Source organism: Salmo trutta, chromosome 13, assembly GCF_901001165.1.
Source record: "Salmo trutta chromosome 13, fSalTru1.1, whole genome shotgun sequence".
In the NCBI taxonomy this organism is placed as follows: Eukaryota; Metazoa; Chordata; class Actinopteri; order Salmoniformes; family Salmonidae; genus Salmo; species Salmo trutta.
This window is the reverse complement of record NC_042969.1, coordinates 35,120,401-35,192,489: the sequence shown is the minus strand read 5'-3', so window position 1 is coordinate 35,192,489 and position 72,089 is coordinate 35,120,401. Positions and strand designations below refer to the sequence as shown.

At 45.1% G+C, this 72,089-nt stretch overlaps 3 protein-coding genes across 7 annotated transcripts; all 3 read left to right on the top strand.

The window, feature by feature from the left end:
• The first annotated feature begins 18,235 nt into the window (after positions 1-18,235).
• Positions 18,236-24,189, top strand: LOC115205716 (ganglioside GM2 activator). The gene is made up of 4 exons (XM_029771982.1): positions 18,236-18,534; positions 18,640-18,792; positions 20,861-21,043; positions 22,716-24,189. Exons 1-4 carry the CDS (start codon positions 18,436-18,438, stop codon positions 22,872-22,874), a joined length of 594 nt encoding a protein of 197 aa, XP_029627842.1. The 5' UTR covers positions 18,236-18,435; the 3' UTR covers positions 22,875-24,189.
• Positions 24,190-42,538: 18,349 nt separating this feature from the next.
• Positions 42,539-65,275, top strand: LOC115205715 (coiled-coil domain-containing protein 69). 3 transcript variants are annotated; one of them, XR_003880663.1, is made up of 10 exons: positions 42,540-42,830; positions 48,757-48,823; positions 52,054-52,238; positions 59,915-60,002; positions 60,150-60,223; positions 60,364-60,465; positions 60,819-60,938; positions 61,432-61,529; positions 63,489-64,873; positions 64,912-65,275. XR_003880663.1 is itself a non-coding variant. In XM_029771981.1 (9 exons), the coding sequence occupies exons 1-9, from the start codon at positions 42,783-42,785 to the stop codon at positions 63,655-63,657; spliced, it is 924 nt and encodes a 307-aa protein (XP_029627841.1). In that variant the 5' UTR covers positions 42,539-42,782; the 3' UTR covers positions 63,658-65,275. The 3 variants fall into 3 exon arrangements, 2 of the variants coding, with proteins under 2 accessions (XP_029627841.1, XP_029627840.1); XM_029771981.1 differs by having other exon boundaries at positions 42,539-42,803; positions 63,489-65,275; XM_029771980.1 differs by having other exon boundaries at positions 63,489-65,275.
• On the top strand, positions 44,928-47,400 carry LOC115205714 (uncharacterized). Of its 3 annotated transcripts, none has more exons than XM_029771977.1 (5): positions 44,928-45,556; positions 45,643-45,837; positions 45,924-46,352; positions 46,439-46,719; positions 47,064-47,400. In XM_029771977.1, exons 1-5 carry the CDS (start codon positions 45,027-45,029, stop codon positions 47,069-47,071), a joined length of 1,443 nt encoding a protein of 480 aa, XP_029627837.1. In that variant the 5' UTR covers positions 44,928-45,026; the 3' UTR covers positions 47,072-47,400. The 3 variants fall into 3 exon arrangements, with proteins under 3 accessions (XP_029627837.1, XP_029627836.1, XP_029627838.1); XM_029771976.1 differs by having other exon boundaries at positions 46,400-46,719; XM_029771978.1 differs by lacking the exon at positions 47,064-47,400 and having other exon boundaries at positions 45,924-46,641.
• Positions 65,276-72,089: the final 6,814 nt, after the last annotated feature.

Here is a 72,089-nt window from a genome sequence, read left to right as displayed (position 1 = left end):
CTCATGACGTGACATTGCAGTTAATAAACTATCTGTCTGACTCATGAGGTGACATTACAGTTAATAAACTATCTGTCTGACCCATGATGTGACATTACAGTTAATAAACTATCTGTCTGACTCATGACGTGACATTACAGTTAAACTATCTGTCTGACTCATGAGGTGACATGACAGCTAATAAACTATCTGTCTGACTCATGACGTGACATTACAGTTAATAAACTATCTGTTTGACTCATGAGGTGACATGACAGTTAATAAACTATCTGTCTGACTCATGATGTGACATTACAGTTAATAAACTATCTGTCTGACTCATGAGGTGACATGACAGTTAATAAACTATCTGTCTGACTCATGAGGTGACATGACAGTTAATAAACTATCTGTCTGACTCATGAGGTGACATTACAGTTAATAAAAAATCTGTCTGACTCATGAGGTGACATGACAGTTAATAAACTATCTGTCTGACTCATGATGTGACATGACAGTTAATAAACTATCTGTCTGACTCATGATGTGACATGACAGTTAATAAACTATCTGTCTGACTCATGAGGTGACATGACAGTTAATAAACTATCTGTCTGACTCATGAGGTGACATGACAGTTAATAAAAAATCTGTCTGACTCATGAGGTGACATGACAGTTAATAAACTATCTGTCTGACTCATGAGGTGACATGACAGTTAATAAACTATCTGTCTGACTCATGAGGTGACATGACAGTTAATAAACTATCTGTCTGACTCATGAGGTGACATTACAGTTAATAAACTATCTGTCTGACTCATGATGTGACATTACAGTTAATAAACTATCTGTCTGACTCATGACGTGACATTGCAGTTAATAAACTATCTGTCTGACTCATGAGGTGACATTACAGTTAATAAACTATCTGTCTGACCCATGATGTGACATTACAGTTAATAAACTATCTGTCTGACTCATGACGTGACATTACAGTTAAACTATCTGTCTGACTCATGAGGTGACATGACAGCTAATAAACTATCTGTCTGACTCATGACGTGACATTACAGTTAATAAACTATCTGTTTGACTCATGAGGTGACATGACAGTTAATAAACTATCTGTCTGACTCATGATGTGACATTACAGTTAATAAACTATCTGTCTGACTCATGATGTGACATGACAGTTAATAAATTATCTGTCTGACTCATGAGGTGACATGACAGTTAATAAACTATCTGTCTGACTCATGAGGTGACATGACAGTTAATAAACTATCTGTCTGACTCATGAGGTGACATTACAGTTAATAAACTATCTGTCTGACTCATGAGGTGACATTACAGTTAATAAACTATCTGTCTGACTCATGATGTGACATTACAGTTAATAAACTATCTGTCTGACTCATGACGTGACATTGCAGTTAATAAACTATCTGTCTGACTCATGAGGTGACATTACAGTTAATAAACTATCTGTCTGACCCATGATGTGACATGACAGTTAATAAACTATCTGTCTGACTCATGACGTGACATTACAGTTAAACTATCTGTCTGACTCATGAGGTGACATGACAGCTAATAAACTATCTGTCTGACTCATGACGTGACATTACAGTTAATAAACTATCTGTCTGACTCATGATGTGACATTACAGTTAATAAACTATCTGTCTGACTCATGACGTGACATTGCAGTTAATAAACTATCTGTCTGACTCATGAGGTGACATTACAGTTAATAAACTATCTGTCTGACCCATGATGTGACATTACAGTTAATAAACTATCTGTCTGACTCATGACGTGACATTACAGTTAAACTATCTGTCTGACTCATGAGGTGACATGACAGCTAATAAACTATCTGTCTGACTCATGACGTGACATTACAGTTAATAAACTATCTGTTTGACTCATGAGGTGACATGACAGTTAATAAACTATCTGTCTGACTCATGATGTGACATTACAGTTAATAAACTATCTGTCTGACTCATGATGTGACATGACAGTTAATAAATTATCTGTCTGACTCATGAGGTGACATGACAGTTAATAAACTATCTGTCTGACTCATGAGGTGACATGACAGTTAATAAACTATCTGTCTGACTCATGAGGTGACATTACAGTTAATAAACTATCTGTCTGACTCATGAGGTGACATTACAGTTAATAAACTATCTGTCTGACTCATGATGTGACATTACAGTTAATAAACTATCTGTCTGACTCATGACGTGACATTGCAGTTAATAAACTATCTGTCTGACTCATGAGGTGACATTACAGTTAATAAACTATCTGTCTGACCCATGATGTGACATGACAGTTAATAAACTATCTGTCTGACTCATGACGTGACATTACAGTTAAACTATCTGTCTGACTCATGAGGTGACATGACAGCTAATAAACTATCTGTCTGACTCATGACGTGACATTACAGTTAATAAACTATCTGTTTGACTCATGAGGTGACATGACAGTTAATAAACTATCTGTCTGACTCATGATGTGACATTACAGTTAATAAACTATCTGTCTGACTCATGATGTGACATGACAGTTAATAAACTATCTGTCTGACTCATGAGGTGACATGACAGTTAATAAACTATCTGTCTGACTCATGAGGTGACATTACAGTTAATAAAAAATCTGTCTGACTCATGAGGTGACATGACAGTTAATAAACTATCTGTCTGACTCATGATGTGACATTACAGTTAATAAACTATCTGTCTGACTCATGATGTGACATGACAGTTAATAAACTATCTGTCTGACTCATGAGGTGACATGACAGTTAATAAACTATCTGTCTGACTCATGAGGTGACATGACAGTTAATAAACTATCTGTCTGACTCATGAGGTGACATTACAGTTAATAAACTATCTGTCTGACTCATGAGGTGACATTACAGTTAATAAACTATCTGTCTGACTCATGATGTGACATTACAGTTAATAAACTATCTGTCTGACTCATGACGTGACATTGCAGTTAATAAACTATCTGTCTGACTCATGAGGTGACATTACAGTTAATAAACTATCTGTCTGACCCATGATGTGACATTACAGTTAATAAACTATCTGTCTGACTCATGACGTGACATTACAGTTAAACTATCTGTCTGACTCATGAGGTGACATGACAGTTAATAAACTATCTGTCTGACTCATGATGTGACATTACAGTTAATAAACTATCTGTCTGACTCATGATGTGACATGACAGTTAATAAACTATCTGTCTGACTCATGAGGTGACATGACAGTTAATAAACTATCTGTCTGACTCATGAGGTGACATTACAGTTAATAAAAAATCTGTCTGACTCATGAGGTGACATGACAGTTAATAAACTATCTGTCTGACTCATGATGTGACATTACAGTTAATAAACTATCTGTCTGACTCATGACGTGACATTACAGTAAATAAACTATCTGTCTGACTCATGATGTGACATTACAGTTAATAAACTATCTGTCTGACTCATGAGGTGACATGACAGTTAATAAACTATCTGTCTGACTCATGAGGTGACATTACAGTTAATAAACTATCTGTCTGACTCATGAGGTGACATTACAGTTAATAAACTATCTGTCTGACTCATGATGTGACATTACAGTTAATAAACTATCTGTCTGACTCATGACGTGACATTGCAGTTAATAAACTATCTGTCTGACTCATGAGGTGACATTACAGTTAATAAACTATCTGTCTGACCCATGATGTGACATTACAGTTAATAAACTATCTGTCTGACTCATGACGTGACATTACAGTTAAACTATCTGTCTGACTCATGAGGTGACATGACAGCTAATAAACTATCTGTCTGACTCATGACGTGACATTACAGTTAATAAACTATCTGTTTGACTCATGAGATGACATGACAGTTAATAAACTATCTGTCTGACTCATGATGTGACATTACAGTTAATAAACTATCTGTCTGACTCATGATGTGACATGACAGTTAATAAACTATCTGTCTGACTCATGAGGTGACATGACAGTTAATAAACTATCTGTCTGACTCATGAGGTGACATTACAGTTAATAAAAAATATGTCTGACTCATGAGGTGACATGACAGTTAATAAACTATCTGTCTGACTCATGATGTGACATTACAGTTAATAAACTATCTGTCTGACTCATGACGTGACATTACAGTAAATAAACTATCTGTCTGACTCATGATGTGACATTACAGTTAATAAACTATCTGTCTGACTCATGATGTGACATTACAGTTAATAAACTATCTGAGTCTGACTGATGAGGTGACATTTCCTCAACAGGTTGATAGTTAAACTGTGATACTATCTGAGTCTGACTGATGAGGTGACATTTCCTCAACAGGTTGATAGTTAAACTGTGATACTATCTGAGTCTGACTGATGAGGTGACATTTCCTCAACAGGTTGATTGGTATACTGTGAAACTATCTGAGTCTGACTGATGAGGTGACATTTCCTCAACAGGTTGATAGTTAAACTGTGATACTATCTGAGTCTGACTGATGAGGTGACATTTCCTCAACAGGTTGATAGTTAAACTGTGATACTATCTGAGTCTGACTGATGAGGTGACATTTCCTCAACAGGTTGATAGGTATACTGTGATACTATCTGAGTCTGACTGATGAGGTGACATTTCCTCAACAGGTTGATAGTTAAACTGTGATACTATCTGAGTCTGACTGATGAGGTGACATTTCCTCAACAGGTTGATAGTTAAACTGTGATACTATCTGAGTCTGACTGATGAGGTGACATTTCCTCAACAGGTTGATAGTTAAACTGTGATACTATCTGAGTCTGACTGATGAGGTGACATTTCCTCAACAGGTTGATAGGTATACTGTGATACTATCTGAGTCTGACTGATGAGGTGACATTTCCTCAACAGGTTGATAGTTAAACTGTGATACTATCTGAGTCTGACTGATGAGGTGACATTTCCTCAACAGGTTGATAGTTAAACTGTGATACTATCTGAGTCTGACTGATGAGGTGACATTTCCTCAACAGGTTGATAGTTAAACTGTGATACTTTCTGAGTCTGACTGATGAGGTGACATTTCCTCAACAGGTTGATAGTTAAACTGTGATACTATCTGAGTCTGACTGATGAGGTGACATTTCCTCAACAGGTTGATAGTTAAACTGTGATACTATCTGAGTCTGACTGATGAGGTGGCATTTCCTCAACAGGTTGATAGTTAAACTGTGATACTATCTGAGTCTGACTGATGAGGTGACATTTCCTCAACAGGTTGATAGTTAAACTGTGATACTATCTGAGTCTGACTGATGAGGTGACATTTCCTCAACAGGTTGATAGTTAAACTGTGATACTTTCTGAGTCTGACTGATGAGGTGACATTTCCTCAACAGGTTGATAGGTATACTGTGATAGACAGGAATATAACAAGAGGACTCTATCTTCATTATGTATAGTTTTGATATGGAACGACATCAGAACCTTCCAAGCACCTCCCTTCATGTGTATAACGCAACATGAAACAGTGTTACAAGGGTAATAATGACAGGAGGGTTCTATAGAGACATGGAAAACGTGTGTTTGATATGGACTGACAGACTAGTAATAACCTGTCGTATGAGGTTTCTGAAACATGTGAAGGAAGCTTTCACCACAATACTGATACAGAGGTATTCAAAAGACAGTAAAGGCCACAGTATAAAGAAGCATGGCTTCACAGCACGGCTTCACAGCACGGCTTCAACAGCACGGCTTCAACAGCACGGTTTCACAGCGTGGTTTCACAGCGTGGCATCAACAACATGGCTTCAAAGCATAGCTTCAACAGCGTGGTTTCACAGCATGGCTTCACAGCATGGCTTCACAGCTGGACTAAGGTGGTAGAGACAGGATAGAGGCTAAAGAGATGGGAGAAAGATGTTTTGTTAAATCCTCTTCACACAGTTTAATGTCTGAGACAGAGAGAGGGAGGGAAGACGAGGAGAGACACGATTGATGGAAGATCAGCTCAGACAATCAAAGGAAGAAAGATTTGGTGATGCATCCCAACAGGTACCCTATTCCTTATTTAGTGCACTACTTTTGACCAGAGCCTTGTAGTATTATGCAATAATCGGGAAGTAAGGGAACAGGGTGCCATTTTGGACACACAATTGGTGATGCCAGAGAGAGAAGCCTGTCTGGTGCACCCTGTCCAACCGTATGTCTGGATCGAATGAGAGAGAGAGGACTGTTTGATAACATCATAGAATTGGTAACGCTCCAACATAACTCATACAGGTCTACGTCAGCCTGGGAATCTGATTAGCCAATGTTGTCTTGTGGTGATTTTATAGGCTTAGTCCTGTTTAAACTAGAAAAACTTAGAGAGAACTGTGATCCCTACCAACCCTTCCAGGATATATCTCAACCAGCCCTACCTGGATACATCCTTACAACTAGCATACCTCCAAAACCATCCCTATCATCCCTACCAACCCTTCCAGGATATATCTCAACCAGCCCTACCTGGATACATCCTACCAGTCATATCGGCCCAACTAGCATACCTCCCTACCTTCCCTCCCAACATACAACCCTACCATCCCTACAATCATACACCCCTACCACCCCTATCATCCCTACCATCCCTACCATCCCTACAAAACCTACAATCATACACCCCTACCACCCCTACCATCCCTACCATCCCTACCATCCCTACAAAACCTGCAATCATACACCCCTACCACCCCTATCATCCCTACCATCCCTACCATCCCTACAAAACCTACAATCATACACCCCTACCACCCCTATCATCCCTACCATCCCTACCATCCCTACAAAACCTACAATCATACACCCCTACCACCCCTACCACCCCAACATCCATCCCAACATACCTCCCTACCGTCCCTACAATCATACACCCCTACCATCCATACCACCCCTACCATCCCTACCATCATACAACCCCACCATCCCTCCCAACATACCTCCCTACCACGACTCCCATCATACACCCCTACAATCATACACCCCTACCATCCCTACCACCCCTACCATCCCTCCCATCATACAACCCCACCATCCCTCCCAACATACCTCCCTACCACGACTCCCATCATACACCCCTACAATCATACACCCCTACCATCCCTACCACCCCTACCATCCCTCCCATCATACAACCCCACCATCCCTCCCAACATACCTCCCTACCACGACTCCCATCATACACCCCTACCATCATACATCACTACCATCCCTACCATCCCTACCACCCCTACCATCATACATCACTACCAGCCCTACCATCATTACCATCACTACAAGCCCTACCATAACTACCAGCCCTACCATCACTACCATCCCTACTGACACTACAAGCCCTACCATCACTACAAGCTCTACCATCACTATCATCCCTACAAGCCCTACCATCACTACAAGCCCTACCATCCCTACTATCACTACAAACCCTACCATCACTACAAGCCCCACCATCACTACCAGCCCTACCATCACTACCATGCCTACCATCACTACAAGCCCTACCATCACTACAAGCCCTACCATCACTTCAAGCCCTACCATCACTACCAGCACTACCATCACTACCATCCCTACCATCACTACAAGCACTACCATCACTACAAGCCCTACCATCACTACCATCCCTACCATCACTACCACCACTACCACCACTACCATCACTACCATCCCTACAATTACTACCATCACTACCATCCCTACCATCACTACCATCACTACCATCCCTACCATTCCTACCAGCCGTACCATCACTACCATCCCTACCATCACTACCATCACTACCATCCCTACCATCACTACCATCACTACCATCCCTACCATTCCTACCAGCCGTACCATCACTACCATCCCTACCAGCACTACCATCACTACCATCCCTACCATACCTACTATCATACATCACTACAATCCCTACCGTCCCTACCATCCCTACCAGCCATACCAATCCTACCATCCATACCAACCTTACCATCACTACCAACCCTACCATCAAACATCCCTACCATCTCTACCATCATACATCACCACCATCCCTACAGTCCCTACCATCCCTACCGTCCCTACCGTCACTACCATCCCTACCGTCCATACCGTCCCTACCGTCCCTACCATCCATACCATCCCTACTGTCCATACCGTCCCTACCGTCCCTACCGTCCCTACCGTCCTTACCATCCCTACCAGCCATACCAAACCTACCATCCAATCCATCACTACCATCTCTACCAACCCTACCATCAAACATCCCTACCATCAAACATCCCTACGATCCCTACCATCCCTACCAATCCTACCATCAAACATCCATACCATCCCTACCATAAAACACCCCTAACATCCCTACCATCTCTGCCATCATACATCCCTACCGTCCCTACCATCCCCACCATCCCCACCATCCCTAACGTCCCTACCATCTCTACCGTCCCTACTGTCCCTACCATCCCTACTATACATACCATCCCTATTATCCCTATCATCCCAACCATCCCTACTATCCCTGCCATCCCTACATCCCTACTATCCATACCAATCCTACCATCAAACAGCACTACCATCCCTACCATCCCAACCCACCCTACCATCACTACAATCCCTACCGTCACTACTGTCCCTACCGTCCCTACCATCCCTTCCATCCCTACCGTCCCTACCATCCCTACCATCCCTACTATCATACATCACTACAATCCCTACCGACCTTACCATCCCTACCATACCTACCATCATACATCACCACAATCCCTACCATCCAAACCATCCCTACCAGTTCTACCGTCCCTAAATCCCTACCAGCCATACCAATCCTACCATCCATACCATCCCTACCATCCCTACCATCAAACATCCCTACCATCCCTACCATCCCTACCAATCCTACCATCCCTACAATCAAACATCCGAAACAACTCTACCATCCCTACCATCCCTACCATCCCTAACATCAAACATCCCTACCATCCCTACCGTCCCTACCGTCCCTACCATCCCTACCGTCACTACCATCCCTACCATACCTACTATCATACATCACTACAATCTCTACCGTCCCTTCTGTCCCTACCGTCCCCACCATCCCTTCCATCCCTACCGTCCCTACCATCCGTACCAACCCTACCATCCCTACCATCCTTACCATCCCTACCAATCCTACAATCCATACCATCCCTACCATCCCTACCAACCCTACCATCAAACATCCCTACCATCCCTACCATCAAATATCCCAAACCTCATACATCACTACCATCCCTACCACCCCTACCATCATACGTCACTACCAGCCCTACCATCACTACCATCACTACAAGCCCTACCATGACTACCAGCCCTACCATCACGACCATCCTTACCGACACTACAAGCCCTAACCTTCCTTACCATCCCTGCCATCCATACCATCCCTACCATCCTTACCATCCCTACTATCCATACCATCCCTACCATCCATACCATCCCTACCATCCATACCATCCCTACCATCCTTACCATCCCTACCATCCTTACCATCCCTACTATCCATACCATCCCTACCATCCATACCATCCCTACTATCCATACCATCCCTACCATCCATACCATCCCTACCATCCATACCATCCCTACCATCCTTACCATCCCTACCATCCTTTCCATCCATACCATCCCTACCTTCCCTACTATCTCTACCATCCTTACCATCCCTACCATCCTTACCATCTCTACCATCACTACAAGCCCTACCATCCTTACATTCCATAACATCACTTCCATCCCTACCATCCCTACCATCAAAAATCACTACCATACCAACCCACCCTACCTTCCCTACTATCCATACGATCCCTACCATCCTTACATTCCATAACATCACTACCATCCCTACCATCCCAACCCACCCTACCTTCCCTACCATCCCTACCATCCTTACATTCCATAACATCACTACCATCCCTAACATACCTACTATCATAAATCACTGCAATCCCTACCAATCCTACCATCCCTACCATCCCTACCATCAAACATCCCTACCATCCATACCATCCCTACCAACCCTACCATCCCTACCAACCCTAACATCAAATATTCCTACCATCCCTACCATCAAACATCCCTAACATCCCTACCATCCCAACTATCCATACCATCCCTACTATCCATACCATCCCTACAATCCCTACCGTCCCTACATCCCTACCATCCATACCGTCCCTACCATCCCTACCTTCCCTACTATCCATACCATCCCTACCGTCCCTACCGTCCCTACCGGCCCTACCGTCCCTACCATCCATACCATCCCTACCATCCTTACCGTCCCTACCGTCCCTACCGTCCCTACCATCCCTACCATCCCTACCAGCCGTACCAATCCTACCATCCATACCATTCCTACTATCCCTACCATCCCTACGATCCCTACCATCAAACATCCATACCATCCCTACCAACCCTACCATCCCTACCATCAAACATCACTACCATCCCTACTATCCCTAGTATCCATACCATCCCTACCATCCCTACTATCCATACCATCCCTACTGTCCATACCAGCCCTACCATCCCTACCATCAAACATCCCTAACATCCCTACCATCTCTACCATCATACATCCCTACCGTCCCTACCATCCCTACCATCCCTACCATCCCTACCGTCCCTACCGTACCTACCGTACCTACCGTCCCTATTCTCCCTACCATCCCTACCATCCCTACCATCAAACATCCCTACCATCAAGCATCACTACCATCCCTACCATCCCTACTATCCATACCTTCCCTACCATCCCTACTGTCCCTACCATCTTTACCGTCCCTACCATCCCTACCGTCTTTAATACCCCCCCTGTCCCTACCATCCATACTATCCATACCATCCCTACCACCCCTACCATCCCTACTATCCATACCATCCCTATCATCCCTACCAGCCCTACTATCCCTACAATCTATACCATCCCTACCGTCCCTACCATCCCTACCATCCCTACCGTCCCTACCGCCCCTACCGCCCCTACCATCCCTACCATCCCTACCGTCCATGCCATCCCTACCGTCCCTACCATCATACATCACTACCATCCCTACCATCCCTAACAGCCCAATCAACAATACAAGCTCTACCAGCACTACTGTCCCTATCAGCCCTACCATCCCTATTAGCCCTACCATCCCTATCAGCCTACCAGCCCTACCAGCATACATCCCTATCATCCCTACCATCCCTATCAGCCCTACCATCCCTACCAGCACTTCCAGCCCTACCAGCATACATTCCTATCAGGCCTACCATCCCTATTAGCCCTACCATCCCTACCAGCCCTAACATCTCTACCAGCTCTACCAGCATACATCCCTACCAGCCCTACCAGTCCTACCAGATTACATCCCTACCAGCCCTACCATCCCTACCAGCCATTCCAGCCCTGCCAGCATACATCTCTACCATCCCTACCATCCCTATTAGCCCTACCATCCCTTCCAGCTCTACTATCCCTACCAGCCCTACCAGCCCTACCAGCCATTCCAGCCCTGCCAGCATACATCTCTACCATCCCTACCAGCCCTACTAGCCCTACCAGCCAAACCAGCATACAGCCTCCCATCCCTACAACACACACCAGCCTTACCAGCATACATCTCTACCATCCCTACCAGCCCTACCAGCCCTACCATCATTTCCAGTTCTACAAGCACTAACATCCCTACCAGTCCTACCATCCCTACCAGTCCATCAGCATACCTACCTACCAGCATACATCCCTACCATGCCTACCAGCACTACTAGCACACATCCCTACCATCTCTACCAATCTTACCATCCCTACAAGCCCTATGGACATTACCAGCCCTACCATCCCTACCAGCCCTAAAAACATACAACCCTACCAGCACTACAAGCACTGCCATCATACATCCCTACGAAATCTACCAACCTACCTGCCCTACCAACTCTACTATCATACATCCCCATGAACTCTACCAGGCTACCATCCCTACCAGCACTACCAGCACTACCAGGCCTACCAGCAAATATCCCTACCATCCCTTTCAACCCTACCAGCATACATCCCTACCAGCCCTACCTGCCCTACCATCCATACCATTTGTACTAGCTCTACCAACTCTACCAGCATATATCTCTACCATCCCTACCATCCTACCATCCCTACCATCCCTACCATCCCTACCATCCTACCATCCTACCATCTGTACTAGCCCTACCAACCCTACCAGCATACATTCTACCATACCTACCATCCCTACCAGCCCTTTCAGCCCTACCAGCCAACAAAGTGAGGGAAAGGATCTCGGAGAAACTGAAGATGAACCACAGGAAGGTTGAGGTGGAGTGCTCCCATAGGACTGGGAAAGCTACCACCGGCCCAGGCGACAGGCCCAGGCCGATAGTGGTCAAGTTCTTGAGGTTCAAGGACAAGGTAACTGTTCTGGAAAGAGCTAAGAACCTGAGAGGAGCCTATATCTTCCTCAAGAAGGTCTATCCTGAAGCTGTGCACCAGAAGAGGAAAGAACTGATCCCAGTCATGAAAGCTGCCAGAGCGCGTGGGGACATTTTTTACATCTGCTACATCACAGGATCATTGTCCACCCTCGCTCCCAAACAGCTTGGTAGGGATGAGAGAGCCAAACCTATGTGTTCGTAGCTTCAACCACACAGCACACACACTTCCACACACCAACTGATTAATGGACTGCTGAATGTATGTTTTTTTCTCCTGCTTTGTTTGCTCTTTTCCATGTTATGTCTATCTCTGATAAGCTACCCAGGAAAGGGCTGTAAAATAGCCCATATTAATATATGTAGCAATAGGTTCAGGAAATTAGTAACTTGCTAAAATCAGATAACATTCATATATTAGCCATTTTTGAGACCCATTTAGAAAGTTAATTTGATGATACAGAAGTAGCAATATGAGGATATAGTACATGGTGTTACAGCCCCACCAGCCCTACCAGTCTACCAGCCCTACCAGCCCTAGTACATGGTGTTACAGCCCTACCAGCCCTACCAGCCCTACCAGCCCTAGTACATGGTGTTACAGCCCTACCAGCCCTACCAGCCCTACCAGCCCTAGTACATGGTGTTACAGCCCTACCAGCCCTACCAGCCCTAGTACATGGTGTTACAGCCCTACCAGCCCTACCAGCCCTACCAGCCCTAGTACATGGTGTTACAGCCCTACCAGCCCTACCAGCCCTACCAGCCCTAGTACATGGTGTTACAGCCCTACCAGCCCTACCAGCCCTAGTACATGGTGTTACAGCCCTACCAGCCCTACCAGCCCTAGTACATGGTGTTACAGCCCTACCAGCCCTACCAGCCCTACCAGCCCTAGTACATGGTGTTACAGCCCTACCAGCCCTACCAGCCCTACCAGCCCTAGTACATGGTGTTACAGCCCTACCAGCTCTACCAGCCCTAGTACATGGTGTTACAGCCCTACCAGCCCTACCAGCCCTACCAGCCCTAGTACATGGTGTTACAGGCCTACCAGCCCTACCAGCCCTACCAGCCCTAGTACATGGTGTTACAGCCCTACCAGCTCTACCAGCCCTAGTACATGGTGTTACAGCCCTACCAGCCCTACCAGCCCTACCAGCCCTAGTACATGGTGGTACAGCCCTACCAGCCCTACCAGCCCTAGTACATGGTGTTACAGCCCTACCAGCCCTACCAGCCCTAGTACATGGTGTTACAGCCCTACCAGCTCTACCAGCCCTAGTACATGGTGTTACAGCCCTACCAGCCCTACCAGCCCTACCAGCCCTAGTACATGGTGGTACAGCCCTACCAGCCCTACCAGCCCTAGTACATGGTGTTACAGCCCTACCAGCCCTACCAGCTCTACCAGCCCTAGTACATGGTGTTACAGCCCTACCAGCCCTACCAGCCCTACCAGCCCTAGTACATGGTGTTACAGCCCTACCAGCCCTACCAGCCCTACCAGCCCTAGTACATGGTGGTACAGCCCTACCAGCCCTACCAGCCCTAGTACATGGTGTTACAGCCCTACCAGCCCTACCAGCCCTAGTACATGGTGGTACAGCCCTACCAGCCCTACCAGCCCTAGTACATGGTGTTACAGCCCTACCAGCCCTACCAGCCCTACCAGCCCTACCAGCCCTAGTACATGGTGTTACAGCCCTACCAGTCTACCAGCCCTACCAGCCCTAGTACATGGTGTTACAGCCCTACCAGCTCTACCAGCCCTACCAGCCCTAGTACATGGTGTTACAGCCCTACCAGCCCCACCAGCCCTACCAGCCTACCAGCCTACCAGCCCTACCAGCCCTACCAGCCCTAGTACATGGTGTTACAGCCCTACCAGCTCTACCAGCCCTACCAGCCCTACCTGCCCTAGTACATGGTGTTACAGCCCTACCAGCCCTAGTACATGGTGTTACAGCCCTACCAGCTCTACCAGCCATAGTACATGGTGTTACAGCCCTACCAGCCCTACCAGCCCTACCAGCCCTAGTACATGGTGTTACATTCTTACTTGAAAACCTAATTTTATTTCCATTTAATTTCCAGATCTAGACATGCTAAAGTAGTTTCACCCATAGTGGCATGAAGCTGAGAATAGCCTATGAGACAGGGCCATGACCTGCTCTGATTCTTCTGCTGCGTATACACATGCAGAGGGAAGACTGAAGAGCGACTTTTACACACTGGCAGTGTGATCTGAAGGCTAACAGCAGTTCATTTAGTGTTTTACTGAGTTTCCCATGACAAGATGAGGATTGTCAACCTCAAGGCTAAACAGAGAACAGAGCTATATCAATCCACCAGCCCTGTCTCTATGCTGTCTCAGGGTTATTAGCTGTCCCACAGGACCTGTCACTATGCTGTCTCAGGGTTATTATCTGTCCCACAGGCCCTGTCACTATGCTGTCTCAGGGTTATTATCTGTCCCACAGGCCCTGTCTCTATGCTGTCTCAGGGTTATTATCTGTCCCACCAGCCCTGTCTCTATGCTGTCTCAGGGTTATTATCTGTCCCACCAGCCCTGTCTCTATGCTGTCTCAGGGTTATTATCTGTCCCACCAGCCCTGTCTCTATGCTGTCTCAGGGTTATTAGCTGTCCCACAGACCTGTCTCTATGCTGTCTCAGGGTTATTATCTGTCCCACAGGCCCTGTCTCTATGCTGTCTCAGGGTTATTATCTGTACCACCAGTCCTGTCACTATGCTGTCTCAGGGTTATTAGCTGTACCACAGGCCCTGTCACTATGCTGTCTCAGGGTTATTATCTGTCCCACAGGCCCTGTCTCTATGCTGTCTCAGGGTTATTATCTGTCCCACCAGCCCTGTCTCTATGCTGTCTCAGGGTTATTACCTGTCCCACCAGCCCTGTCTCTATGCTGTCTCAGGGTTATTATCTGTCCCACCAGCCCTGTCTCTATGCTGTCTCAGGGTTATTAGCTGTCCCACAGACCTGTCTCTATGCTGTCTCAGGGTTATTATCTGTCCCACAGGCCCTGTCTCTATGCTGTCTCAGGGTTATTATCTGTACCACCAGTCCTGTCACTATGCTGTCTCAGGGTTATTAGCTGTACCACCAGTCCTGTCACTATGCTGTCTCAGGGTTATTAGCTGTCCCACAGACCTGTCACAATGCTGTCTCAGGGTTATTATCTGTCCCACAGGCCCTGTCTCTATGCTGTCTCAGGGTTATTAGCTGTCCCACCAGCCCTGTCTCTATGCTGTCTCAGGGTTATTAGCTGTCCCACCAGTCCTGTCACTATGCTGTCTCAGGGTTATTAGCTGTCCCACAGGACCTGTCATCAGGGTTATTATCTGTCCCACCAGCCCTGTCTCTATGCTGTCTCACGGTTATTATCTGTCCCACAGGCCCTGTCTCTATGCTGTCTCAGGGTTATTATCTGTCCCACAGGCCCTGTCTCTATGCTATCTCAGGGTTATTAGCTGTACCACCAGTCCTGTCACTATGCTGTCTCAGGGTTATTATCTGTCCCACCAGCCCTGTCACTATGCTGTCTCAGGGTTATTATCTGTCCCACAGGCCCTGTCTCTATGCTGTCTCAGGGTTATTATCTGTCCCACAGGCCCTGTCTCTATTATATCTCAGGGTTATTATCTGTCCCACCAGCCCTGTCTCTATGCTGTCTCAGGGTTATTATCTGTCCCACAGGCCCTGTCTCTATGCTATCTCAGGGTTATTATCTGTCCCACCAGCCCTGTCTCTATGCTGTCTCAGGGTTATTATCTGTCCCACAGGCCCTGTCTCTATGCTATCTCAGGGTTATTATCTGTCCCACAGGCCCTGTCTCTATGCTGTCTCAGGGTTATTATCTGTCCCACAGGCCCTGTCACTATGCTGTCTCAGGGTTATTATCTGTCCCACAGGCCCTGTCTCTATGCTGTCTCAGGGTTATTATCTGTCCCACCAGCCCTGTCTCTATGCTGTCTCAGGGTTATTAGCTGTCCCACCAGTCCTGTCACTATGCTGTCTCAGGGTTATTAGCTGTCCCACCAGCCCTGTCTCTATGCTGTCTCAGGGTTATTATCTGTCCCACAGGCCCTGTCTCTATGCTGTCTCAGGGTTATTAGCTGTCCCACCAGCCATGTCTCTATGCTGTCTCAGGGTTATTAGCTGTCCCACCAGTCCTGTCTCTATGCTGTCTCAGGGTTAATAGCTGTCCCATTAGCCCTGTCTCTATGCTGTCTCAGGGTTATTAGCTGTCCCACCAGCCTTGTCTCTATGCTGTGTCAGGGTTATTAGCTGTCACACCAGCCCTGTCTCTATGCTGTCTCATGGTTATTAGCTGTCCCACAGGACCTATCACTATGCTGTCTCAGGGTTATTAGCTGTCCCATTAGCCCTGTCTCTATGCTGTCTCAGGGTTATTAGCTGTCCCACCAGCCTTGTCTCTATGCTGTCTCAGGGTTATTAGCTGTCCCACCAGCCCTGTCTCTATGCTGTCTCAGGGTTATTAGCTGTCCCACCAGTCCTGTCTCTATGCTGTCTCAGGGTTATTAGCTGTCCCACCAGCCTTGTCTCTATGCTGTCTCAGGGTTATTAGCTGTCCCACCAGCCCTGTCTCTATGCTGTCTCAGGGTTAGTAGCTGTCCCACCAGCCCTGTCTCTATGCTATCTCAACGTTATTAGCTGTCCCACCAGCCCTGTCACTATGCTGTCCCACCAGCCCTGTGAGGCCATGCCATGGTGTTCACTGGGAGGTGAGGCCATGCCATGGTGTTCACTGGGAGGTGAGGCCATGTCATGGTGTTCACTGGGAGGTGAGGCCATGCCATGGTATTCACTGGGAGGTGAGGCCATGCCATGGTGTTCACTGGGAGGTGAGTCCATGCCATGGTGTTCACTGGGAGGTGAGGCTATGCCATGGTGTTCACTGGGAGGTGAGGAAATAAAGACAACACTTCCATCTGGTGGTGGGAAGCAGATAAACAGTACTGTAGAACAAGATGCCCGTAGACAAGTTTGCTACTGTAACTATAAGCCAGCTACCTAGATAGGTGTAAGCGTTGTCTTCAAAATACAGTGCCTCAGGCTAGCAACCAATTAAGCCTCTACATCTGCATCGCTTACTCTCGTGGGTTTTAGGCTCTGTTTCTGTATAGGCCTTTGTGACAACATCTGTTGTAAATAGGTCTATATAAATAAATGTGATTGATTGATTGAAGTCTATCCCATGGGTTTAGCTGCAACGTTAAATGCTTGTTTTGGAACCTGGAAGATACTAATGCATGGCAGTTTTGCTGAGATGTTTGGCTACTGTACTTAGAACTAAATCTGGCAACCACTGAATTGTGTTTATGCTGGAGACAGGCTATGGATTAGATTTGTTCACAAAAGCCTGTATCACAATTGATCAATCTAAAGAATAAAGACCAATTTCCTGATTGGAGGTATCAAGTGAAGGATTAAATTGAAACGCATCTGGTAAATTAACTTCTGACTGTAGGAAGATCTCAACTGTATAATCCTCGCGTCCTCTCTCTCCTCGCCTCCTTCTCAAACCCCATTGGATGAGAGTTAGAGGTTCCGCCCATTTGACCTTCTCCTTCAATGGGTTTTGAGAAGAAGGAGAAAGGAGCGAGGATGCGAGGAAATATAATTAAGATTTGACCATTTACATTTGCGCCCACTTTATGGAGTCTGTCACGTGACGAGCCTCCAGTTTGCGTTGATAAACACGGAAGTGGGGCTGAAACGTGAAAACAAATCTTTACCGCACCGCCTCACAAAGTGTTATGACACAGTCAATACCGATTATTTTTTATACGTGCACAATCTTAGTTTACGTGATTTCTGCTGTTATTCTGAATTAACCGTAATTATTTATAGTTCTGCTGTAGAGTAGATTAGCACAATGAAGAACTGTATTGCTGCTGTGATAACACTATGCATTGTAATGCAGGTGAATGATGCTTTGGATTTCGAGAAAACGCGCACGGCATATTCTGCAAAGGCGAGTGAAATATCTTTAAATGTATTCAAATGTTGTTCAGTAACCTACGCTATCAATTCATTATGTATGGTATAGTAACATAGACTATTCAATGCTATTGCACAGATCTTTGGGTTCTCATGGGAGAACTGCGGTAAGCCAGACGACCCAGCGGTTCTGAAGACCCTAGCCCTGTCCCCGGACCCCATCACAGTTCCAGGGGACCTGACGGCCAGTGCGTCCGGGAACACAACGGTCGAGCTGGCCGCTCCCCTCGCTGTTAGTACTAAGCATGCACAAAGGGGCTCCTCCTAAAATGCTCAAATGAGATTTGGAATGCTATTTGATTACTTATGAAGTATACTGATTTGTTTAGGTAGCTAGCAGTGGTGGAAAAAGTACCCAATTGTCATACTTAATAAAGGTAAAGTTACCTTAATAGAAATACTACTTGAGTAAAAGTCTAAAGGTATTTGGATTTAAATATACTTAAGTATCAAAAGTAAATGTAATTGCTAAAATATACTTAAGTATCAAGAGTAAAAGTACAAGTATAAATAATTTAAAATTCCTTATATAAAGCAAACCAGATGGAATCATTTTATAGTTTTTTTTAAATCTACAGATAGCCAGGGACATGCTCCAACACTCAGACATCATTTACAAACAAAGCATTTGTGTTTAGTGAGTCCGCCAGATCAGGGGCAGTAGGGATGACCAGGGATGTTCTCTTGATAAGTGTGTGAATAAGGCAATTTTCCTGTCCTGCTAAAGGAAAATGTATGGCGTAAAATGTACATAATTTTCTTTAGGACTATAGCGAAGTAAAAGTAGTCAAAAATATCAGTAGTAAAGTACAGATATCCCACAAAAAACTACTTAAGTATTACTTGAAAGTATTTTTACAGCGCTGGTAGCTAGTGAATGTAATTAACCAACCATTCGTTTTTGAGGTAGGCATATGGTATTGCCTGTCTTTTTAATATATACATATATATAGAATAAATAGGCTCTTCGTGGATAAAAATGGTCACAGTAAAAGCCAGTTATACACACAATAGCCCTAATAAATAAGAGACCATCAGTTCTTCCTGAAAAACTTACCAACAGAGAATTGAATGCTGTTACTTAGCCATTTCAGTCTGTAGGCCTATTCAGACAGGTGAGAGCCTATTCCACTTTGTCTGTGTGTGTCTATTGTTGGCTCTGAGTGCTTCTGGGGGGCTCTGGGTAGTTCTGGGTGCTTCTGGGTGCTGTGTTGTTAAACAGGTAGAAACTTGCCTGGGGGATGTTAGTATGACTCACTGATCCCATGAGCTTCATGTGAGCAGCTCACCACATAAACCCCGCTCTGTTGCACTGATGACCCAAATAGATATGAAATGTACAGTATACTTCCTGATACAATGCTCACCCTTACAATGCAGAGTTCACAAGAGAAGGGATGGCATTGGCAGTGCTTTTGGCAATGTTCTGATCAAGAATGCACCAATGTAATATTGCTGCATTTTGGAGAAAAAAATTCAACAGACAGCTTTCACGTACTAGACATTCTGTTGTTCCTGAACTTGAATTGCTTTAGTTGATGCAATGCATAGAAGAGTGACTTAACTGTTCTTCTTGGAAATCAATTACTTAGATCACAGTGCCAGATTATAATTTTCCTTCCCTACCAAGTAAAAAGGCAGTAACTGTTCATAGCGTGCAACTGAGAAAAATTGCTTTTATTTACCTTGGTTTCACAGTAACTTTATGCAGTTACTGCTAACATGACCCCCATTTTCTCCAAAACACAATACAATAGAGGCAGGATACTTGTTCACATGATTAAGCATGTATTTAATGTAGCAAAAATGACATGAACTAATTTTTGACCAAATGAGCAGTTACTGCCTTTTAGCTTGGTATGGCAGTAATACCCTCCCCTGAATTCTTTCTAACATTGCAGAATTCCAATGGTGACATCATTGCAAGGCAGAATATAACACTTTAGTCTTTGCTGTAAACGACTAGGGCACAATGTTCAAGTCAAGAATAGCGTGGCATTAGACAAGGCTTTAAAACACCATGGCACTGGTTATTTTCTCCTCTTAGGTAACTTGACCAAGCTTGGTGGTACAACTGTAAAATATAGTTTTATTGACACTTTGTTTTTCATAACATCCTGGCCCTATTTAGGATGCAAATTGGCCAGTCAAAAGTCGAACAGTAGTTAAAAAACAGTATTTTGTCCGTAGGTAAATGTAACCTTGTGATGGCTTACCTTGTGGATAGGTCTACTGTTACTGTAGCCTACCATGTTTTTCCAGACATCCCACTTAACTGGCCCAATATATTTCTCTCTTAGGTGAATGTGACGCTGGAGAAGGAGGTGGCAGGGTTCTGGGTCAAGGTCCCATGTCTGGAAGAGATAGGGAGCTGCCATTACACAGACGGCTGTGAACTGCTCAACCAGCTGATACCGCCAGGACAGGACTGTCCTGAACCTCTTCACACCTACGGCATCCCCTGCCACTGTCCCTTTAAAGCTGTGAGTCTTTACTGTAGTTCATCCCCTGCCACTGTCCCTTTAAAGCTGTGAGTCTATACTGTAGTTCATCCCCTGCCACTGTCCCTTTAAAGCTGTGAGTCTTTACTGTAGTTCATCCCCTGCCACTGTCCCTTTAAAGCTGTGAGTCTATACTGTAGTTCATCCCCTGCCACTGTCCCTTTAAAGCTGTGAGTCTATACTGTAGTTCATCCCTTGCCGACTGCCCCTTTAAAGCTGTGAGTCTTTACTGTAGTTCATCCCCTGCCACTGTCCCTTTAAAGCTGTGAGTCTATACTGTAGTTCATCCCCTGCCACTGTCCCTTTAAAGCTGTGAGTCTTTACTGTAGTTCATCCCCTGCCGACTGCCCCTTTAAAGCTGAGTCTTTACTGTAGTTCATCCCTTGCCGACTGCCCCTTTAAAGATGTGAGTCTATACTGTAGTTCATCCCCTGCCACTGTCCCTTTAAAGATGTGAGTCTTTACTGTAGTTCATCCCTTGCCGACTGCCCCTTTAAAGATGTGAGTCTATACTGTAGTTCATCCCCTGCCACTGTCCCTTTAAAGCTGTGAGTCTATACTGTAGTTCATCCCCTGCCACTGTCCCTTTAAAGCTGTGAGTCTTGAGTTTGTGGTCATGTTCATTAGGGCACAATCATTTGAAACCATTTTGCAATGAAAAATGATCATGGTTGTTCCTGGTCCTTCTATTGGCATGGGTGTTCCTGGTCCCTCTATAGGCATATTTGTCAATTTTATTCAATTTGGTGCCTTTTGAACACAACCCTCCTACATGGTATGTGTTGTAGAAAGTACCTGTTATTCAGTGGTTACCGCTTAGGCTACTTCCCTCTTTCATATCCTCATCAGTGCAATGTAGTGAATGTCCGTTGATAGCACTGTGAATGACTGGTAACAGAGTGCTGTTTGTTGAACAACAAAACGTACTCTGAATGTTTTGAACATTTGCACTTAACGTTCTGTTGCTCAGTACTCATTCTGTTTTTCCTCAAGGATACGTTTTTTCTGTTTACTCAATGTCTATTGTGTTCAAATGACCTACACTGGGGAAAAAAAGTATTTGATCCCCTACTGATTTTGTACGTTTTCCCACTGACAAAGAAATGATCAGTCTATAATTTTAATGGTAGGTTTATTTGAACAGTGAGAGACAAAATAACAACACAAATATCCAGAAAAAAGCATGTCAAAATGTTATAAAATGATTTGCATTTTAATGAGTGAAATAAGTATTTGACCCCCTCTCAATCAGAAAGATTTCTGGCTCCTAGGTGTCTTTTATACAGGTAACGAGCTGAGGTTATTCTGTCTCTCACTGTTCAAATAAACCTACCATTAAAATTATAGACTGATCATTTCTTTGTCAGTGGGCAAATGTACAAAATCAGCAGCGGATCAAATACTTTTTCCCCTCACTATATTTTCTCTCTCCTGAGGGTGCATACATTTTCTATACAGTAAAACATGCTTCACTCAAAGGCTTGTGTCCCAAATTACACCTTATTCTTGTATATACTTTGACCAAGGTGCACTACCTTTGAATAGAGCCCTATGGGCCTTGGTCATAAGTAGTGCACTTTATAGGTTATAGGATGCCATTTGGGTTGAAGTGAAAGTGTATTGGTTGAAACCTCTATTTCCTGTCTGTTCTAAGGGGGTATACGCACTACCAGAGTCAGACTTCTACCTCCCTGACATTGACCTGCCCTACTGGCTGACCAACGGACACTACAGGGTACAAGGAGTGCTGGGAGCTATGGGAAAAGAACTGGGCTGCCTCAAAATCATCTTCTCTGTCCACTCTAATAACTAAATGATGGATAAATTATCTTCTCTGCCCACTCTAATTAAATGGTGGATAAATTACCTTCTCTGCCCACTCTAATTAAATGGTGGATAAATGACCTTCTCTGCCCACTCCAATTAAATGGTGGATACAGGGAACATTATGTACCATTCAATGAGCTGGTGTACTGACATTTTGTCTACTTTATTCTGAAGGGAACTTCTGCTCTGCTCTCATCTCTTCTCATCTCATCCAGCCGCCAATTGAGAACTGGGCCTGTATACACAAAGCCTCTCAGAGTAGGAGTGCTGCTCAAGGATCAGTTTTACCTTTACAATCGTAATGAATAAGAGGGGGGGACCTGATCCTAGATCAGTACTCTAAAAGGCGTTGTGGATACTGGCCCTGTACCAAACAAACAGTAACAGCTGCAACTGTAGTGGTACTGTAGTGTAGGATATGATTCAGACTCACTTTCAGGTAAAACAGTTCAGTTGAGTGATTTTTGCATGGCTTCCTACTGTACTGCTATGAACTTGTCATAACCAGTATGATTCTTTTTCATAATGTTTTACACAAATTTTTATTAGATTTCTTCTCAAGTGTGAATGGCCGTGGGTATGCTTCTATTGGTCATCGGCTTTTACCCTTGGTAAGGTACTGGTCACATGACTAGCAGTTTTAGGAGTTTTTAATTGTGACATAGTCGTTTCTAGCTGATGCTTACTGTGTCATAATTTTTGGTTCTATGGGTCATAATGCTACTTCCTGTTGCTAGTGGTGACACTTCTGATTTTACAACCCCTGGGAATATGTTGTTCTTCCTGTTGCTAGTGGTGACACTTCTGATTTTACAACCCCTGGGAATATGTTGTTCTTCCTGTTGCTAGTGGTGACACTTCTGATTTTACAACCCCTGGGAATATGTTGTACTTCCTGTTGATGGTGTATTGATCTGTTTTTTTCTGAAGGTGTTTTATTGTTGACATGTTCAAAGTGCCTAAATAAACCTGCTGGAAAGGAGATCTGCGAATCAGGTGGGACTGTGTGATGTTTCAAAGGGAAATGGAATGAAAGCAGACAATCAATTCCCTCCCTCGTATAATACTGTACCAATAGGCTAATCCTATTCTATAACCAATTAAAGTGTTGTAAGGAATGTAAGGAAGTGCACTATCTTAAATAATAATTCTAATGAAATGGTTATCAAGTATAGAAGTCTTAAGGAATCAACATGAAAAATTGCATCTTGATTATTTAGAAATGACATGCTTACTACTGTAACAAATCAGCATTATGTTGGTAAAAACATTTTTTTTTCTCAATAAAATAATATCCTATATGTTGGTAAGTCTTTTGTTTTCTGAAATGCATTACTGTATTGCACAATCAAGGTGTCCAGGATTTGAATCTCTGCAGTTCCACAGGATGGCCACAAGATGGAACTAGAGGTTAAACGTTGATTACATGATGGATATGTTAGTACTTCATCTTTCTGATGTTGACCAGTCAGTCTGCAGTTGGAAATCCGCTCTTTGTGTCCTCATTCCTGATTTTACAGGGTGTACTCCAATTCACTTTACACTAACAGATGTCCAGGTGCTCTGTAGTCTCTCTCTCTCTCTCTCTCTCTCTCTCTCTCTCTCTCTCTCTATAGCTCTCGCTCTCTACTCCATCTCCCTCTCTCGTTCTCTTCCTGTACGTACCCTCCCCTCATGTATATAAACATCCTGTATGTACCCTCCCCTCATGTCACTAAACATCCTTTATGTACCCTCCCCTCATGTCACTAAACTTCCTGTATGTACCCTCCCCTCATGTCTATAAACATCCTGTATGTACCCTCCCCTCATGTCACTTAACTTCCTGTATGTACCCTCCCCTCATGTCACTAAACTTCCTGTATGTACCCTCCCCTCATGTCTATAAACATCCTCTATGTACCCTCCCCTCATGTCACTAAACTTCCTGTATGTACCCTCCACTCATGTCACTAAACTTCCTGTATGTACCCTCCCCTCATGTCTATAAACATCCTCTATGTACCCTCCCCTCATGTCACTAAACATCCTGTATGTTTTCTCTCCTCATGTCACTAAACTTCCTGTATGTACCCTCCCCTCATGTCTATAAACATCCTCTATGTACCCTCCCCTCATGTCACTAAACTTCCTGTATGTACCCTCCCCTCATGTCACTAAACTTCCTGTATGTACCCTCCCCTCATGTCTATAAACATCCTCTATGTACCCTCCCCTCATGTCACTAAACATCCTGTATGTTTTCTCCCCTCATGTCACTAAACTTCCTGTATGTACCCTCCCCTCATGTCCATAAACATCCTCTATGTACCCTCCTCTCATGTCACTAAACTTCCTGTATGTACCCTCCCCTCATGTCACTAAACTTCCTGTATGTACCCTACCCTCATGTCACTGAACTTCCTGTATGTACCCTCCCCTCATGTCTATACACATCCTGTATGTACCCTCCCCTCATGTATATAAACTTCCTGTATGTACCCTCCCCTCATGTCACTAAACTTCCTGTATGTACCCTCCCCTCATGTCACTAAACTTCCTGTATGTACCCTCCCCTCATGTCTATAAACATCCTGTATGTACCCTCCCCTCATGTCTATAAACATCCTGTATGTACCCTCCCCTCATGTCACTAAACATCCTGTATGTACCCTCCCCTCATGTCACTAAACATCCTGTATGTACCCTCCCCTCATGTATATAAACTTCCTGTATGTACCCTCCCCTCATGTCACTAAACTTCCTGTATGAACCCTCCCCTCATGTCACTAAACTTCCTGTATGTACCCTCCCCTCATGTCTATAAACATCCTGTATGTACCCTCCCCTCATGTCAATAAACATCCTGTATGTACCCTCCCCTCATGTCACTAAACATCCTGTATGTACCCTCCCCTCATGTCACTAAACTTCCTGTATGTACCCTCCCCTCATGTATATAAACATCCTGTATGTACTCTCCCCTCATGTCTCTAAACATCCTGTATGTACCCTCCCCTCATGTCACTAAACTTCCTGTATGTACCCTCCCCTCATGTCACTAAACTTCCTGTATGTACCCTCCCCTCATGTCTATAAACATCCTCTATGTACCCTCCCCTCATGTCACTAAACTTCCTGTATGTACCCTCCCCTCATGTCACTAAACTTCCTGTATGTACCCTCCCCTCATGTCTATAAACATCCTCTATGTACCCTCCCCTCATGTCACTAAACATCCTGTATGTTTTCTCCCCTCATGTCACTAAACTTCCTGTATGTACCCTCCCCTCATGTCTATAAACATCCTCTATGTACCCTCCTCTCATGTCACTAAACTTCCTGTATGTACCCTCCCCTAATGTCACTAAACTTCCTGTATGTACCCTCCCCTCATGTCTATAAACATCCTCTATGTACCCTCCCCTCATGTCACTAAACTTCCTGTATGTACCCTCCACTCATGTCACTAAACTTCCTGTATGTACCCTCCCCTCATGTCTATAAACATCCTCTATGTACCCTCCCCTCATGTCACTAAACATCCTGTATGTTTTCTCTCCTCATGTCACTAAACTTCCTGTATGTACCCTCCCCTCATGTCTATAAACATCCTCTATGTACCCTCCCCTCATGTCACTAAACTTCCTGTATGTACCCTCCCCTCATGTCACTAAACTTCCTGTATGTACCCTCCCCTCATGTCTATAAACATCCTCTATGTACCCTCCCCTCATGTCACTAAACATCCTGTATGTTTTCTCCCCTCATGTCACTAAACTTCCTGTATGTACCCTCCCCTCATGTCCATAAACATCCTCTATGTACCCTCCTCTCATGTCACTAAACTTCCTGTATGTACCCTCCCCTCATGTCACTAAACTTCCTGTATGTACCCTACCCTCATGTCACTGAACTTCCTGTATGTACCCTCCCCTCATGTCTATAAACATCCTGTATGTACCCTCCCCTCATGTATATAAACTTCCTGTATGTACCCTCCCCTCATGTCACTAAACTTCCTGTATGTACCCTCCCCTCATGTCACTAAACTTCCTGTATGTACCCTCCCCTCATGTCTATAAACATCCTGTATGTACCCTCCCCTCATGTCTATAAACATCCTGTATGTACCCTCCCCTCATGTCACTAAACATCCTGTATGTACCCTCCCCTCATGTCACTAAACATCCTGTATGTACCCTCCCCTCATGTATATAAACTTCCTGTATGTACCCTCCCCTCATGTCACTAAACTTCCTGTATGAACCCTCCCCTCATGTCACTAAACTTCCTGTATGTACCCTCCCCTCATGTCTATAAACATCCTGTATGTACCCTCCCCTCATGTCAATAAACATCCTGTATGTACCCTCCCCTCATGTCACTAAACATCCTGTATGTACCCTCCCCTCATGTCACTAAACTTCCTGTATGTACCCTCCCCTCATGTATATAAACATCCTGTATGTACTCTCCCCTCATGTCTCTAAACATCCTGTATGTACCCTCCCCTCATGTCACTAAACTTCCTGTATGTACCCTCCCCTCATGTCACTAAACTTCCTGTATGTACCCTCCCCTCATGTCTATAAACATCCTCTATGTACCCTCCCCTCATGTCACTAAACTTCCTGTATGTACCCTCCCCTCATGTCACTAAACTTCCTGTATGTACCCTCCCCTCATGTCTATAAACATCCTCTATGTACCCTCCCCTCATGTCACTAAACATCCTGTATGTTTTCTCCCCTCATGTCACTAAACTTCCTGTATGTACCCTCCCCTCATGTCTATAAACATCCTCTATGTACCCTCCTCTCATGTCACTAAACTTCCTGTATGTACCCTCCCCTCATGTCACTAAACTTCCTGTATGTACCCTCCCCTCATGTCTATAAACATCCTCTATGTACCCTCCCCTCATGTCACTAAACTTCCTGTATGTACCCTCCACTCATGTCACTAAACTTCCTGTATGTACCCTCCCCTCATGTCTATAAACATCCTCTATGTACCCTCCCCTCATGTCACTAAACATCCTGTATGTTTTCTCTCCTCATGTCACTAAACTTCCTGTATGTACCCTCCCCTCATGTCTATAAACATCCTCTATGTACCCTCCCCTCATGTCACTAAACTTCCTGTATGTACCCTCCCCTCATGTCACTAAACTTCCTGTATGTACCCTCCCCTCATGTCTATAAACATCCTCTATGTACCCTCCCCTCATGTCACTAAACATCCTGTATGTTTTCTCCCCTCATGTCACTAAACTTCCTGTATGTACCCTCCCCTCATGTCCATAAACATCCTCTATGTACCCTCCTCTCATGTCACTAAACTTCCTGTATGTACCCTCCCCTCATGTCACTAAACTTCCTGTATGTACCCTACCCTCATGTCACTGAACTTCCTGTATGTACCCTCCCCTCATGTCTATAAACATCCTGTATGTACCCTCCCCTCATGTATATAAACTTCCTGTATGTACCCTCCCCTCATGTCACTAAACTTCCTGTATGTACCCTCCCCTCATGTCACTAAACTTCCTGTATGTACCCTCCCCTCATGTCTAAAAACATCCTGTATGTACCCTCCCCTCATGTCTATAAACATCCTGTATGTACCCTCCCCTCATGTCACTAAACATCCTGTATGTACCCTCCCCTCATGTCACTAAACATCCTGTATGTACCCTCCCCTCATGTATATAAACTTCCTGTATGTACCCTCCCCTCATGTCACTAAACTTCCTGTATGAACCCTCCCCTCATGTCACTAAACTTCCTGTATGTACCCTCCCCTCATGTCTATAAACATCCTGTATGTACCCTCCCCTCATGTCAATAAACATCCTGTATGTACCCTCCCCTCATGTCACTAAACATCCTGTATGTACCCTCCCCTCATGTCACTAAACTTCCTGTATGTACCCTCCCCTCATGTATATAAACATCCTGTATGTACTCTCCCCTCATGTCTCTAAACATCCTGTATGTACCCTCCCCTCATGTCACTAAACTTCCTGTATGTACCCTCCCCTCATGTCACTAAACTTCCTGTATGTACCCTCCCCTCATGTCTATAAACATCCTCTATGTACCCTCCCCTCATGTCACTAAACTTCCTGTATGTACCCTCCCCTCATGTCACTAAACTTCCTGTATGTACCCTCCCCTCATGTCTATAAACATCTTCTATGTACCCTCCCCTCATGTATATAAACATCCTGTATGTACTCTCCCCTCATGTCTCTAAACATCCTGTATGTACCCTCCCCTCATGTCACTAAACTTCCTGTATGTACCCTCCCCTCATGTCACTAAACTTCCTGTATGTACCCTCCCCTCATGTCTATAAACATCCTCTATGTACCCTCCCCTCATGTCACTAAACTTCCTGTATGTACCCTCCCCTCATGTCACTAAACTTCCTGTATGTACCCTCCCCTCATGTCTATAAACATCTTCTATGTACCCTCCCCTCATGTCACTAAACATCCTGTATGTTTTCTCCCCTCATGTCACTAAACTTCCTGTATGTACCCTCCCCTCATGTCTATAAACATCCTCTATGTACCCTCCTCTCATGTCACTAAACTTCCTGTATGTACCCTCCCCTCATGTCACTAAACTTCCTGTATGTACCCTACCCTCATGTCACTAAACTTCCTGTATGTACCCTCCCCTCATGTCTATAAACATCCTGTATGTACCCTCCCCTCATGTATATAAACTTCCTGTATGTACCCTCCCCTCATGTCACTAAACTTCCTGTATGTACCCTCCCCTCATGTCACTAAACTTCCTGTATGTACCCTCCCCTCATGTCTATAAACATCCTGTATGTACCCTCCCCTCATGTCTATAAACATCCTGTATGTACCCTCCCCTCATGTCACTAAACATCCTGTATGTACCCTCCCCTCATGTCACTAAACATCCTGTATGTACCCTCCCCTCATGTATATAAACTTCCTCTATGTACCCTCCCCTCATGTCACTAAACTTCCTGTATGTACCCTCCCCTCATGTCACTAAACTTCCTGTATGTACCCTCCCCTCATGTCTATAAACATCCTGTATGTACCCTCCCCTCATGTCAATAAACATCCTGTATGTACCCTCCCCTCATGTCACTAAACATCCTGTATGTACCCTCCCCTCATGTCACTAAACTTCCTGTATGTACCCTCCCCTCATGTCACTAAACTTCCTGTATGTACCCTCCCCTCATGTCTATAAACATCCTCTATGTACCCTCCCCTCATGTAACTAAACTTCCTGTATGTACCCTCCCCTCATGTCACTAAACTTCCTGTATGTACCCTCCCCTCATGTCTATAAACATCCTCTATGTACCCTCCCCTCATGTCACTAAACATCCTGTATGTTTTCTCCCCTCATGTCACTAAACTTCCTGTATGTACCCTCCCCTCATGTCTATAAACATCCTCTATGTACCCTCCCCTCATGTCACTAAACTTCCTGTATGTACCCTCCCCTCATGTCACTAAACTTCCTGTATGTACCCTCCCCTCATGTCTATAAACATCCTCTATGTGCCCTACCCTCATGTCACTAAACATCCTGTATGTTTTCTCCCCTCATGTCACTAAACTTCCTGTATGTACCCTCCCCTCATGTCTATAAACATCCTCTATGTACCCTCCTCTCATGTCACTAAACATCCTGTATGTACCCTCCCCTCATGTATATAAACTTCCTGTATGTACCCTCCCCTCATGTCACTAAACTTCCTGTATGTACCCTCCCCTCATGTCTATAAACATCCTGTATGTACCCTCCCCTCATGTATATAAACTTCCTGTATGTACCCTCCCCTCATGTCACTAAACTTCCTGTATGTACCCTCCCCTCATGTCTATAAACATCCTCTATGTACCCTCCTCTCATGTCACTAAACATCCTGTATGTACCCTCCCCTCATGTATATAAACTTCCTGTATGTACCCTCCCCTCATGTCACTAAACTTCCTGTATGTACCCTCCCCTCATGTCTATAAACATCCTGTATGTACCCTCCCCTCATGTCAATAAACATCCTGTATGTACCCTCCCCTCATGTCACTAAACATCCTGTATGTACCCTCCCCTCATGTCACTAAACTTCCTGTATGTACCCTCCCCTCATGTATATAAACATCCTGTATGTACTCTCCCCTCATGTCTCTAAACATCCTGTATGTACCCTCCCCTCATGTCTATAAACATCCTGTATGTACCCTCCCCTCATGTCTATAAACATCCTGTATGTACCCTCCCCTCATGTCACTAAACATCCTGTATGTACCCTCCCCTCATGTCACTAAACATCCTGTATGTACCCTCCCCTCATGTCACTAAACCTCCTGTATTTACCCTCCCCTCATGTCACTAAACCTCCTGTATGTACCCTCCCCTCATGTCACTAAACTTCCTGTATGTACCCTTCCCTCATGTCTATAAACATCCTGTATGTACCCTCCCCTCATGTCTATAAACATCCTGTATGTACCCTCCCCTCATGTCTATAAACATCCTGTATGTACCCTCCCCTCATGTCACTAAACATCCTGTATGTACCCTCCCCTCATGTATATAAACATCCTGTATGTACCCTCCCATCATGTCACTAAACATCCTGTATGTACCCTCCCCTCATGTCACTAAACATCCTGTATGTACCCTCCCCTCATGTCACTAAACATCCTGTATGTACCCTCCCCTCATGTCACTAAACTTCCTGTATGTACCCTCCCCTCATGTCACTAAACATCCTGTATGTACCCTCCCCTCATGTCACTAAACATCCTGTATGTACCCTCCCCTCATGTATATAAACATCCTGTATGTACCCTCCCCTTATGTCACTAAACTTCCTGTATGTACCCTCCCCTCATGTCACTAAACATCCTGTATGTACCCTCCCCTCATGTCACTAAACATCCTGTATGTACCCTCCCCTCATGTATATAAACCTCCTGTATGTACCCTCCCCTCATGTCACTAAACTTCCTGTATGTACCCTCCCCTCATGTCACTAAACATCCTGTATGTACCCTCCCCTCATGTCACTAAACTTCCTGTATGTACCCTCCCCTCATGTCTATACACATCCTGTATGTACCCTCCCCTCATGTATATAAACATCCTGTATGTACCCTCCCCTTATGTCACTAAACTTCCTGTATGTACCTTCCCCTCATGTCACTAAACATCCTGTATGTACCCTCCCCTCATGTCACTAAACATCCTGTATGTACCCTCCCCTCATGTATATAAACATCCTGTATGTACCCTCCCCTCATGTCACTAAACTTCCTGTATGTACCCTCCCCTCATGTCACTAAACATCCTGTATGTACCCTCCCCTCATGTCACTAAACTTCCTGTATGTACCCTCCCCTCATGTCTATACACATCCTGTATGTACCCTCCCCTCATGTATATAAACATCCTGTATGTACCCTCCCCTTATGTCACTAAACTTCCTGTATGTACCCTCCCCTCATGTCACTAAACATCCTGTATGTACCCTCCCCTCATGTCACTAAACATCCTGTATGTACCCTCCCCTCATGTATATAAACATCCTGTATGTACCCTCCCCTTATGTCACTAAACTTCCTGTATGTACCCTCCCCTCATGTCACTAAACATCATATATGTACCCTCCCCTAATATCTATAAACTTCAGCCAGGGGCACTATAGGTGCAAATATAATATTGTCCCCGGCCGGCTCTCTGAATTGAGCCTGTGGACGAGGTAAGTGGAAATATAACGTATCACTACTATTTAATGTCACTTACTTTACACTACGTGGATACTAAATATTAATACAGCACTAAATCAAAGACTATAATTGAGGAAAACACTGTACACTGCTTGGCCTCAGTGATGTACTGGGCTGTACGCACTACCGTCTGTATCGCCTTACGGTCAGATACCGAGCAGTTACCATACCAGGCAGTGATGCAACCGGTCAGGATGCTCTCGATGGTGCAGCTGTAGAACTTTTTTTGTCAGATTGAACAGAAGATCTCTTTGTTTCTTGGGACCTAGAACAAGCATCTCTGTTTTGTCCGAGTTTAAAAGCAGAAAGTTTGCAGCCATCCACTTCCTTATGTCTGAAACACAGGCTTCTAGCGAGGGCAATTTTGGGGCTTCACCATGTTTCATTGAAATGTACAGCTGTGTGTCGTCCGCATAGCAGTGAAATTTAACATGTTTTCGAATGACATCCCCAAGAGGTAAAATGTATAGTGAAAACAATAGTGGTCCTAAAACGGAACCTTGAGGAACACCGAAATTTACAATTGATTTGTCAGAGGACAAACCATTCACAGAGACAAACTGATATATGATTTCTACCCTCCTGATGTCTGGGTCTCCTACCTTCCTACCCTCCTGGTCTCTGGGTCTCCTACCCTTCTGATGACTGACCCTCCTACCCTCCTGATGTCTGGTCCTCCTAACCTCCTGATGTCTGGTCCTCCTACCCTCCTGATATCTGGTTTTCCTACCCTTCTGATGTCTGGCCCTCTTACCCTCCTACCCTCCTGATGTCTGGTCCGCTTACCCTCCTACCCTCCTGGTGTCTGGTCCTCATACCCTCCTGATGTCTAGTCCTCCTACCCACCTGATGTCTGGTTCTCTTACCCTCCTGATGTCTGCTTCTCCTACCCTCCTGATGTCTGGTTCTGCTACCCTCCTGATGTTTGGCCCTCTTACCCTCTACCCTCCTGATGTCTGGTCCTCATACCTGCCTGATGTCTGGTCCTCCTACCCTCCTAACGTCTGGTCCTCCTACCCTCTTGATGTCTGGTTCTCCTACCCTGTTGATTTATGCTTCATCTACCCTGCTCATGTCTGGTCCTCCTACCCTCCTGATGTCTGGCCCTACTACCCGCCTGATGTCTCATCCTACTACCCTCCTGATGTCTGGCCCTACTACCCTCCTGATATCTGGTCCTCCTACCTGCCTGATGCCTTTCCTCCTACCCTCCTGATGTCTGGTCCTTCTACCCTCCTGATGTCTGGCCCTCCTACCCTCCTGATGTCTGGCCCTCCTACCCTCCTGATGTCTGGTCCTCCTACCTTGCTGATGTCTGGTCCTCCTACCCTCCAGATAGCTGGCTCTCCTACCCTCCTGATAGCTGGTCCTCCTACCGTTTTGATATCTGGTCCTCCTATCAATCAAATGTATTTATAAAGCCCTTTTTACATCAGCTGATGTCACAAAGTGCTGTTCAGAAACCCAGCCTAAAACCCCAAACAGCAAGCAATGCAGGTGTAGAAGCACCGTGGTTAGGAAAAACTCCCTAGAAAGGCCAGAACCTAGGTAGAAACCTAGAGAGGAACCAGGCTATGAAGGGTGGCCAGTCCTCTTCTGGCTGTGCCGGGTGGAGATTATAACAGAACATGGCCAAGATGTTGAAATGTTCATAGATGACCAGCAGGGTAAAATAATAATAATCACAGTGGTTGTAGAGTGTGCAACAGGTCATTACGTCCGGTGAACTGGTCAGGGTTCCATAGCCGCGGGCTGATGTCTGGCCCTCCTACGCTCCTGATGACTGGCCCTCCTACCCTCTTACCCTCCTGATGTCTGGCACTCCTACCCTCCTGATGTCTGGCCATCTAACCCTCCTGATGTCTGGCCTCCTGCCTTCCTACCTTCTTAATGTCTGGTTCTCCTACGCTCCTGATGTCTTGTCCTCCTACACTCCTAATGTCTTGGCCTCCTACCCTCCTGATGTCTGGCCCACTACCCTCCTGCCTTCCTGATTTCTGGCCCTACTACCCTCCTGATGTATGGTCCTAATACCCTCCTGATGTCTGGTCCTACTACCCTCCTGATGTCTGGTCCTCCTATCCTCCTGATGTCTGGCCCTCCTACCCTCCTGATGTCTGGCCCTCCTACCCTCCTGATGTCTGGCCCTCCTACGCTCCTGATGCCTGGCCTCCTACCCTCCTATCCTCCTGATGTCTGGCCCTCCTACCCTCCTGATGTCTGGCCCTCCTACCCTCCTGATGACTGGCCCTCCTACCCTCTTACCCTCCTGATGTCTGGCCCTCCTACCCTCCTGATGTCTGGCCCTCCTACGCTCCTGATGACTGGCCCTCCTACCCTCTTACCCTCCTGATGTCTGGCACTCCTACCCTCCTGATGTCTGGTCCTCCTACCCTCCTGATGTCTGGTCCTCCTACCCTCCTGATGTCTGGTCCACCTACCCTCCTGATGTCTGGTCCTCCTACCCCCCTTATGTCTGGTCGTCCTACCCTCCTGATGTCTGGTCCTCCTACCCCGCTGATGTCTGGGCATCCTACCCTGCTGATATCTGGTCCTTCTACCCTCCTGATGTCTGGCCCTCCTACCCTCCTGATGACTGGACTTCCTACCCTCCTGATGACTGGCCCTCCTACCCTCCTGATGTCTGTCCCTCCTACCCTCCTGATGACTGCCCTCCTACCCTCCTGATGTCTGGCCCTCCTACCCTCCTGATGTCTGTCCCTCCTACCCTCCTGATGTCTGGCCCTCCTTCCCTCCTGATGTCTGGCCCTCCTTCCCTCCTGATGTCTGAACCTCCTACCCTCCTGATGACTGGCCCTCCTACCCTCCTGATGTCTGTCCCTCCTACCCTCCTGATGACTGCCCTCCTACCCTCCTGATGTCTGGCCCTCCTACCCTCCTGATGACTGGACATCCTACCCTCCTACCTTCCTGATGTCTGGCCTTCCTACCCTCCTTTTGACTGGCCTTCCTACCCTCCTTTTGACTGGCCTTCCTACCCTCCTGATGTCTGGTCCTCCTACCCCGTTGATGTTTGGTCACCCTACCCTGATGATATCTGGTTCTCCTACCCTCCTGATGTCTGGTCCTCCTACCCTCCTGATGTCTGGGCATCCTACCCTGCTGATATCTGGTCCTTCTACCCTCCTGATGTCTGGCCCTCCTACCCTCCTGATGACTGGACTTCCTACCCTCCTGATGACTGGCCCTCCTACCCTCCTGATGTCTGTCCCTCCTACCCTCCTGATGACTGCCCTCCTACCCTCCTGATGTCTGGCCCTCCTACCCTCCTGATGTCTGTCCCTCCTACCCTCCTGATGTCTGGCCCTCCTTCCCTCCTGATGTCTGGCCCTCCTTCCCTCCTGATGTCTGAACCTCCTACCCTCCTGATGACTGGCCCTCCTACCCTCCTGATGTCTGTCCCTCCTACCCTCCTGATGACTGCCCTCCTACCCTCCTGATGTCTGGCCCTCCTACCCTCCTGATGACTGGACATCCTACCCTCCTACCTTCCTGATGTCTGGCCTTCCTACCCTCCTTTTGACTGGCCTTCCTACCCTCCTTTTGACTGGCCTTCCTACCCTCCTGATGTCTGGTCCTCCTACCCCGTTGATGTTTGGTCACCCTACCCTGATGATATCTGGTTCTCCTACCCTCCTGATGTCTGGTCCTCCTACCCTCCTGATGTCTGGTCTTCCTACCCTCCTGATGTCTGGTCTCCCTACCCCCTTACGTCTGGTCCTCCTACCCTGCAGATGTCTGGTCCTCCTACCCTCCTGATGTCTGGTCCTCAATCCCCGCTGATGTCTGGTCATCCTACCCTGCTGATATCTGGTCCTTCTACCCTCCTGATGTCTGGCCCTCCTACCCTCCTGATGTCTGGTCCCCTACCCTACTGATGACTGGCCTTGCTACCCTCCTACCCTCCTGATGTCTGTCCCACTTACCCTCCTGATGTCTGGCGCTCCTACCCTCCTGATGTCTGGCCCTCCTACCCTCCTGATGACTGGCCCTCCTACCCTCCTACCCTCCTGATGTCTGGCCCTCCTAACCTCCTGATAACTGCCTCTCCTACCCTCTTACCCTCCTGATGTCTGGCCCTCCTACCCTCCAGATGTCTGGCCCTGCTACCCTCCTGATGTCTGACCCTCCTACCCTCCTGATGTCTGGCCCCCTACCCTCCTGATGACTGGCCTTCCTACTTTCCTACCCTCTTGATGTCTTTCCCTCTTACCCTCCTGATGACTGCCCTCCTACCCTCCTGATGACTGGGCATCCTACCCTCCTACCTTCCTGATACCTGGCCTCCCTGCCCTCCTTTTGACTGGCCCTCCTACCCTAATGATGTCTGGCCTTCCTACCTTAATAATGTCTAGCCCTCCTATCCTCCTGATATCTGGTCCTCCTACCCTCCTGATGTCTGGTCCTCCTACCCTCCTGATGTCTGGTCCTCATACCCTGCTGATGTCTGGTCCTCTTACCCGCCTGATGTCTGGTCCTTCTACCCTCCTGATGTTTTGTCCCCTACCCTCCTGATGACTGGCCCTCCTACCCTCCTACCCTCCTGATGTCTGTCCCACCTACCCTCCTGATGTCTGGCGCTCCTACCCTCCTGATGTCTGGCCCTCCTACCCTCCTGATGACTGGCCCTCCTACCCTCCTACCTTCCTGATGTCTGGCCTTCCTACCCTCCTGATGACTGGCCCTCCAACCCTAATGATGTCTGGCCCTTCTACCTTAATGATGTCTAGCCCTCCTACCCTCCTACCCTCCTGATGACTGGCCCTCCTACCCTCCTACCTTCCTGATGTCTGGCCTTCCTACCCTCCTGATGACTGGCCCTCCTACCCTAATGATGTCTGGCCCTTCTACCTTAATGATGTCTAGCCCTCCTACCCTCCTGATGTCTTCCTCTACCTTCCTGATGTCTGGTCCTTCTACCCTCCTGATGTCTGGTCCTCCTACCCCGCTGATGTCTGGTCCTCCTACACTCCTAATGTCTTGGCCTCCTACCCTCCTGATGTCTGGCCCACTACCCTCCTGCCTTCCTGATTTCTGGCCCTACTACCCTCCTGATGTATGGTCCTAATACCCTCCTGATGTCTGGTCCTACTACCCGCCTGATGTCTGGTCCTCCTATCCTCCTGATGTCTTCTCCTACCCCCCTGATGTCTGGTCCTCCTACCCACCTTATGTCTGGTCCTCCTACCCTGCTGATGTCTGGTCCTCTTACCCACCTGATGTCTGGTCCTCCTACCCTCCTGATGTCTGGCCCTTCTACCCACCTTATGTCTGGTCCTCCTACCCTGCTGATGTCTGGTCCTCTTACCCGCCTGATGTCTGGTCCTCCTACCCTCCTGATGTCTGGCCCTTCTACCCTGCTGATGTCTGGTTCTCTTACCCGCCTGATGTCTGCCCCTTCTACCCTCCTTATGTCTGGTCTTCATACCCTGCTGATGTCTGGTTCTCCTACCTGCCTGATGTCTGGTCCTCTTACCTACCTGATGTCTGGTCTTGCTGCCCTCTTGATGTCTTCTCCTACCCTCCTGATGTCTTCTCCTACCCCCTGATGTCTGGGTCCCCTACCCTCCTGATGTCTGCTTCTCCTACCCTCCTGATGTCTGGTTTTCCTACCCTCCTGATGTCTGGCCCTCCTAAAATCCTGATGTCTGGTCCTCCTACCCTCCTGTTGTCTGGTCCTCCTACCCTCCTGATGTCTGGTCCTCCTACCCTCCTGATGTCTGGTCCTCCTACCCTCCTGATGTCTGGTCTCCTACCCTTATCTCGTGCTTTAGCTGTATGAGGGTTTATTATACAAAGACCTTTATGCCTCCACAATCACACTCCCTGTTTTTAGTAGGGCTGCGGCATGACTTCCCTTATGTCCCCACAATCACATTCCCTGTTTATTGTCAGGCTGGGGCATGACTTTCCAAATGCCAAGTCCTATAAAAATACACTATACTGCTGATCACTTTGAAGACAATGTGTATTAGGCTACAGTAGACTACTACTGAAAACTAAATATTTGGCTTAAGACTTGAATTCATTGTATTTGTTAAAAGCTAATAACTGTTCATGCATGGTGGATATGGAGTTTCACATCTACTTATAAACTCTTACACATTGGTGAAAGTTTATACCGTGACTCTATGTGGGGAAACTAAATATCCAGCATGTATAAACAGTTGTTGGCTCTTACGTAAAATCCCCTAATCACACATACAATGAACTCGATAGTCTTAGCCTACTGTTCCTTAAATATTTGGAAGTAGTCCAGCCTAATACACATTGTGTTGAATGTGATCAGCACCCTAAGTATATGACTATAGGATTGGTATTAAAAAGTCATGGGCCTACATTCTTAAAAATCTTTCACTTGTTTTTTTTCATCCTTCTTTTCCACCTTCACTTTGGGAAAGTCATAATTTCCTATCCTGGTGCCTAGTAATGAAAAAAGGAAGGATGTCACCTCCCTTCTCCTCCCTCTTTCCAGTGTCCATTGAGGCCCTCTTTCTAAGATAAATGATTAGCCTACCAATGACAGTGACCCTTCCCGATGATCTCTTTCCTCTTGCCAGTGTTCTTTCCAGAGGCCTTATCGAGGCTAGCCTGATTCCAGATCTGTTTGTGCTGTTTTGCCAACTCCTAGGGTCATTGTCACACTGCACTAACATTAGTTGGCAAGACAGCACCAACAGATCTAGGACCAGGATGGGGTCTATAGGTCCAGTGGTGCATACGGGGTCTGTAGGTCCAGTGGTGCATACGGGGTCTGTAGGTCCAGTGGTACGGGTAGGTCCAGTGGTGTGTACGGGGTCTATAGGTCCAGTGGTGTGTACGGGGTCTATAGGTCCAGTGGTGTGTACGGGGTCTATAGGTCCAGTGGTGTGTACGGGGTCTATAGGTCCAGTGGTGTGTACGGGGTCTATAGGTCCAGTGGTGCGTACGGGGTCTATAGGTCCAGTGGTGCGTACGGGGTCTATAGGTCCAGTGGTGCGTACGGGGTCTATAGGTCCAGTGGTGCGTACGGGGTCTATAGGTCCAGTGGTGCGTACGGGGTCTATAGGTCCAGTGGTGCGTACGGGGTCTATAGGTCCAGTGGTGCGTACGGGGTCTATAGGTCCAGTGGTGTGTACGGGGTCTATAGGTCCAGTGGTGTGTACGGGGTCTATAGGTCCAGTGGTGTGTACGGGGTCTATAGGTCCAGTGGTGTGTACGGGGTCTATAGGTCCAGTGGTGTGTACGGGGTCTATAGGTCCAGTGGTGCGTACGGGGTCTATAGGTCCAGTGGTGCGTACGGGGTCTATAGGTCCAGTGGTGCGTACGGGGTCTATAGGTCCAGTGGTGTGTATGGGGTCTATAGGTCCAGTGGTGCATACGGGGTCTGTAGGTCCAGTGGTGCATACGGGGTCTGTAGGTCCAGTGGTGTGTACGGGGTCTATAGGTCCAGTGGTGTGTACGGGGTCTATAGGTCCAGTGGTGCGTACGGGGTCTGTAGGTCCAGTGGTGCGTACGGGGTCTATAGGTCCAGTGGTGCGTACGGGGTCTATAGGTCCAGTGGTGTGTACGGGGTCTATAGGTCCAGTGGTGCGTACGGGGTCTATAGGTCCAGTGGTGCATATGGGGTCTATAGGTCCAGTGGTGTAACTGAGACACTACAGCTGCTACTGTTACTGAACAGTTTCACTGTTCACACACACAGTTCTCAACGAACCACTGCGCCATCTTTTTATGTGGGATTAGAGCTCACTAACCCAAAAATAGACTGGGTTTTGACAAAAATGAAAGTTTGGGGGATTTTTACGGTTGATCTGGCCTTAGTACTATAGAGGTGACACATCTATGATCAGTACTATAGAGGCGACACATCTATGATCAGTACTGTAGAGGTACCACAACTTTGATCAGTACTGTAGAGGTGACACATCTATGATCAGTACTGTAGAGGTACCACATCTATCCTTAGTGTAAACTAGACTCACTGTTTCAGTGAACTCTTTGCCGGGTTGTGGAGAAGACAGCTGTTGTCTCAGATTAAAGAAATACGGGATGTAGAGAAGACAGCTGTTGTCTCAAATTAAAGAAATACGGGATGTAGAGAAGACAGCTGTTGTGTCAGATTAAAGAAATACGGGATGTAGAGAAGACAGCTGTTGTCTCAGATTAAAGAAATACGGGATGTAGAGAAGACAGCTGGTTTGTCTGTGTAAACAAAGACATTGGAATCCATTGTTCTACACACTTTGATTGTTTTTATGCAACTTTTTGTTTATCAACTATTTTGCAAGAGAGACTTTCTGTCTCTAATATGTTCAAAGTTGAAATAATGTAATGTTGATTGAGATAATATAGGTATTTTGTAAGGGGGGGCCAACTTTCAGAGTCATATTTGTTTGAGTCTTATCTATGAGATAAAATCTCTTTGTTCAATGTTGAAATTATTGAATGTTAATTGCAGGGAAATGTATTTTTGTAAGAGTGCCAACTTTCAGAGTCATTTCTGTTTAACCTCGTAGTTTTGTAGTTTTGCATTTAACCCATGATGTCACCTTTGGGAAATGTGATTGTCAGCTAAAAGCCAATCAGAGCAGAGCTCTTCATGGGACACTGCCAACCTGCACAGTAGTTTACATTCTGTGTGCAAGTCCACACGCACGCACACATACACATCCATACATTCCAGACGTATAGGTCATTTAGCCCCCCCTCCCTGTGACGCTGTGAGAGATCAGAACTCTGATTTGATGAACCTCTGGAAATGAATGTTGTTATTGAAGAAGGCCTTGGATATGTAAGACTTGTAACATCTTTAGAACGGGTGGGGTTTTGACAATAACTCAAACATTCCAGCATCAGTTGTCTTTTTCTTTTGTTCATATCAACCAGTTGTCTTGAATACAGTTACGTACTGTAAGTCTGGAACCAACAGTACCCTGAACTGTTTCTACCCCCAAGCTATAAGGCTGCTAAATAGTTAGTCTGGCTAGCTATTTGGTTAACTATTTACATATCTCCCTCAATTACCCCTGCACATGGACTAGGTACTGGTACCCCGTGTATATCGCCAAGTTATCGTTATTCATTGTGTATTTATTATTACTTTTATTATTATGTATTTTCCTATTATATGTCTTATTTCTCTCTGCATTGTTGGGAAAGACTGTAAGTAAGCATTTCGCTATTAGTCTACACTGAAGCATGTGACAAATACAATTTGATCGGATTTGTAAGTCATGAGGGCAAACAATAATTCTTAGCTATGCGACAGGATGAAATGTTGCAGGTTGGTAAATTATCATAGAGGGCTATGTGCAGCCTACAGGGGTAAGGCTATGATATGGAGTCTTTACAGCTGGCCCCCCGCTACATCAGCATGACCTTCTCCTCAGAGACGGAATTTATCTGTAAAGTAAAAACATGGCCCATTTCCTTCTGACAGACCTTCCTCCCTGGATGGATGGATGAATGGATGGATGAATGGATGGATGGATGGATGTAGGGAGGGAGGGTGGGAGGGAGGGATGTATCTACTGTGTCTTTCACATGTCCATTGACTGTGTGTTTTTCACATGGACTCTTCCCCAACATGTATTGTAAAAAAATGACAGGTTCAGATCAGTCCATACAGTTCTTTATTTGTATCTTACTACAGTGCGAATTCAATATTATTGGGCACATTGTAGGCCTGATATAATTAAATAGCCTCTAGGCAATAGGAAAAACAATCCATGCATGAAACCTATGATTAGGTAACCTATTATGTGTGATGTAAATCTGATGGGGAGTGTATTCGGTGTATTACGGTAAAATGTCAAATCGATAGACTTGAAACACCCACAAGCCTCAATTTTGCGTAACAGGATGGGCAATCCACTGATCTACACCCTGTTTCCCCTTCTAGAACGTGGGTCGGTTCAGTTTGTTTTAAGATCAGTGTTTTTTATTTTTAAAGAGAACCGCCCATCTGGTCGAGTTGAGTGAGTTGTTCTGAGTGAGAGTGAGCAGCACAGACCTCTTGAGAGACCCTACCACAGACCGGCGAGGCGCAGTGTTCAGAAGAGTTGGTAACTCTAGACAGGGACTGGTAGGGTTGACGAGAGGACGCGGGCAGGCATGGGTTGCAGCCACAGCAAGGTGCGTGGCAGAATTTGCAAGAAAACGGTATTTATTCATCTTTGTTGTGAAATAATCTAGGATATTAATTAAGTAACCAAGTGGTGTTTTGTTATTGTAGCTTCCCATTGTCGCACGGATTCGTAGCACAACACAGTCGTGTTGAATTTTTATTTGTTTTAATCGATCAAGCAACATTGTTAGTTTATAGACTCATTTCCCACATGCGTTAATCTCTAGTGGATTTTATTCCTGGGGATTAACATCCGTGTTTTGCAACGCGTGATGTATTCTATCAGTCAATTTGTGCGAAGTTTTCTCAAAGTTTTTTTTTTATTGGAAACAGATGTGCTGAAAATAATTTAAAAGATGTCTATCCTCTGAGACTGACTTTCCCACGGTTTCAAACTACTTGTCAAACGTAACAGTTCAGTGAACTAATCTGACCTCATTCTTCCGCATTAATTATAGGAAGTTACAGGTTGACCAGACATTGACAGTCACTGGTGGTGATACATTGTATCAATGACCTTAGGTGTCATTGTATCATCATCATCACCAGTAAATTATACATTGTATTAATTGATTGACACCCTGTAGCCTCCATAGTCAGTGAATTACATCTGTGAAGGTTTTTTTTAACTTTCTGATCATACGAGTTTTTCTACTTAAGTGCACAAAATCAGTTGATGTTTCCTGTGACGACTACTGATAACTACAAATTGCACTGTTTTGTGATAGGAAAGAAGTGACTTGGGGATATGGAAAGTGTAATTATTAACATCCAGTTCAATGTATTTTCAGTAGGCTACAGTTAGATGTACTAGTACTGCCTCTGACATTTACAACCAGTGACACAGGCTTATATTACCATCCAGAAATGATACCCCAGATTGTACCACTTCCAGGAGGCGTTGAAGAGCGAGGCTAGATTGATTAAGTTACATTTATTTCCCCTTCAACTCATCTGGCAATGCATCAAACAGTCACACATTGAGACCACTTACACAGTTAAAAACAGCAGGTGTCCTTTGATTGATTAGTCAAGATTCTCTGTGAGTGGATTTCTTCATTTCTCAATGGTGGTGTTTGACATGCACTCCTTGAGATAGAGAATCATTTTTCTTCTACAAAAAAAGTAAGTACTTAAGAGGTACTGTAAACCAAGCCACTGGCGAGCTGTATTGCAGCGTCTGCAGAGCAGATCACAAAACCATCTGTTTGGCTGGTTGACGTAGGCAACTGGAGAAGTGTGAAGATCTGCTACAGAGGGCTCTGCAAGAGAAGCCTGGAGAGACAGAAACACACACACACACACACACACACAGCAATATGGGGCTCCATCCGGACCATGATGAAAATGCCACATGAAGAAACTCCTCAGCCAAGTGTTAATGGCATATCACGGAACATGTGTTTCTCTGCTTGGAAGACTCAACCACAGTCTAAATTAAATGTCCTTTAACTAAGTCTGAATGTCCTTTGTATTGAAGATGTGGTTTTAGTTTTCTGAATTTTCTTTGAGTTGGGGGCTGTTTTTCTAGTTCTCTCAGCCGATGGTACATGTCTGTCGCCTATGCGTGTACCTTTTACAGGCCTGTTCTTTATTCACATTTTTTGTTGACATTTTGAACTCTTCTTGGAAAGTTTCTTTCAACTCTTGTGAGAGCATACCTGGACTAGATATTTCTCACAAAAGTCACAAAACATTCAGTATTAACCTTAACTCTAGGGCCAGGAGGAACTTGTAAACATTAGGAGTCTGGTGTAGGCTACAGTCTGCCATGGGGCTAGGATGTTCCCTGTGCATTTAGTCAGTAAATACATAACTCAACGTTGGAAGTTTCTCCAGTGTTTAAAAAGACTGGGGACACGGGTCCGCCGTCCCAAATGGCACCCTATTCCCTCTGTAGTGAACTACTATGGGGCCCTGGTAAAAGGTAGTGCACTAGATTGGGTCCCATTTGGGACGTACTGCCTGAGAAGGAAGAGAAGGTGTGATTTATGGTCGTGTTAAAGAGAGCCTTTCCAACCCCACCTTGTGCCCCTGGACTTGTGTGTTTTAAGATCTTTAACTGAGATTTAAAGCAGGTAATAAAACGCATGCCCATCACACATCATGTTAAGATCCTTTATTGAGATTTAAGGCCCATCACACGTCATGCTGTACTGGTCTCTACAGTGTCTTTCTGGAGTCACTTTTCTTTTTGGACTATTGGAGCAGCCAGGTTGGTGAGAAGGAACATGGTATTTATTGGAGCAGCCAGGTTGGTGAGAAGGAACATGGTGTTTATTGGAGCAGCCAGGTTGGTGAGAAGGAACACAGTATTTATTGGAGCAGCCAGGTTGGTGAGAAGGAACATGGTATTTATTGGAGCAGCCAGGTTGGTGAGAAGGAACATGGTGTTTATTGGAGCAGCCAGGTTGGTGAGAAGGAACATGGTATTTATTAGAGCAGCCAGGTTGGTGAGAAGGAACATGGTGTTTATTGGAGCAGCCAGGTTGGTGAGAAGGAACACAGTATTTATTGGAACAGCCAGGTTGGTGAGAAGGAACACGGTATTTATTGGAGCAGCCAGGTTGGTGAGAAGGAACACTGTATTTATTGGAGCAGCCAGGTTGGTGAGAAGGAACACGGTATTTATTGGAGCAGCCAGGATGGTGAGAAGGAACACGGTATTTATTGGAGCAGCCAGGTTGGTGAGAAGGAACACGGTATTTTTTGGAGCAGCCAGGTTGGTGAGAAGGAACACGGTATTTATTGGAGCAGCCAGGTTGATGAGAAGGAACATGGTATTTATTGGACTATTGGAGCAGCCAGGTTTGTGAGAAGGAACACAGTATTTATTGGAGCAGCCAGGTTGGTGAGAAGGAACACGGTATTTATTGGAGCAGCCAGGTTGGTGAGAAGGAACACGGTATTTATTGGAGCAGCCAGGTTGGTGAGAAGGAACACAGTATTTATTGGAGCAGCCAGGTTGGTGAGAAGGAACACAGTATTTATTGGAGCAGCCAGGTTGGTGAGAAGGAACACGGTATTTATTGGAGCAGCCAGGTTGGTGAAAAGGAACATGGTATTTATTGGACTATTGGAGCAGCCAGGTTGATGAGAAGGAACACGGTATTTATTGGAGCAGCCAGGTTGGTGAGAAGGAACACGGTATTTATTGGAGCAGCCAGGTTGGTGAGAAGGAACACGGTATTTATTGGAGCAGCCAGGTTGGTGAGAAGGAACACGGTATTTATTGGAGCAGCCAGGTTGGTGAGAAGGAACACGGTATTTATTGGAGCAGCCAGGTTGGTGAGAAGGAACACGGTATTTATTGGAGCAGCCAGGTTGGTGAGAAGGAACACGGTATTTATTGGAGCAGCCAGGTTGGTGAGAAGGAACACGGTATTTATTGGAGCAGCCAGGTTGGTGAGAAGGAACACGGTATTTATTGGAGCAGCCAGGTTGGTGAGAAGGAACACGGTATTTATTGGAGCAGCCAGGTTGGTGAGAAGGAACACGGTATTTATTGGAGCAGCCAGGTTGGTGAGAAGGAACACGGTATTTATTGGAGCAGCCAGGTTGGTGAGAAGGAACACAGTATTTATTGGACTAATGGAACAGCCAGGTTGGTGAGAAGGAACACGGTATTTATTGGAGCAGCCAGGTTAGTGAGAAGGAACACGGTATTTATTGGAGCAGCCAGGTTAGTGAGAAGGAACATGGTATTTATTGGAGCAGCCAGGTTGGTGAGAAGGAACACAGTATTTATTGGAGCAGCCAGGTTGGTGAGAAGGAACATGGTATTTATTAGAGCAGCCAGGTTGGTGAGAAGGAACATGGTATTTATTGAAGCAGCCAGGTTGGTGAGAAGGAACATGGTATTTATTAGAGCAGCCAGGTTGGTGAGAAGGAACATGGTATTTATTGGACTATTGGAGCAGCCAGGTTGGTGAGAAGGAACACGGTATTTATTGGACTATTGGAGCAGCCAGGTTGGTGAGAAGGAACACGGTATTTATTGGAGCAGCCAGGTTGGTGAGAAGGAACACGGTATTTATTGGACTATTGGAGCAGCCAGGTTGGTGAGAAGGAACACGGTATTTATTGGAGCAGCCAGGTTGGTGAGAAGGAACACGGTATTTATTGGACTATTGGAGCAGCCAGGTTGGTGAGAAGGAACACGGTATTTATTGGAGCAGCCAGGTTGGTGAGAAGGAACATGGTATTTATTGGACTATTGGAGCAGCCAGGTTGGTGAGAAGGAACACGGTATTTATTGGAGCAGCCAGGTTGGTGAGAAGGAACACGGTATTTATTGGAGCAGCCAGGTTGGTGAGAAGGAACACGGTATTTATTGGAGCCGTAAGACCATGGTCAAAAGTAGTGCACTATATAGAAAGGGTGGCATTTAGGATACACACCATGTTTTCCAGGCACAAATAAAGCTTGTTGCTTGGAGTTTCTATGTGTTTACACAGAGGTAGTGGTGGTGGGATAACGTTGTGTTGTGGGAGGATGTCAGCAGGTGTCTGGTCTCCATGGACGACAGGGCAGCAGGTAGCCTAGCGGTTAAAATGTTGGGCAAGTAATCGAGAAGGTCGCTGGTTCGAATACCCGAGCCGACAAAGTGGAAAAAATATGCCAATCATCCCTTGAGCAAGTCACTTAACCTAATGTGTTACAGGAGTACTGTACTACTATGGCTGGTCCTGTAAAACAGTACATTTTACTGCACCTATCTGGTCTGTTTGTTTTTTACAGTCTGCACAGACTTAACTCTTCAGTCTCTACACAGTGAGGACAGGACACAATGTAATGTTGTGTGATCTGGTCTCCTAGTAATGTCAGGAACCTTGGTATTGTTTGACAGTTTAGGAAAACGTTGGTATAGAGTAGTCACCGAATGCTTCAAACTGTTTTTTTTTGTTTCTTCCAAGCTTGGCTAATATTTGGTATTGGGCAATTCCACGATAAAGGAATTAGGCTCAGACTGGGTTTTCCCTGTTTAAAATTTTATTTTGAACAAAAATCATTGATTTCAGAGTTTAACAAACCATATAACTCTATGCACAGACTACTTTGAACAATTTACACAGTTAAACAAACAAAACACATTTTCCATTTACTGGAAGAACTGCGATAATTATGGTTAGATAAGATAATTACGGTAAAATGTTGTATCTGCACAGTTCTTCCTGTAAATGTGTTTTTCTAAGTAGTCCTTGTGTATATAGTTCTATGGTTTGTTACATTTGATTTCAAAGTTGTTGTTTTTTGTATACATTTTTAAATGGGGAAAAATGTGAGTCTCAGCGTAATTCCAATACCATGGAATTGCCCAATTACAAAAACAGTTATGATTGACCTTACTGTAACTCCTTAGTGTAGATGTCTATGCTCAACTAGTATAGGTTATTCTACAACAACGTAATGTATCTAATGCAGAAATGTTTTTATTAAGGCTCTATAATTACTGGTATGATCAGTTTGAAGTAAATAACCATTGTATCACATTGTACAACTAGTATGAAGACCCAGGTCAGCTGCTGAATCATAAAACTGTAGCATGGACATGTTACGTAACTTTTGAACAAACTAATGATTCATTTCCAGTCATGTGGGAACTAATCACTCACTGTGAGAGAGCCATATGGGTCAAGCACCAATCAGAAGCTTTACATAACATCTTACCCTGTTCCACTTGTCCCTGGTACTTCAAAACATACAGAATAGAATAGTGTGGAATTCAAATCACATTTTATTTGTCACATGCACTGGATACAAGTGAAATGCTTACTTACAAGCCCTTAACCAACAATGCAGTTTTAAGGGGGGATAGAAAAATGTTTAAGTATTTACTAAAATTAACTGAAGTAAAAAAAAAAAAAGATTTACTTTTTGTTCTTATTTATCTATAATATGTTGAGAGATTGTGTGTCTGATGTAGGAATACAATACAACACACTTTTTTTCTCCTTGTAGAGGAAAAGCAAAGTGAAAGAGGAAGAGAAGACTGTGAAGGAGGTCAACAACAGTCAAGATGGAGAAGGTGAGGAGTGTGGTTTCCTGTTGTGTTGTAGACTGTCACTGTGACTCCTCTCCTGTTGTGTTGTAGACTGTCACTGTGACTCCTCTCCTGTTGTTGTGGACTGACACTGTGACTCCTCCTCTCCTGTTGCGTTGTAGACTGACTCCTCCTCTCCTGTTGCGTTGTAGACTGACACTGTGACTCCTCCTCTCCTATCCTGTTGTAGACTGTCACTGTGACCCCTCCTCTCCTGTTGTAGACTGACACTGTGACGCCTCCTCTCCTGTTGTGTTGTAGACTGTCACTGTGACTCCTCCTCTCCTGTTGTAGACTGTCACTGTGACTCCTCCTCTCCTGTTGTAGACTGACACTGTGACTCCTCCTCTCCTGTTGTGTTGTAGACTGTCACTGTGACTCCTCCTCTCCTGTTGTAGACTGACACTGTGACTCCTCCTCTCCTGTTGTGTTGTGGACTGACACTGTGACTCCTCCTCTCCTGTTGTGTTGTGGACTGACACTGTGACTCCTCCTCTCCTGTTGTGTTGTGGACTGACACTGTGACTCCTCCTCTCCTGTTGTGTTGTGGACTGACACTGACTCCTCTCCTGTTGCGTTGTAGACTGACTCCTCCTCTCCTGTTGCGTTGTAGACTGACACTGTGACTCCTCCTCTCGTGTTGTAGACTAACTGTGACACCTCCTCTCTTGTTGTAGACTGACACTGTGACTCCTCCTCTCCTATCCTGTTGTAGACTGTCACTGTGACTCCTCCTCTCCTGTTGTAGACTGACACTGTGACTCCTCCTCTCCTGTTGTAGACTGACACTGTGACTCCTCCTCTCCTGTTGTGTTGTAGACTGTCACTGTGACTCCTCCTCTCCTGTTGTAGACTGACACTGTGACTCCTCCTCTCCTGTTGTGTTGTGGACTGACACTGTGACTCCTCCTCTCCTGTTGTGTTGTGGACTGACACTGACTCCTCTCCTGTTGCGTTGTAGACTGACTCCTCCTCTCCTGTTGCGTTGTAGACTGACACTGTGACTCCTCCTCTCCTGTTGTAGACTGACACTGTGACTCCTCCTCTCCTATCCTGTTGTAGACTGTCACTGTGACCCCTCCTCTCCTGTTGTAGACTGACACTGTGACGCCTCCTCTCCTGTTGTGTTGTAGACTGTCACTGTGACTCCTCCTCTCCTGTTGTAGACTGACACTGTGACTCCTCCTCTCCTGTTGTAGACTGACACTGTGACTCCTCCTCTCCTGTTGTGTTGTAGACTCACTGTGACTCCTCCTCTCCTGTTGTAGACTGACACTGTGACTCCTCCTCTCCTGTTGTAGACTGACACTGTGACTCCTCCTCTCCTGTTGTGTTGTGGACTGACACTGTGACTCCTCCTCTCCTGTTGTGTTGTGGACTGACACTGTGACTCCTCCTCTCCTGTTGTGTTGTGGACTGACACTGTGACTCCTCCTCTCCTGTTGTGTTGTGGACTGACACTGTGACTCCTCCTCTCCTGTTGTGTTGTGGACTGACACTGTGACTCCTCCTCTCCTGTTGTGTTGTGGACTGACACTGTGACTCCTCCTCTCCTGTTGTGTTGTGGACTGACACTGTGACTCCTCCTCTCCTGTTGTGGACTGACACTGTGACTACTCCTCTCCTGTTGTAGACTGACACTGTGACTACTCCTCTCCTGTTGTTGTAGACTGACACTGTGACTACTCCTCTCCTGTTGTTGTAGACTGACACTGTGACTACTCCTCTCCTGTTGTTGTAGACTGACACTGTGACTCCTCCTCTCCTGTTGTTGTAGACTGACACTGTGACTCCTCCTCTCCTGTTGTGTTGTAGACTGACACTGTGACTCCTCCTCTCCTGTTGTGTTGTGGACTGACACTGTGACTTCTCCTCTCCTGTTGTGTTGTGGACTGACACTGTGACTCCTCCTCTCCTGTTGTGTTGTAGACTGACACTGGCTGCTCCTCTCCTGTTGTGTTGTGGACTGACACTGTGACTACTCCTCTCCTGTTGTAGACTGTCACTGTGACTCCTCCTCTCCTGTTGCTTGTCTGGTTGTCTTTAACAGAGGGTTTTACACATCATACTGCCTCTTGACTCATTATAAAATCCTCTTTTATTATTAGGCCCACTAATAACCTGTACATAATAACTGGGCTCCAGTATGGCTCAATTTGTTGAGGATAGCGCTTGCAATGCCAGGATTGTGGGTGTGATACCTTGGGCTGCTCGTACGTAGTAATGTATGCATGCATGACTAAGTCACTTAGCGTCTGCTAAATGGCATAAAATATCTGAATGTTTTAAATGACCCACACTTTGTCATGATCCCGGTGGGTTGAAATGATGTCACTACACCCAGAAACTGGTTGGAATTACGGATTTTTAAAGTGACATAATAATGACCTAATTTCAACCAGTCAGTTTTGAATGCTTAGATGGCCTTGGAAACACTGATGTGTCAACACTCTGCTGTCTGCATTAGAGTACTCAACAGGTACTTTCTTGTGTACTCTGTTGTACTTGGTGTGTACTCTGTTGTACTTGGTGTGTACTCTGTTGCCATGTAATTTTGGGTCTCAGGGTCATGCCTTCAACAAGTGCCTAAGTGAACAAGACTGTGTTGGCCTAGCCTGCTGAGCTAAAAACCTAAGGCATTAACTCTGAGAGCTAACACAAGTCTCCATGTCTCAGGAAGGTCAATCATCACTCGGAATGTGGTTCACCAAACTAGTCCGAGTTCCTCAGAAGTTGAACCCCCCCCCCTTACACATATCAGTGTAGCTATAATTATTTTATAGTCAGACAGATTGAGTTAGTATATAATACTGTTGTTGTGCTGAGTCTAGTCTGACCAGTAAAGGTTGCAGCCAGGTCTGGTTTGGTTCAACCCCTCTGCCAACTACATTATGGGAATGGCTCAATCACGCAGTACTAAGCAGTAGGCAAAGCCTGTGGAACATACTGTACAATATACATGATAGAACTGATGTGATTTCTTATCCTACTTGTCTACATAATATATTTCTATCTGAGCATTCTAGCAAGGTTTTTGCCTTCATAACCACAGCCATGGGTTGTGTTCAGGTACATTGTAACATAGTGAACGTAGAATTTTGCCATGTAGAACACAATTGTTGTTATTGGACATGTTCAGGTATTGAACCTCCCTGTTTGTCTGTTTTCTTCAGTTTGTACCCTACTGAATACAACCTTGGTATCCCCTCCTCCAGGTAAAGTCCTTCTGGAGGAGCTGAACGTGGGTCTAGAAACGGAGAAGCAGCTGGGTCAGTATGAGTGGCAGCTGAAGATCCTACGGGAGGTGCTGTCTGCCTCTGGGACCCAGGAGAGGGAGGAGCTACTAAAAGACCCAACACAAGGAGAGCTCTGTGCCCTGGTCTACAACATCACTGAGAAGGTAGCTAACCCCATATAGAGCTCTGGTCCACAACATCACTGAGAAGGTAGCTAACCCCATAGAGAGCTCTGGTCCACAACATCACTGAGAAGGTAGCTAACCCCATAGAGAGCTCTGGTCTACAACATCACTGAGAAGGTAGCTAACCCCATAGAGAGCTCTGGTCCACAACATCACTAAGAAGGTAGGTGACCCTTAGACCACAGAAGATGAATTTCTGTTCTAACCAAATGGATAGAGAGGATGGGTAGCCAGGAACCAAATGGATGGGTAGCCAGGAACCAAATGGATGGGTAGCCAGGAACCAAATGGATGGGTAGCCAGGAACCAAATGGTTAGAGAGGATGGGTAGCCAGGAACCAAATGGATGGGTAGCCAGGAACCAAATGGTTAGAGAGGATGGGTAGGCAGGAACCAAATGGATGGGTAGCCAGGAATCAAATGGATGGGTCATCCTTTAGCCCACTTATTGTAGACCATCAATCCACTACTACCTTAAGTGTGATCTGGACCACCGTATCACTGAGAAGGTAGATAGTAACTGTTAGCCCACTTCCCCAGCCCTCAGCTCACTGCTAGCCCACTTCCTCAGCTCACTGCTGGACTACTTTTACTTCCAGCCCTTCATGTACCGTTTACTATATACATTCACCATATACCATCGGCCAGCAGCATACCACCCTGCATCCCACTGCTGGCTTGCTTCTGAAGCTGAGCTGGTCCAGCTGAGCTGAGCTGGTCCTGGTTGGTCCCTGGATGGGAGACCAGATGCTGCTGGAAGTGGTGTTGGAGGGCCAGTAGGAGGCACCCTTTCCTCTGGTTAAAAAAAAATATCCCAATTCCCCAGGGCAGTGATTGGGGACATTGCCCTGTGTAGGGTGCCGTCTTCCGGATGGGAAGTTAAATGGGTGTCCTGACTCTCTGTGGTCACTAAAGATACCAATGCACTTATCGTAAGAGTAGGGGTGTTCACTCCGGTGTCCTGGCTAAATTCCCAAAATGGCCCTCATACCATCATGGCCACCTAATCCTCCCCAGCTTACAATTGATTTATTCATCTCCTCTCCCCTGTAACTATTCCCCAGGTTGTTGCTGTAAATGACAACTTGTTCTCAATCAACTTACCTGGTAATAATAAATAAAAAAATGTCCTGTACAATTTACATTCACCATATACCATGTACTATATACCCTGTAACATTTACATTCACCATATACCATTTACATTCACCATATACCATGTACAATTTACATTCACCATATACCATCTACCATCTACCCTGTACCATTTACATCTACCATCTACCCTGTACCATTTACATTCACCAGATACCATCTACGCTGTACCATTTACATTCACCATATACTATATACCTACAGTGCCTTCAGAAAGTATTCAGACCCCTTTACTCTTTTCACATTTTGTTATGTTACAGCCTTTGGCTAAAATTGATTTAAAAAAAAAAAAAAATCTACAAATAATACCCCATAATTACAAAGTGAAAAAAAAAATGTTTTTTGAAGAAAAAAATATAAAATGTAGAAAAAATTAAAAATGTAACTTATTTACATATTCAGACCCTTTGCTATGATATTTGAAATTGAGATCAGGTGCGTCCTGTTTCCACTATCATCCTTGAGATGTTTCTACAATTTGACTGGAGTCCACCTGTGGTAAATTCAATTGATTGGACATGATTTGGAAAGGCACAATACCTGTCTATATAAGGACCCACAGTTGACAGTGCATATCAGAGCAAAAACTGGGCCACGAGGTCGAAGGAATTGTCCGTAGAGCTCTGAGACAGGACTGTGTCGAGGCACAGATCTGGGGAAGGGTACCAAAACATTTCTGCAGCGTTGAAGGTCCCCAAGAACACAGTGACCTTCATCATTCTTAAATGGAAGAAGTTTGGAACCACCAAGACTCTTCCTAGAGCAGGCCGCCCGGCCAAACTGACCAATCGGGGGAGAAGGGCCTTGGTCAGGGAGGTGACCAAGAACCCGATGGTCACTCTGACAGAGCTCTACAGTTCCTCTGTGGAGATGGAAGGACATCCATCTCTGCAGCACTCCACCAATCAGGCCTTTATGGTAGAGTGGCCAGATGGAAGCCACTCCTCAGTAAAAGGTACATGACAGCCCGCTTGGAGTTTGCCAAAAGGCACATAAAGACTCTCAGACCATTAGAAACAAGATTCTCTGATCTGATGAAACCAAGATTGAACTCTTTGGCCTGAATGCCAAGCGTCACATCTGGAGGAAACCTGGCAGCATCACTATGGTGAAGCGTGGTGGCAGCATCATGCTGTGGGGATGTTCTTCAGCGGCAGGGACTGGGAGACTTGTCAGGATTGAGGGAAAGATAAATGGAGCAAAGTACAGAAAGATCCTTGATGAAAACCTGCTCCAGAGTGCTCAGGACCTCAGACTAGGACAAAATTTCACTTTCCAACAGGACAACAACCCTAAGCACACAGCCAAGGCAACGCAGGAGTGGCTTCAGGACAAGTCTCTGAATGTCCTTGAGTGGCCCAGCCAGAGCCGGGACTCGAACCTGATCGAACTTCTCTGGAGAGACCTGAAACTAGCTGTACAGTGACACTTCCCATCCTGACAGAGCTTGAGAGGATCTGCAGAGAACAATGGTAGAATATCCCCAAACAGGTGTGCCAAGCTTGTAGTGTCATACCCAAGAAGACTCGAGGCTATAATCTCTGACAAAGGTGCTTCAACAAAGTACTGAGTAAATGGTCTGAATAGTTATGTAAATGTCATATTTCCATTTTTTTATTTTTTTTATTTATAAAATAATATTAGCAAAAATGTCAACCTCTTTTTGCTTTGTTGTTATGGGGTGTTGTGTGTAGATTGAGGGAGAAAAAAATATTTAATTCATTTTTGAATATGGCTGTAATGTAACAAAATGTGGAAAAAGTCAAGGGTTCTGAATGCTTTCCGAATGCACTGTACCATATACCCTGTACCATTTACATGCACCATCTACTATATGCCCTGTACCATTTACATGCACCATCTACTATATGCCCTGTACCATTTACATGCACCATCTACTATATGCCCTGTACCATTTACATTCACTATATACCATCTACTATATGCCCTGTACCATTTACATGCACCATCTACTATATACCCTGTACCATTTACATGCACCATCTACTATATGCCCTGTACCATTTACATGCACCATCTACTATATGCCCTGTACCATTTACATGCACCATCTACTATATGCCCTGTACCATTTACATGCACCATCTACTATATGCCCTGTACCATTTACATGCACCATCTACTATATGCCCTGTACCATTTACATTCACTATATACCATCTACTATATGCCCTGTACCATTTACATGCACCATCTACTATATACCCTGTACCATTTACATGCACCATCTACTATATGCCCTGTACCATTTACATGCACCATCTACTATATGCCCTGTACCATTTACATTCACTATATACCATCTACTATATGCCCTGTACTACTATATGCCCTGTACCATTTACATGCACCGTCTACTATATACCCTGTACCATTTACATGCACCATCAACTATATGCCCTGTACCATTTACATTCACTATATACCATCTACTATATGCCCTGTACCATTTACATGCACCATCTACTAAACTCAGCAAAAAAAGAAACGCCCTTTTTCAGGACCCGGTCTTTCAAAGATAATTCGTAAAAATCCAAGTAACTTCATTGTAAAGGGTTTAAACACTGTTTCCCATGCCTTTTCAATGAACCATAAACAATTAATGAACGTGCACCAGTGGAACGGTCATTAAGACACTAACAGCTTACAGATGGTAGGCAATTAAGGTCACAGTTATGAAAACTTAGGACACTAAAGAGGCCTTTCTACTGACTCTGGAAAAATGCCAAAAGAAAGATGCCCAGGGTCCCTGCTCATCTGCGTGAATGTGCCTTAGGCATGCCTCAAGGAGGCATGAGGATTGCAGATGTGGCCAGGGCAATAAATTGCAATGTCTGTGCTGTGAGACACCTAAGACGGCGCTACAGGGAGACAGGACGGACAGCCTGCCAGTCCTTGGCAGACCACCTGTAACAACACCTGCACAGGATCGGTACATCTGAACTTCACACCTGCGAGACAAGTACAGGATGGTAACAACTGCCCAAGTTACACCAGGAACGCATAATCCCTCCATCAGTGCTCAGACTGTCCACAAAAGGCTGAGAGAGGCTGGACTGAGGGCTTGTAGGCCTGTTGTAAGGCAGGTCCTCGCCAGACATCACCGGCAACATCATCGCCTATGGGCACAAACCCACCGTTGCTGAACTAGACGGGACTGGCAAAAAGTGCTCTTCACTGACGAGTCGCGGTTTTGTCTCCCCAGGGGTGATGGTTGGATTTGCGTGAATCGTCGAAGGAATGAGTGTTACACTGAGGCCTGTGCTCTGGAGCGGGATTGATTTGGAGGTGGAGGGTCCGTCATGGTCTGGGGCGGTGTGTCACAGCATCATCGGACTGAGCTTGTTGTCATTGCAGGCAATCTCAACGCTTTGCATTACAGGGAAGACATCCTCCTACCTCATGTGGTACCCTTCCTGCAGGCTCATCCTGACATGACCCTGCAGCATGACAATGCCACCACGCACAGAATGAGCAGTATGGCTGATTTCCTGCAAGATAGAAATGTCAGTGTTCTGCCATGGCCAGTGAAGAGCCCAGATCTCAATCCCATTGAGCACGTCTGGGATCTGTTGGATCGGAGGATGAGGGCTAGGGACACCCCCCCCCCCCCCAGAAATGTCTGGGAACTTGCAGGTGCCTTGGTGGAAGTGTGGGGTAACATCTCACAGCAAGAACTGGCAAATCTGGTGTTATCCATGAGGAGGAGATGCACTGCAGTACTTAATGCAGCTAGTGGCCACAACAGATACTGACTGACTTGTTCAGGGACACATTATTCCATTTTTGTTAGTCACATGTCTGTGGAACTTGTTCAGTTTGTCTCAGTTATGTTCATACAAATACTTACGTGTTTGCTGAAAATAAATGCGGTTGAGTGAGAGAATGTTTTTTTTTTTTGCTGAGTTTATATACCCTGTACCATTTAGATTTTTTTTTTCTTCACCATCTACCCTGTAAATATTTACATTCACCATGTACCCTTTCCACACTGAGCAGAGCCTAGCCAACTGTACTGCGCTGGCCTGACTATACAGCATGTCCACCATTAGTTGCCAGAACCGCGTTGGAGATGACAATGTGAAATGAAATATCCATGCCAATGCAGTACAGTTGGCACAGGGTTGGCACGATAGTATGAAAAGGGCATTAGTGTTTAATTAGTGTGAGCCACAAATCCCCTACTACAGCATATTATTACTAAGCAGATCAGAACAAGTCAATCTGCTCCTCCTGCAGAATTGCATTGTGGTTTGTATTTGAATTACAGTGTCTTACACAAAGAACCTGGTTAGCGTTTTTGAGTTGAGGTCTCAGTGGCTGCACCCTATATAGTCCCTAAGGGCTCTGGTCTAAAGTAGTGCACTACATAGGGAATAGGGTGCCGTTTGGGACACTACCCATGTTTCCAGGGACGTGCAGCCTGGAGTCAGAACACCTGGTAGAGCAGGTCATCTGGTTTTATACACCTGGTATACCATTGAGTTAAAGCTGGGTCATCTGGTATTATACACGTGGTAGAGCAGGTCATCTGGTATTATACACGTGGTAGAGCAGGTCATCTGGTATTATACACGTGGTAGAGCAGGTCATCTGGTATTATACACGTGGTAGAGCAGGTCATCTGGTATTATACACCTGTAGAGCAGGTCATCTGGTATTATACACGTGGTAGACCAGGTCATTTGGTATTATACACCTGTAGACCAGGTCATCTGGTATTATACACGTGGTAGAGCAGGTCATCTGGTATTATACACGTGGTAGAGCAGGTCATCTGGTATTATACACCTGTAGAGCAGGTCATCTGGTATTATACACCTGTAGAGCAGGTCATCTGGTATTATACACCTGTAGAGCAGGTCATCTGGTATTATACACCTGTAGAGCAGGTCATCTGGTATTATACACCTGTAGAGCAGGTCATCTGGTATTATACACCTGTAGAGCAGGTGTAGAGCAGGTCATCTGGTATTATACACCTGGTAGAGCAGGTCATCTGGTATTATACACCTGTAGAGCAGGTGTAGAGCAGGTCATCTGGTATTATACACCTGTAGAGCAGGTCATCTGGTATTATACACCTGGTAGAGCAGGTCATCTGGTATTATACACCTGGTAGAGCAGGTCATCTGGTATTATACACCTGGTAGAGCAGGTCATCTGGTATTATACACCTGGTAGAGCAGGTCATCTGGTATTATACACCTGGTAGAGCAGGTCACCTGGTATTATACACCTGGTAGAGCAGGTCACCTGGTATTATACACCTGGTAGAGCAGGTCACCTGGTATTATACACCTGGTAGAGCAGGTCACCTGGTATTATACACCTGGTAGAGCAGGTCACCTGGTATTATACACCTGGTAGAGCAGGTCACCTGGTATTATACACCTGGTAGAGCAGGTCACCTGGTATTATACACCTGGTAGAGCAGGTCACCTGGTATTATACACCTGGTAGAGCAGGTCACCTGGTATTATACACCTGGTAGAGCAGGTCACCTGGTATTATACACCTGGTAGAGCAGGTCATCTGGTATTATACACCTGGTAGAGCAGGTCATCTGGTATTATACACCTGGTGGTAGAGCAGGTCATCTGGTATTATACACCTGGTAGAGCAGGTCATCTGGTATTATACACCTGGTAGAGCAGGTCATCTGGTATTATACACCTGGTAGAGCAGGTCATCTGGTATTATACACCTGGTAGAGCAGGTCATCTGGTATTATACACCTGGTAGAGCAGGTCATCTGGTATTATACACCTGGTAGAGCAGGTCATCTGGTATTATACACCTGGTAGAGCAGGTCATCTGGTATTATACACCTGGTAGAGCAGGTCATCTGGTATTATACACCTGGTAGAGCAGGTCATCTGGTATTATACACCGGTAGAGCAGGTCATCTGGTATTATACACCGGTAGAGCAGGTCATCTGGTATTATACACCGGTAGAGCAGGTCATCTGGTATTATACACCGGTAGAGCAGGTCATCTGGTATTATACACGTGGTAGAGCAGGTCATCTGGTATTATACACGTGGTAGAGCAGGTCATCTGGTATTATACACGTGGTAGAGCAGGTCATCTGGTATTATACACGTGGTAGAGCAGGTCATCTGGTATTATACACGTGGTAGAGCAGGTCATCTGGTATTATACACGTGGTAGAGCAGGTCATCTGGTATTATACACGTGGTAGAGCAGGTCATCTGGTATTATACACGTGGTAGAGCAGGTCATCTGGTATTATACACGTGGTAGAGCAGGTCATCTGGTATTATACACGTGGTAGAGCAGGTCATCTGGTATTATACACCTGGTAGAGCAGGTCATCTGGCTTTATACACTTGTTTTGTTTATGTAACAAAGTTCTCACTGTTGTTTATATTTGGTTTTCACTTTGTCTATCTCCTATGACAAGTGTGGATGTACATGGCTTCAACCCTGTCCTTGTGTTGTTGATCATCTCCAGGTGAAAACGGAGACGGCTTCTGACATGACTGTTTTCTATGGGGAGAAGAGCCAGAGGACTACAGAGCAGCACGAGAGGCAGATGGAAGGCAAGACTGGAGCATGTGAAGTAACTTCTGTATGTAGATGGAATAACCATGTGGATTGTGTTGGAACTGGAATGAGAATGAGTAATCATTGACCGATGTTATCCCGGCCCGTAGAACTACATATAGAATCCCTATTATCCCCCACAGAACGGCAGAGGATACAGAGTGAAGAGAGACAACGGCTAACAGAGACACACCAGGCAGCAGAGAAAGTGTTGAAGGTATGTGTGTTTAGTTGTCTCTTTAACTTGATCAGTTTGTATCTCCTGTTTGATGTACTGTGGTCTGTCTATACAGTACCCCTTACCTTCTAACTGTGTAATAACAAGTACAGAACTGACCAGTGGGTTTTCTTTTAAAGGAGGAGGTAGAGGAGCTGACTACAGAGCTCCACGTGTACAATGAGTTAAAGAAGAGAGTTGACGAGTCTACCTTCAAGAAGGACCTGCAGCGGAACATTCAGGTGTGTGTGTGTGTGTGTGTGTGTGTGTGTGTGTACGTGTCTGCACAGTGTGTCTGTTTCTACATGGCTTGTGTATGCAGTTCACTTAGTTGGACTGTTGTTTTAGACATCTGGTCTCCAGGTCTCATTGCTATGCTGTTCATTTTATACTCCCTCTCTCTCCTTCTCCCTCTCTCCTTCTCCCTCTCTCCTTCTCCCTCTTTCTCTCCTTCTCCCTCTTTCTCTCCTTCTCCCTCTTTCTCTCCTTCTCCCTCTTTCTCTCCTTCTCCCTCTTTCTCTCCTTCTCCCTCTTTCTCTCCTTCTCCCTCTTTCTCTCCTTCTCCCTCTTTCTCTCCTTCTCCCTCTCTCTCCAGGCCCATGGCAGTCCTGGGCCATTCTGGGAGCAGGAGCAGGAGAGTCTGCTGTTTGTCATTGAGATGAAGAGTGAACGTATTCAGGAGCAGGGGAACAAACTGCTACAGATGCAGGTTCTGGTAGGTTGACTGGGACTTGGACTGGCTGACAGACTAGTCCAGGCACCTGACTCTTAGATTTCTCCTAGTCAAAGTTTATTTAAAGTGCATCATCACAGTCTCAATACACTTTACAGAGGAATAAAACAGAAACAAGAAATCTTAGGTGCTCTGCGCTGTCAAAAAATACTCTGGGTTATAGTCTCTCGAAGTCTGACACCGTATCCGGGCGCAAATGTACTTTCTCCCCCCAAACCAATCGCCTTCACGACACGCAGGTTGTACTGTCAAAACAAACTCTGAACCAATTATATACATTTGGGGACAGGTCGAAAAGCATTAAACATTTATGGCAATTTTAGCTAGCTAGCTTGCAGTTGCTAGCTAATTTGTCCTATTTAGCTAGCTTGCAGTTGCTAGCTAATTTGTCCTGGGATATAAACGTTGAGTTATGTTGCATTTCAGGTAAAATAACAAGTCTTCACCACCTAACTTTGTATTTCTACCACGTCAGGTGGAGAAGAATCTGTCTCTGGAAGACCAGGTCATAAATGTTTTACAGCAGAACGAGGACCTGAGGGTTCGGATTGACAACCATCAAAGCCTTATACAGTAAGAACTGCTGCTACTTATCATATGATATCCACACCATCTCTGTCTGTTGGAATATTCTGTCACCCTGGAGTCGTGGGTAACAGTCTGTCACCCTGGATTTAACGTTGATAGGTCTGTACCAGGAAGTCACATTGTAGAAGACTACATGGCAACAAGGCTGTAAATGGATAACAAACTTAAGATCTGTTCAAACAAACCTAAATTTAGCAAATGGCTTTGGCATTTACATAAGATGTGAATGTGGTGCCACTTGGTGGAGAAAGTGGTAGGAATATTTCTTAAAGGAAGCAAGTTGTGGCAGTTTACAGTTCTTTAGTGTAAAAGTGAAATTTCCCTGTAGAAACTTGTGTAATTTCCTCTTTTATATTAAAGTATATAGATGCTGATTACTTTTTGGTGCTACTTCTACTTACGGCAATGCCTTTACATTTGTAGAATTTTGATGAACAGTGATTTGAGGTCAGGAAAATATTTATAAAATCTACTTTGCTACAGATTTGTTTTTTTTCTCGCTCATTATGAATGTCTTTCTGTCAAACTATCAATGTAATACAGTGCATTCTGAAAGTATTCAGACCCCTTGACTTTTTCCACATTGTTACATTACAGCCTTATTCTACAATTGATTAAATCGTTTTATTCCCTCATCAATCTACACACAATACCCCATAGTGATGAAGCAAAAACACATTTTACATAAGTATTCAGACCCTTTACTCAGTACTTTGTTGAAACACCTTTGGCAGCGATTACAGCCTTGAGTCTTGGGTATGACGTTACAAGCTTGGCACACCTGTATTTGGGGAGTTTCTCCCATTCTTCTCTGCAGATCTTCTCAAGCTCTGTCAGGTTGGATGGGTAGCGTTGCTGCACAGCTATTTTCAGGTCTCTCCAGAGATTGGATTCAAATCCGGGCTCTGGCTGGGTCACTCAAGGACATTCAGAGACTTGTCCCGAAGCGACTCCTGCGTTGTCTTGGCTGTGTGCTTAGGGTTGTTGTCCTGTTGGAAGGGGAACCTTCGTCCCAGTCTGAGGTCCTGAGCACTCTGGAGCAGGTTTTCATCAAGGATCTCTCTGTACTTTGCTCCATTCATCGTTCCCTCGATCCTGACTAATCTCCCAGTCCCTGCCACTGAAGAACATCACCGCTGCCACCACCATGCTTCACTGTATGGATGGTATAGGCCAGGTGATGAGCGATGCCTGGTTCAAATAGTTCAATCTTGGTTTCATCAGACCAGAGAATCTCGTATGGTCTGAGAGTCCTTTAAGGTGCCTTTTGGCAAACTCCAAGCAGGCTGTCATGCCTTTTACTGAGGAGTGGCTTCCATCTGGCCACTACCATAAAGGCCTGATTGGTGGAGTGCTGCAGAGATGGTTGTTCTTCTGGAAGGTTCACCCATCTCGGGTTCTTGGTCACCTCCCTGACCAAGGCCCTTTTTCCCCCGATTGGTCAGTTTGGCCGGGCGGCTAGCTCTAGGAAGTGTATTGGTGGTTCCAAACGTCTTCCATTAAGAAGGATGGAGGCCACTGTTCTTCCTTCAATGCTGCAGGTATTTTTGGGTACCCTTCTCCAAATCTGTGCCTCAACACAATCCTGTCTCGGAGCTCTACGGACAATTCCTTCGATCTCATGGCTTGGTTTTTGCTCTGACATGCACTGTCAACTGTGGGACCTTTATATAGACAGGTGTGTGCCTTTTCAAGTCTCATAGCAAAGGGTCTGAATACTTATGTAAATAAGGTATTTCTGTTTTTTGTTTTAAAAACACTTGCAAAAACATGTCATAATGAGGTATTGTGTGTAGATTGAGGAAAAACATTTTATTTAATCAATTTTAGAATAAGGATGTAATGTAACAAAATGTGGAAAAAGTCAAGGGGTCTGATTTACTTTCCTAATGCACTGTATACGTGTCTTCTAATATTTGTCCTTCCCTGTGCTCCTGTCTTTAGGCAGCTCTCCAAAGAGCACCAGGACCTCCAAGGGACGTTAGACAGGCAGACAGGTCTCTGTCAGAGGCTCACCCAGGAGAAAGAGCAACTCATGTTTAAACTGAAGCACAGAGACTCCTGTTCTACCTTCCCATCCTTCCCCATAGTGTCTGAGATCTCCCCCAGCTGATCCACCCAGACCGAACAGGACAATCGGTTACTTCTGTCTTAATCCTGTCTAGGGTTGAAAGCATGGATCCGTTAACTTTCACAAAATTCAAAAATGATTTTTTTCAGTAATCTCTGCTTTGAGGATTCCAAGAATCAGGAAGTAATATGCAAGGAGGGATTTCTCCAACCTGTAATTCTTCAAGTGACATTTCTGAATAATCTGGGAATTTTGGGAATGTTTTGGGACTTTTGCAACCCTACTGTAATCCTACTTTGACAACCAAAGTCCAGGTACCTTTACAAGGGCTATAGTCACATGTTTGATGGAACCTGATGCCAAAAAATGTTGCTTTTTTTTCTTCCAGTTTTATACCTGCTGTGCCTTTACAGTACATAATGTTTCTGTAGCAGTATGGTATTCATACAACAGGACTGTTTTTAGGGGGGGGGGGGGGGTGGAGTGGAGGGCATTGGGCACAGCCATGCACTGTTGGACTTAACTGACACCCTGCTGTTCAACTGAGATTCTTATTCAACTGACATTCTCATAGTTGTTACTGTACTGATATTCTATGGTTCGAATTGCAGTTGGAGAGGCAGATGTTCAATCATGTAGTACGTAGCTAGTAGCTACATCTTTTTTTATCTACCTTCCTGAGACACTATTACGACGTCTGTCAAGGTTTTACATCACTGAATATGGAGTAAATGTTACAGAATATAATGCAGTATATACAATTTAAACAGTTACTTTAGACAACTGCTTTTGTATTAGGGATATGTTTTACTTTTTTGTTTCATACAATATGGGAAATGGATTGCCATGGCAAGTTTTTATTTTTGCAGATGAGGACTATGGGTATTTTTGTGACTTTTTTTAAAGTTACAAAGAACCAAAAGCACTTCTCAGTGTTTTTAATTTGTATTTCTTCTGATGCACTAGCACTTTTAATCAGTATTTTACTAGTACTAAATGTGAGAAAGGTTGCTGTATTTTTTTTTTTACTCCTGTTTTACTTTTTTGTTTGTTTACATTGACATTTTAATAATTTAGCCAACGCTCTTATCCACAAAGGCAGCGGATAGATCTAGGAGGAGAGAGAGAGGGGGAGTGCTTGAGTTACAATAAACATCTGCATCTGAACCACTGTACTTTGTGTTTGTGTGAAATGTGTCAGTGTCTCCACTAGGGGGCAGGTTGTGTGAAATGTGTCAGTGTCTCCACTAGGGGGCAGGTTGTGTGAAATGTGTCAGTGTCTCCACTAGGGGGCAGGTTGTGTGAAATGTAATATGCGAGTGTTAATTGTTTTAACTTTTAATATTCCATCTGACAAAACTCCTATTCTCTAGCTGTATTGTTTAGTGTGTATTATCTTCCTTTTTATACCAAAAGGCTCTTCTCAGATATTTAAAAACAAATGATTTTAGTGTTAAGTAACAGTTATTTTTCCGTACTGTGTGTAATGCACTGTAATAAACGCTGGGGGGCAGAACAGGACAGTTGTGTGGAAAGAGTTGATGAGTATTGCTTTGGCTCGGTCCTGTTCTGTTTTATTATCTGTCACTTTTTATTTGATTTCTCCAGTATGTTTTCACTGAAAGAAAAAGGCTGTCACAATAAAATAATGAAAATGTTATGTGTTTGACTAGTCAATGTGAAAACGTGCGAAAGTGCAGAAAAGATACTGTGATAATGCGTTTTAGGGTATAGTCACTTTATAATGTAAAAAGGGTTAATTAGTTCCTAATTTATGAAAAAATGTACCCTGCAGCCATGACCACCTCATCCACTCCCACTGTGTGTTTATAATGAGATGATTTGAGGTGTCGTTTTGGACTAACAACAACCATAAAGGTGAAGCTGATTGACACATTCATTGGTGACTTTTGCACCCTGGTGCTTGAACCTACCCCCCCCCCCCCCCCCCCCCCCCCACCCCCGGTGCTTTGCTCAGGGCTGATGGAGAGCAGAGGCGGTGAAAGTGGGACAACCCTCACCCCTCTCACCCCCTTCTCTGTCTTGTTGCGGCCAGCAGCGGAACCGTTCGCTCAGCGGATGTAAAAGGATCACTATGTCAGTGGATGTTTGACAAGCCAGGACAATACCTGGTGGGGCTCCACGCTAACTGTAGGTCAAACCCCCGGCTGGGGTGTCACCCAGTTCCCAGGGCGTTTCACAGTCACCTGGGGGAACACCTTTCTGCGTTTTGCCTCCCAAATGGCACCCTAGCAATAATGCAGCATCCTGTTACAACTCCCAGTCACAATGAGGAGCATGACAACCCCATCTGCACACAGACACACACAGTCTAGCTAGCATGACAACTAACCCAAGACTGGAGGCTGAACCTGTGAATACTGAAACGGTGACCTGTCCTTTGTCTAACAGTTACCTCCTCACTTTCATTTCTTTTGTACTATTTTATTTTTCCCATGAATTGCCTTTTGTTGATATGTTAGAGGTTAATAACAATGTCTGATTTACTATAACCACCAAGCCAAACACCCACAATGCTTCCCGTTGAAACGGAGTCATGACAGAGACACACAGCTCTATCGTTAATATTCCTGGGGAGGTGGAGAAGAAAGAGCGATGAGGAGCTGTGTCTGGTGTCATGACCGTGTTTTGAACACACCTGATTTGTCTTGGTCCCTCTGTGCATTATTAGCTCCATGAATTTAGTACAATACCTGACCCTGCCTCATCATTTGCTAATTGCTCAGAAATAGAAGCATATTCCCATATTCATTAACAGACTAGTGAAAATGTTTCCGTTACCTCTGCTCTGTGTCTTCATGCCTGATTAATAACATGTGAATACAGTCCTAGTGTCTTTATTACAATTTTGATAATTTTATTACAGGCAATGCAATAACCCTTAAATTACCAAGTGGGGAATTAAGAATTAAAAACCTCATGCAAATTTCTGTAGGTAATTACCAACTGCTATTTGTGGCAACTGAGGTGTTTTTCATCGCATTTGCTTAGAACAAAAAAGGTGAAAATTGCACCCTGGGGAAAACAGCTTTGAGGGAAAGAAGGTGTAGTAATTGCGACTCTCACTCACTCACTCACTGACTCACTCACTCACACACTCACACACTCACTCACACACACACACTCTGTATTCTACAAAAATGCAACTCTGCAAATAATTATCTTCATGGTTGAAATGTTCATTTGAAGACCCGGTATGTTTCATCATAGGAATTGATGGCCAAAGCAATAAAAAACACATCACAAATAAATTAAAGGAAAATTGCAGTGCATTTGGAAAGTTTTCAGACCCATTGACTTTTCCACATTTTGTTATGTTACAGCCTTATTCTAAAATGTATTAAATACATTTCTGTCCTCAATCTACATACCCCATAATGACAAAGCGAAAAACAGGTTTTTAGAAATGTTAGGTTTTTAGAAATGACTTAAATGTTAGCACATTTATAAAAAATAAAAAACAGATACCTTATGTACACAAGTATTCAGACCCTTTGCTACGAGACTCGCAATTGAGCTCAGATGCATCCTGTTTCCATTGATTATCCTTGAAATGTTTCTACAACTTGATTGATTGAACATGATTTGGAAAGGCACACACCTGTCTAGATAAGGTCCCACAGTTGACAGTGCATGTCAGAGCAAAAAATAAAGCTATGAGGTCGAAAGAATTGTCCGTAGAGCTCTGAGAGGATTGTGTCGAGGCACAGAACTGTGGAAGGGTCCCAAACAATGTCTGCAGCATTAAAGTTCCCCAAGAACACAGTGGCATCCATCATTCTTAAATAGAATAACTTTTGAACCACCAAGACTCTTCCTAATGCTGGCTGCCCGGCTAAACTGACCAATCGGGGGAGAAGAGCCTTGGTCAGGGAGGTGACCAAGAACCCGATGGTCAATCTGACAGAGCTCTAGAGTTCCTCTGTGGAGATGGGAGAACCTTCCAGAAGGACAACAATTTCTGCAGCACTCCACCATTCAGGCCTTTATACTAGAGTGGCCAGACGGAAGCCACTCCTCAGTAAAAGGCACATGACAGCCCGCTTGGAGTTTGCCAAAGGGCACCTAAAGGACTCTCAGACCATGAGAAACAAGATTCTCTGGTCTGATGAAACCAAGATGGAAATCTTGGCCTGAATGCCAAGCGTCACATTTGGAGGAAACCTGGCACCATCACTATGGTGAAGCATGGTGGTGGCAGCATCATGTTGTGGGGATGTTTTTCAGAGGCAGGGACTGGGAGACTAGTCAGGATCGAGGGAAAGATGAACGGAGCAAAGTATAGAGAGATCCTTGATGAAAATCTGCTCCAGAGTGCTCAGGACCTCAGACTGGGGCGAAGGTTCACCTTCCAACAGGATAACGACCCTAAGCACACAGCCAAGACAACGCAGGAGTGGATTCAGGACAAGTCTCTGAATGGCCTTGAGTGGCCCAGCCAGAGCCCGGACTTGAACCCAATCAAACAACTCTGGAGACACCTGAAAATAGCTGTGCAGCGACGCTCCCCATCCACCTTGACAGAGCTTGAGAGGATCTGCAGAGAAGAATGGAAGAAACTCCCCAAATACAGGCCAAGCTTGTAGCATCATACCCAAGAAGATTCGAGGCTGTAATCGCTGCCAAAGGTGCTTCCACAATGTACTGAGTAAAGAGTCTGAATACTTATGTAAATGTGATATTTCAGTTTTGTATTTTGAATAATTTTGCAACAATATTTGTCATTGCGTGTAGATTGATGAGGGGGGGAAACAATTTAATACATTTTAGAATAAGGCTGTAATGTAACAATATTTTGACAAGTCAAGGGGTCTGAATACTTTCTGAATGCACTGTACATTCAGTACCAGTCAAAAGTTTTAACACACCTACTCATTCCAGGGTTTTTCTTTATTTTTACTATTTTCTACATTGTAGAATATTAGTGAAGACATCAAAACTATGAAATAATATATGGAATCATGTAGTAACCCAAAAAGTTTTAAACAAATCAAAATATATGTTATATTTGAGATTCTTCAAAGTAGCCACCCTTTGCCTTGATGACAGCTTTGCACACTCTTGGCATTGTCTCAACCAGCTTCACTTGAAATGCTTTTCCAACAGTCTTGAAGGAGTTCCCACATAAGCTGAGCACTTTTTGAGTGCTTTTCCTTCACTCTGCGGTCCAACTCATCCAAAACTATCTCAATTGGGTTGAGGTCGGGCGATTGTGAAGGCCAGGTCATCTGATGCAGCACTCCATCACTCTTCTTCTTGGTCAAATAGTCCTTACACAGCCTGGAGGTGTGTTGGGTCATTGTCCTGTTGGAAAACAAATGATAGTCCCACTAAGCGCAAACCAGACGGGCTGGCGTATTGCTGCAGAATGCTGTGGTAGCCATGCTGGTTAAGTGTGCCTTGAATTCTAAATAAATCACAGACAGTGTCACCAGCAAAGCACCCCCACATCACACCTCCTCCTCCATGCTTCACGGTGGGAACCACACATGCGAAGATCATCCGTTCACCTACTCTGTGTCTCACAAAGACACGGCGGTTGGAACCAAAAACCTAAAATTTGGACTCATCAGACCAAAGGACAGATTTCCACCAGTCTAATGTCCATTGCTTTTGTTTCTTGCCCCAAGCAAGTCTCTTCTTCTTATTGGTGTCCTTTGGTAGTGGTTTCTTTGCATAAAATCGACCATGAAGGCCTGATTCACGCAGTCTCCTCTGAAATCAAATCAAAGTTTATTTGTCACGTGCGCCGAATACAACAGGTGTAGACCTTACAGTGAAATGCTTACTTACAGGCTCTAACCAAAAGTGCGAAGAAGAAAAAAAGGTATGTGTGTGTGTGTGTGTGTGTGTGTGTGTGTGTGTGTGTGTGTGTGTGTGTGCGTGCGTGCGTGCGTGCGTGCGTGCGTGTGTGTAGGTAAATAAAGAAATAAAAAGACATTTGAAAAATAAGAGTAGCAAGGCTATATACAGACACCGGTTAGTCAGGCTTATTGAGGTAGTATGTACATGTAGGTATGGTTAAAGTGACTATGCATATATGATGAACAGAGAGTAGCGTTAAAGAGGGGTTGGCGGGTGGTGGGTGGCGGGGCACAATGCAGATAGCCCGGTTAGCCAATGTGCGGGAGCACTGGTTGGTCGGGCCAATTGAGGTAGTATGCACATGAATGTATAGTTAAAGTGACTATGCATATAAGATAAACAGAGAGTATTGGGGGGGGGGGGCAGGGGGAGGGCACACAGTGCAAATAGTTTGGGTAACCATTTGGTTACCTGTTCAGGAGTCTTATGGCTTGGGGGTAAAAACTGTTGAGAAGCCTTTTTTGTCTTAGACTTGGCACTCCGGTACTGCTTGCCATGCGGTAGTAGAGAGAACAGTCTATGACTAGGGTGGCTGGGGTCTTTGACAATTTTCAGGGCCTTCCTCTGACACCGCCTGGTGTAGAGGTCCTGGATGGCAGGCAGCTTTGCCCCAGTGGGCCGTACGCACTACCCTCTGAAGTGCCTTGCAGTCGGAGGCCGAGCAATTGCCGTACCAGGCAGTGATGCAACCGGTGAGGATGCTCTCGATGATTCAGCTGTAGAACCTTTTGAGGATCTCAGGACCCATGCCAAATCTTTTTCGTTTCCTGAAGGGGAATAGGCTTTGTCGTGCCCTCTTCATGACTGTCTTGGTGTGTTTGGACCATTCTAATTTGTTGTTGATGTGGACACCAAGGAACTTGAAGCTCTCAACCTGCTCCACTACAGCCCCATCGATGAGAATGGGGACGTGTTCGGTGCTCCTTATCCTGTAGTCCACAATCATCTCCTTAGTCTTGGTTACGTTGAGGGAGAGGTTGTTATTCTGGCACCACCCGGCAGGTCTCTGACCTCCTCCCCAGTTGATATTGAGATGTGTCTTACTTGAACTCTGAAGCATTTATTTGGGCTGCAATTTCTGAGGCTGGTAACTCTAATGAACTTATACTCTGCAGCAGAGGTAACTCTGGGTCTTCCTTTCCTGTGGCGGTCCTCATGAGAGCTAGTTTCATCATAGCACTTGACGGTTTTTGGGACTGCACTTGAAGTGCCAAAGTTCATGACATTTTCCAGATTGACTGACCTTCACATCATAAAGTAATGATGGACTGTCGTTTCTCTTTGCTTATTTGAGCTGTTCTTGATATAATATATATATATATATATATATATATATATATATATATATATATATATATATATATATATATAATATGGACTTGGACTTCTGTATACGACCCCTACCTTGTCACAACACAATTAATTGGCTCAAATGAAATAAAGAAATAAGAAATAAATACATTCTACAAATTAACTTTTAAGAAGGCACACCTGTTAATTGAAATGCATTCCAGGTGACTACCTCATGAAGGTGGTTGAGAGAATGCCAAGAGTGTGCAAAGCTGTCATCAAGGCAAAGGGTGGCTACTTTGCCTTGATTATACTTTTTGGGTTTACTACATGATTCCAGATGTGTTATTTCATAGTTTGGATGTCTTCAATATTATTCTACAATGTAGAAAATAGTAAAAATAAAGAAACCAACCCTGTTCAGACATGACCAGCCATTCACTAATACCAACCCTGTTCAGACATGACCAGCCATTCACTAACACCAACCCTGTTCAGACATGACCAGCCATTCACTAACACCAACCCTGTTCAGACATGACCAGCCATTCACTAACACCAACCCTGTTCAGACATGACCAGCCATTCACTAACACCAACCCTGTTCAGACATGACCAACCATTCACTAACACTAACCCTGTTCAGACATGACCAGCCATTCACTAACACCAACCCTGTTCAGACATGACCAACCATTCACTAACACCAACCCTGTTCAGACATGACCAGCCATTCACTAACACCAACCCTGTTCAGACATGACCAGCCATTCACTAACACTAACCCTGTTCAGACATGACCAGCCATTCACTAACACCAACCCTGTTCAGACATGACCAACCATTCACTAACACTAACCCTGTTCAGACATGACCAGCCATTCACTAACACCAACCCTGTTCAGACATGACCAGCCATTCACTAACACCAACCCTGTTCAGACATGACCAGCCATTCACTAACACTAACCCTGTTCAGACATGACCAGCCATTCACTAACACCAACCCTGTTCAGACATGACCAACCATTCACTAACACTAACCCTGTTCAGACATGACCAGCCATTCACTAACACTAACCCTGTTCAGACATGACCAGCCATTCACTAACACTAACCCTGTTCAGACATGACCAGCCATTCACTAACACCAACCCTGTTCAGACATGACCAACCATTCACTAACACCAACTCTGTTCAGACATGACCAGCCATTCACTAACACCAACCCTGTTCAGACATGACCAGCCATTCACTAACACCAACCCTGTTCAGACATGACCAGCCATTCACTAACA

Excerpts from the sequence above, each read along its gene's own strand:
- LOC115205714 (XM_029771976.1), top strand. The coding sequence starts at position 45,027 with ATGGTATTTATTGGAGCAGCCAGGTTGGTGAGAAGGAACATGGTGTTT. Across the intron at positions 45,838-45,923 it reads GTATTTATTGGAGCAGCCAG|GTTGGTGAGAAGGAACACGG; the intron begins GTTGGTGAAAAG and ends TGGAGCAGCCAG. Across the intron at positions 46,353-46,399 it reads GTATTTATTGGAGCAGCCAG|GTTGGTGAGAAGGAACACGG; the intron begins GTTGGTGAGAAG and ends TGGAACAGCCAG.
- LOC115205715 (XM_029771980.1), top strand. The coding sequence starts at position 42,783 with ATGGGTTGCAGCCACAGCAAGGTGCGTGGCAGAATTTGCAAGAAAACG. Across the intron at positions 42,831-48,756 it reads GCAGAATTTGCAAGAAAACG|AGGAAAAGCAAAGTGAAAGA; the intron begins GTATTTATTCAT and ends TTCTCCTTGTAG. Across the intron at positions 60,224-60,363 it reads CAGCAGAGAAAGTGTTGAAG|GAGGAGGTAGAGGAGCTGAC; the intron begins GTATGTGTGTTT and ends TTTCTTTTAAAG.
- LOC115205716 (XM_029771982.1), top strand. The coding sequence starts at position 18,436 with ATGAAGAACTGTATTGCTGCTGTGATAACACTATGCATTGTAATGCAG. Across the intron at positions 18,535-18,639 it reads GCACGGCATATTCTGCAAAG|ATCTTTGGGTTCTCATGGGA; the intron begins GCGAGTGAAATA and ends GCTATTGCACAG. Across the intron at positions 21,044-22,715 it reads GCCACTGTCCCTTTAAAGCT|GGGGTATACGCACTACCAGA; the intron begins GTGAGTCTTTAC and ends GTCTGTTCTAAG.